This window comes from Peromyscus californicus, unplaced genomic scaffold (assembly GCF_007827085.1).
Source record: "Peromyscus californicus insignis strain IS unplaced genomic scaffold, ASM782708v3 Scaffold_24__1_contigs__length_46423439, whole genome shotgun sequence".
NCBI classification, from domain to species: Eukaryota; Metazoa; Chordata; class Mammalia; order Rodentia; family Cricetidae; genus Peromyscus; species Peromyscus californicus.
In genome coordinates, this window is record NW_026294535.1 from 35,252,702 (window position 1) to 35,324,790 (window position 72,089).

Here is a 72,089-nt window from a genome sequence, read left to right on the forward strand (position 1 = left end):
AGAAGGGTTGTCTGAAATAACTAATTGACAACTGGGTGGATGACTTTCATTCATAAAAAGGGACTGTGGACCAGCCTCCCACTGGAGCCCAGAGTGTCACTTCAACTTTTGTTTAAATGTCTGAGAGCAGGAAGTCCTTGAACAATATGGTAATAATATAAAAGTTTCAGCTCTTTGAAATTCAGTCAATAACGATTTCTTAAAAAGCTAAAATTTGTCAAGTACTTAAAAAGTAATATGCAAGATGTGAGGATACTTCAACTCTGGGATGAGGCTGAGGGCCATTTTCATCTGTGATGTGACTGGGGTCTCTTGTCAATATGAGTCACCCTGGGGGTCAGAAGGAAGTTCTCAAATGCCTCAATTGGTGCACGACTCTTCCTGCTAGTTTTGTGACATGGTGACATGTCACCCACCGGTTTAAAAGTCATGATGGCTTCCCATGCCCTTTGGGCCAAGTCCACATTCCTGGACGTAGTTCAGGAACCTCTTCCAGTTCGGCTGCCCCAGTCTCTCCAACTTGGCTTCATTTATTCAGGAGTCCACCTACTCATTCTTCTTGATCCATTCATCAACTACCGCATTCTCACTGTGTACCGGGCACTGTTTCAAGAGTCAGGATGACTGAACAGTCGATCAAATCGATTAACTTCTTGTGGCGCTTGCATTCCAGTGACGTGACACCAGCAGTAAACAGATTCATAAGACTGATTGTCACGGACGCCAGCGCCGTGAGTGCCACAGAGGGAGATGAAGTGGAGAAAACGTAGTGATTTTCATTGTGTGCAAATCCTCTGGTTGTCTTTTCTCGAAAGGTTTAAGCTTAATTCTTTTTCCTCCTGCGTGTGCCGGCTGTAGTTCCTCATTTCTGATGCACAGAGCTGCTCAGTAGGGTGGTGTGGGGCTTTGGGACAAAAGTCACAAAAAACATTATGCTCTCTTCTCTCTTAAGTTTCTCCTTCTGGGAGGGGTGAGCCATTATGTTATGAGCAGCCCTATAGAAAGTGCTATATGGGGAGGATTTGAGGTCCTGAACAGTCATCTGAGTGAATCTCCTGCCACATTCAAACCTTCAGATAACTGTGGCCATGACCAACATCTTAACTAAGACACAAGTGACCTTGAGACTAACCTTAGAAATGTAAGGAGACAGCAAGCATTTGCTGTTTTAAGTGACTAGTTTTGGGGTCAGTTTGTTATGCAGACACATAGTAGCACTGTGTATCTAGTACAAGAGGAAACTAGACGTGATGGCAGGATCCTTAGGGGACATCTCTCTGAGAAGGAGCTTTGGGATGTGTGCCTGAGGGAGGTGACCAAGTCTACACGTGGAGGAGATTCCAGGCTGCATTTCCTATTGCACTGGGATACCCATTGTCCCAGTTCTGAGGGCACATCCTTTTCCTTCTCAACTCAGGCTTTTCCACGTGTTAATTTCTCTTGCCCAAACTCAGACTCCTTACATGTTCATGCCACCATACCCTGCTCCCAACATTGCCCACATCATAGGCTCCTCATTTATCTCTCAGGTCCTTGCTTATTACACTTCTTACAGAAAGCCATTCTTATCTGCCTGTTGGGGTAAGAATTCCTTCCACATGTTTCCCTGAGGCTCTGTGTCATAACATCTGATGCAATGCCCACTGCTGGCCTTTGTTAAAAATCCTGCAGCATCGATCTTTCTCTCTGTGAGGGCAGGACCATACCTGTTATGACTGTAATCACCAGGCCTAGAAGAGCAGCTGACACTTGACAGGGACTCAGTGAATGCCTAACTGCGTCAAACAATTCTGCTGGCACTTGAACCAAATTCGTTCAAACGGGCGTTCACATGCCCATAGGCCTTCTGAGTCCCGGTTCCTCATCTTGGAAATACCGCCCCAGAGGATTACGGTGAAAATCACAAACAGGCTCCGCACATCACCTTGCTAAAGAAGCTCGGTAGATGCCATGGGGGCTGCTTCCTTGTCAGACAGCTGTTCTCTTCCATGCTTGGGCAGTTCTGTTCAAGAGAAAATGCTTGTCTTGAAACTGACAAAACCGGGGAGTTAAATGCCCCCTGAGGGTAGAGCACATTTTAGTTTTTCAATCACAGTTAGGTGGATATTGTAGGACACAAGAGAAAATGCTAGTCAAGTCCTTCATTTCATTAGATCTATTGTGATAAAATTAACATAAACTGCACCTTTTAACAAATACATGTAGTCTTGTTACTTTCATCAAAAGGTTTCAATTTTCTATGAATACTTGGTTGACAATAACTCAAAGTAGTTCTTAAATTTTTTTTTTTTTTCTGATGAAATGAGAGTCTTCAGTTTCAAATAATTTGAGACCCAAGGCTTGAACACTCTGGCACTGACCTTTTTTGGGGGAAGGCAAGGGCATGTGGTGGGTCTTTTTTTGCCAGCTTGGAAAATTATTATTTAAATGATTCCAAAGATTAACCAAATATTAAGTATTAAGATACTATTACATTGATTCTTATTTGAGGAATTTTAAAGAACAATTTGAACATAGGGCCAGGGAGATGTTTCAGTTGGTTAAGGGCCTGCCACATATGCACGAGAGCCCCAGTTTAGGTCACCAGCACATACATGAAAAGCCAGGTAGCATGTACCTATAATCCCAGCATGGGGGAGGTGGGGGCAGGCAGACCTCTGGCACTCTAGGTCAGGCATGCTAGGCTCCAGGTTCACTGAGAGACCTTGTCTCAAAAAACAACATGGAGAAGTGATTGTGGATGGCACCTGACATCAGCCTCTAGCCTGTGCACATATATGCACTACTGCCCGCTTACACATACGTACACAAACACACCACGCACATTCACAAACAGAGAGCAATTTGTTTTTTTCCTACCTATATGATGAAGACTAGATTAGCACTGGTTCCACAGTAGTCATTCAGGAAATGCCCTTTGAGACACTGGCTTGGGTGGCTCTTGGTAAACATATGTGCAGGTCTTTTGCAGGTAGCTCAGGATTTCTGGGCAGAAGTCCCACTTGGCATGGCAGAACTTCTAATTTCTTATCATGAACGATCTTTGGGCACTCTGGCTGTCTTCTCCCTACTTCATGAACTAAATCACCTTGCAACACTCTATAGCAAATGTAGGCCTCTAGGAAGGTGGATTATCTCCAAAGATCAAGGCAGCTTGGCTTCTATCTGTGGGTGCACAGATATGAAAGAAGGAAACATTTGTGGCTCTTGAGGTGAAGTGATGCTAGCTCCCAGGTCTTTCCCGCAGCCCCCTTCAGTTTAAAGTCATTGTCGAGAATACTAAACCACCAGGGTGAGACAGGGGAACCCCGTAGGTGAGCATGACATTAGCTCATATTCCTGGAGTGGTCCCTGGATGAGGTTTTACTGGACATTGTAGAGGAGTGAACGGCAGCCTAGTAGTAAGCATATAATGAGGTCTCAGAAATCAATCTGGTGCCCCCAAAATGCCACCATCCATTCTAGGATACAAAAAAAAATCTGCCTTCTCCATTGTCAATTAGTAAGATTAGCCACAACTATTTCCAAAGAGGTCACAGAAGTGCTATGAGAAGGGCAGAGGATTAGGGCTCAGCCTAAGAGGAAGCATAAGATGTAGAAAGCAGCCATGAGATGCTTATCTAAGTTTTTCCTAATCTTGTCATTTTCCCCCAAATTTCTGTCTGTTGCTCCTTTGAGCTGCGATACTAAGGGATCTTGAAAACCACCTGGACCTGACTTTTCTGGTTACTATGACTTGGCTTGGGTTAGTTGGCCATTATGGTCTCTGGCATCTGGTGTCATGTACAGTCATCGGCAGATGTAGGGCCTAGATCCTAGAGCATAGGGTCCCCCTCTGCGATTGTGCCTCTGTCAGTGGAAACTCTGAGAAGTCTTAGGGATCAGGCAAGGGCTCCAGGCTGGTAGAACAACAGAGGGAGAAGAGGTCTCCTAGCGAAGAGGCTGTGTGTGGTTGTCACTATGGTTTTCATCTACGGTACCCCGGAGAAGGCCCGTGACATTCTCAGACAGCCGCGGGGGAGCTTAGGTCTCCTTGGGGGCACACATGCCTGTTTGTTTAATGGAAAAATTAGAAGTTTCTTGGCACATAGAGACTTCATCTTTCCTGGTCCAGCAGTGCATCTCTAGGCCCAGCCTTAGCCCAAAGGACATGGCATGGGGAGGTGGTCTTGCTCATGTGAGTGCAGGGCTGGTCCCTCACTAAATGGTGCTCTAGATATCACATGGCATTCTTTTTATCTTTCTTGACATCCTCTTCATCTCTGTTTCTCATTCAAGGGGGAAATTTTCCTATTAAAAAAACATCATTTGAATAATCATATAATTTATTAAAACTTAACAGAGTGGTCATATTATCATTTTCTAGTCTATTTTCCATCAAGCCATCCCAGGCAAAACATAAAAAAGTGGGGGAGAGAAAATAAAATCAAGAGGGAGAAAGAAGGAGAAGAGGAAGAAATGATGATGATAATTTCCTGGAATTTTACAGAAAGAAGGGACTAAAGACTGACTTGTCCTGCTCTGATAGAGAGACGTAGAAGTAGTCAGAGTATTTTAATTCCAATCATTCTGTGCTATGATGGGAGTAGACACAAGACACTTTGCACATTGGGGGTGGTATATTTTCATGAATTCCAGCAAGTCTCCTTTGCAGACAAAATATACCCCTTGTCCAAACCTGGAGAGAGCGCTGAGCTAACTTCCTGAATGGAAAACGCCCTTCATTGATTCTAGAGCCATCACTGTGTAGCAATGTGACTTGAAAAAAGTCATGTCGCCTTTCTGAGCCTATTTCTTACAAGTAGAAGTGGAAGTCCATGATCTGGCAGGTTATTATAAAGACCAAATGAGATGAAATCTGGGGGGGTCACTGCTTGAAAATTATGAATCAGATGGATTCTGCGATTTGTGATGCTCAGACTATGAAACAGAGAATGTAGAAGCTCCTGTGGCAAAGTTAGGAGATTCAGTGAGTGAAACAGAGAGGAAGAGGCACAGAGTGCCCACAGCGGTCCTGTGTGACCCTGTGGCTTTGCTTCCAGAAGTCCTAATTGAAGACAATAGTTATGCAGAAATTCAGACCATTGCTTCTAATATGCATGGAGAAGTGGAAAAAAAGACCAGACGGTGTGTGTCCTGCTGTAGATACGCACTGTTTTCCCTTCAAGAGAGACTGCAATGTAATACATGAAGTCACTACGTGTACAGCATGTGGCTCAGACCCAGGATGTGTGTGGTTCCAGAAGGCCCCTCAGGAAAGCATGCTCGTGGATGGCAGAGAACAGCCTGAAAATTGTCAAGCAGTGAGAAGGGAACCAGACTCAGAGAGCAAAACCATGCCAACTGGAGAGAACTTTTGAGTAGTCCTCAGGGTACCAGATACAGACATTTCATTGCGCCCAGAGGGTTGGGCATGGGGAAGAGCCTGATCAGGGGCTGCAGCTCGTGTGTCTATGTGAGACAGAAAAAACATGTCAGACCAAAGGCTCTCCTCGAACAGGCACATCTCTCCTCTCTTCTTCGGTGGGTAAGTCCCACCTTGAGGTGAAATTGGCTACAAATCCCCTCCCCGTGTGGTTATCTCTGTGGGCAGCGTGGGCAGCTGGAGCAACGGACACCGGAGTGACAGAAATCAGTGTCTGTGACTCAGTTGTCTCTCGTCAGCCTCTGGTGAGAAATAGAGGAATTTTGATTTTACTCTGCATTTGACCTCGCTCGAGCTCTGTCAAGAGGTTGTCAAGACAGGTTGCTGAGATCAAAGAATCTCTGCCAACCAAAGATCTGGGCTTTGGCTAACAGTTCTCTGGCTTAGAGATGTGCGGCCCGTGTCCGTAGGGAGAATCACAAGAGGGATATCTTCTGTTTCCCTTTTCAAACTCAAACTTAGTACCACACAAAAATACAATAAAGTTAGAATTAGCATGCTTGATTAGAGGAGGCCTAGCATGAGGAGGGCCATCTAGACATCTTGTGTACCCTGGTTTAGCCATGACCTAAGAGGAGACTCTTGAACACACAGTGAAGGTCAACTCAGGCCACTTCCTGGAAGGTACAGAAAGGAGCCAAGGAAGCCCTGGGGCTATTGCCTAACTTAAGAGACTAGGGGGACAGGGGGACAGTTGAGAATATTCAACTGATCCTGAAGGATCACCCCAAAGACGTTAAAGCCTGAAACACAGAGAAGAATAGAGTCATTATGAACACATAGTCTGATACATTTCTTACCAGATAAACACACCCCTACAATCAGCTAGCAGGAAAAAATATCCCAGAAGCCCCTTCTTTTCTTTTCTTGGCTCTTCTTATCCTAGAGTTAGCCAACTGGTTTTTTTTTTTTTACCCCCAGTGTGATAGAGCGGCTTTGCCTGCATTTTTGAATGTTACGTGGACTTCATTACAAGGTTTGAGTTTTTCTGTTTGATGTTTTTGTTCAACGTTTGTTTAGGAAATCCATCTCTATAATTACATGTAGAAACAGAATGTATTTCGTCGCTGTACAGTTTTCTAATATACAACCACATGATTTATCCATTTTGATGGCTTCAGTTTAGGGCTATTATGGATAATGTCGGCATGCATATGTTGTGTCTGCTCTTGGTATGCAAACTCATTTTTGTTGAGTGTGCGGTTAGAGACTGAATAGTTGAGTCAGAGTGTGTATCTCAGATCTGTACTCTAGGAGGTACATGTCAGCTCTAGGAGGTGCTGCAAAAACAGTGTCTTAAAGAGGATGTATTATATGAAAGAAGAAAAACTTAAAAAAATGAAAAAAGCAATATTTCCACTTACCAGGAACTAATTATTATAAAATAAAAATTAAAAGAGGCAGTACAAATTGCTCTTCAAAGGGCTTATTAAGATTTCATTTTCTGTAGATGTTTGTCAATAATTCTCTTCATTTAGTGATACTGGTGAATGGCCTCTATTTATTTATTTATTTATTTAGAGACTTGGTATCCTGCAATAGTCCAGGCTGGCCTTGAACTTACTATGTAGCCAAGGGTTAAATTTCTGATCCTCTAAGATTATTGGCACAAACCACCACATCTGATTTGCATGGTGCTGGGGATTGAACTCAGGGCTTCGTGTTTTATAGGCCAGAACTCTACCAAATGAGTCACATCTGTAGCCAGACTGTAGCTTTTAACTTTACATTTCTTTGTGCTGATTAAATTAAACTCTTTACCTATATATATCAGACAATTTCTTTTTGCAAAGTACATATGCAAATATATGTTTTGTTTCATTTTCTCATGGATTTATAAGGTTTTTAAAAAATGTACTCTGGCCGGGCGGTGGTGGCGCACGCCTTTAATCCCAGCACTCGGGAGGCAGAGCCAGGTGGATCTCTGTGAGTTCAAGGCCAGCCTGGTCTACAGAGTGAGTTCCAGGACAGGCGCAAAGCTACACAGAGAAACCCTGTCTCAAAAAACAAAACAAAACAAAACAAAACAAAACAAAACAAAACAAAAAAAATGTACTCTGTATCTGAGAACTGGGTTAGATACATTGCAGATATCTTGGGGGGTCATTTAAAACAGTAACTTACTTGTGGTATCTCCCCAAGATGGAAAGTGTGGGTGTATACTCATTGTCCAAAAGAGAAAGACGAGACTGGCAATGTAACCATGGTCCCTGGCACCACAAAAGAACATCATGTTTCTTGTCTGAACAACGTGGAATGGTCCCTAAGTCAAGACGTAGTTCAGAAGAAGAAAGAAAGGAAGGTGGATAGTTCAACAAGAGAGAATGTGGACTGCTGCTAAGGTTTCGAGGGAGGAACAAGACTCAGTGACTCAACAGATCTGATCTGTGCGAGACAGAACACCCAGCTACGGAATCCCCAGCTCTTGGTCCCCAGTTCACTTGGTCTCACACCTCGTTCATAAAGAAGCTCCCAGTTCGCATCAGAAGTTGTTGGGAGAATTCCTGCAGGTTCCAGAGTATTAGCTCCCAGCTTGGATCTGCTTTTTGTGATCATTACCTTCTGTCTCCGGTACCTTCTGTTTGAAGTCTTATCTGAGAGTTTCCTAGGGGGTTCAAAGCCTATACAACCTTGGTTTAGGAAAAAGCCAGAACACTGTGGTATTCCTTTACTGAGAATTTGCATTTGCACTGTCCCTTTGGAGGGCTTAGATAAAAGGTTCTGGTATACAGATTGACTTGCTAAAGGTGAAAATTGTATAGCAATAAAAGGGCCCTTTGCTAAGCTATAGTAATTCAGTTCGGAGAGATGCCCCCCGCCCCCGCAGCTTGCTGTTCTGTTTTCTGATCCCCAGATAAGTTTATTAGGGTACACAATATATTGGGGTGCACAATATATCATCACAGTCCACATCTTACCTTATATATAAGACAAGAAACATTGAAATTACTAGAGGAACCCAAAGGGGAATATTTCTAGATCTGGGCAAGGCAAGGACTTTCTGAATAAGATTCCAGTAGCCCAGGAAATAATAGCAAGAATAGCAATGATAGTGTAAATAAAAAGGTTCTCATACAGCAAAAGAGACAATTACCACAGTGAAAAGAAAATCTGTAGAAAGTGAGAAAAATCTTTGCCAGATACTGATGTGACCGAGATGAATAACTTGAATGTACAAATAACTAAAAACATTACCTCTCCCCGCCAAACCCCAAACCAGTCATTTGGTCAATGAGTGGGCAAAAATATTCAAACAAATAGTTCTCAAAAGAAGAACAAATTGCCAAAAGGGTATGAAAAATGTTGAGAGAAATACCAATATAAAATACAAAAGCCACACTGAGAGTCTATCTTATCCCAGTTAGAATGATTATCATCACGAGATCCAACAACAGATGCTGGTGAGGATGTGTGGAGAGAGCGAACACTTAATGGGTGGGAATGTAAATCAATCCAACAGTGATGGAGATCAGTATAGAGGTGCCCCCCACACTAAGAACACATGAACCATACAGTAAAGCTACCCCATACCTGTGCATATTCCAAATGTAGTCCAAGTCAACTTACACAGAGACACACCTGCACATCCATGTTGATTGTGGCAGGATTCACAACTGCCAAGTTCTTGAATCGGCCTAGGTGTCTGCCAACAGATGGAGGGATAAAGAAAATGGGTTGAATACATACGACAGGGTATTGTTCGGCTCTAAAGGATGAAACTGTATTATTTGCAGGAAAACAGATGGAAATGGAGACCATCACGTTACGTGAAATATGCCATATGACTTGACTGCCATCTCAGTTAGTGACATCATCGCTCAGGTGTTGACAACCACGTGACTTCACTGCCATCTTAGTTAATACAATGACTTGGCATAAGCCAAAAGGGTGGTACCCATCAATTTTCCCGGTATCGTTGAGAGCTCAGGAGATGGCCACATCCGATGAATTTCCTGTGACAAGGGCATTCAGTCACACACCCCAATCCTCCTTTCTTTTTGGTTTTCACCTTCCTGCATGCCTATGACATCATGGGAACAGGAGACCCAGGCAGGCTGTGTTGTCATGGGATAAGGTCCATGCATTTCCTACATCACTAAGGAGACCAGATATATGTAATACCCAACCTCCACTGTGGATTAAAAAAAAACTTTTTTGGACACATTGTTTTGCACCATGTGTTTACTGGTTTCTAAAGATGACTAAGAGTTTCCCCAGTCTTGTGCCACCAACACAAGACAGCTACCAGGGGGAGCTAATACTTTGAGATGGGTAGACCTGGGACGCTCATGTAAATTTGCAGCTGCCCAGGCCAAGTCTTGGGAGGACACAAATCCCAATTGGGACCGGAAAGTATAGATTGCCAAGTGCTAGATGAACCTCTGTCTGCAGGCAGCTGCAACAGATAGCTGCAGAGAGGAGCAGTCTGCTTAGGCAGGAGGCTAGAGATGGAGATGCTCTTCTTAGGCAGGAAGCTGGAGATGGAGCTGCTCTGCTTAGACAGGAGGCTGGAGATGGAGATATTCTGCTTAGGCGGGAGGCTGGAGATGGAGACGCTCTGCTTAGGCAGGAGGCTGAGATGGAGATGCTCTGCTTAGGCAGGAGGCTGGAGATGGAGACGCTCTGCTTAGGCAGGAAGCTGGAGATGGAGACGCTCTGCTTAGGCAGGAAGCTGGAGATGGAGACGCTCTGCTTAGGCAGGAAGCTGGAGATGGAGACGCTCTGCTTAGGCAGGAAGCTGGAGATGGAGACGCTCTGCTTAGTCAGGAGGCTAGAGATGGAGATGCTCTGCTTAGGCAGGAAGCTGGAGATGGAGCCGCTCTGCTTAGGCAGGAGGCTGGAGATGGAGATAGTCTGCTTAGGCAGGAGGCTGGAGATGGAGCCGCTCTGCTTAGGCAGGAAGCTGGAGATGCAGATATTCTGCTTAGGCAGGAGGCTGGAGATGGAGACACTCTGCTTAGGCAGGAAGCTGGAGATGGAGATGCTGTGCTTAGGCAGGAAGCTGAGATGGAGAAGCTCTGCTCAGGCAGGAGGCTGGAGATGGAGACGCTCTGTCTGCTTAGGCAGGAGGCTGGAGATGTGGTTTTTTCAGGTCGTCATGCCTGGTATTTCTGCCTGATGTCTCCAAGCCTGTTTTTTTTCTCTAACTGAGACAGAATATTCTTTCTTTCCTTGTTACCCATTTTTGTTTCTGCCCCTTTGAGACCTAAATACCCTTGGTTTTTTGTCTTTACTTTCCAGTTACGGTGACCTAGATGGGCTCAGGAAAAAAAAAAAAAAAAAAAAAAAAAAAGAGCAGGTTGATGGCACCTCTTTTCAAGTTCTTTTAGGTGTTATTGTTTTCCATGTTCTGTATTCTTTAGACTATGGGTACTTAACCCAAAGTTACATGGAGTGAGTTATAATATGCCCTTCTAATGCAAGGCATCCTGACTGATGGCCTTTTTAAATGGAGAACTCACCCCGAGTTCTGACTGTGCTTCCTTCCTGTTTAGACTGGGAAACTCAGTATGGACTGACATATTATAAATGAGAGGGAAAGGGTCAAAGGGAATGTTTAAGAGAATATTGGAGGTTTAACCCACCACAGAGATGAACAAAGAAACAGAAGAAGTCCCATGGTCTCAAGCCATACGTCTTGCCACAAGTTGTAATCGTGGACACCTAACTTACATAATCATCAGAAGTTGAGTGACTTTCTTGATATGTGAGGCTTACTGACTCCACAGGACTCTTTTAATGATGGATCCTGAACAGGTGAGACCAGACAGACCAGGATAAATGAAGAAAGAATTCATTTAGGTCACAGGGTATTATAGAGTCATTTCAATAAGGGTGAATAATTCAAATAGGCTCCCCTTCTTTATGGCTGCTAATGAGGAAGGACAGGATACAGGTGCCCAGGACCAAACAGGTAAAAGAAGTGACTAATACGATAGATGCCTCCTTCTCTCATGAGCAAAGAAAAAAGATCTAGGAAAATCTTCATAGGATGCTCCCAAGGGGGAGATAAAGAAAACCTGGAAGATGTTCTCATATATTGTCTTTTGTTTTAAGAATGAGTAGTCATCAATGAAGGCCCCTAGACTGGGTTCTTACCCAATGGAATCTCTTAGATCCATAGAACTTAAGAAAGGAATGGCTGTTATTTTTCTGTATTCAAACCTAGACTAAAGTTAGACTAAAGGGGAAAAGTGGCCTCTATGGGAAAATATCAACTAAAGTATTACCTTATCCTACAAATTGATCTCTTTATAGGAGGGATGGTATTTATTTTTCCAGGTTGTCTTTCTCCATTTACAGACACGAACTAACCGATTGTTGGTACAATATTATGAGCAGTTGATCGTCTCCGGTCTAGCGAGGGTCCCAGGTAAAGGCAGGTAGTTCTTGGATGCTGATTGCTACTCATCCGTGAGCCTATAGAGGGTACCCTTTCAAAATCAATTGCTCTGTCTCTTATGGAACTCTAAAAGGAAGAAAATGTTGCCCATCTCTTATCAATTCTGATTCCCAATACACGATCCAACAGATGGATGATAAGACCCATTTGGACAAGTCTATCGTTTATAAGGAGAAAAAGTGCTCTGGATCCAGCCAGTTATCACTGGACTCAACATCATGTCTCCTGTCCAATAAAAGCCACTCTGTTCAGCTGTACTGGGAAGCAAATGTCTTTTGTGTGTACATTATACTGACAAACTGTTATGTGCTATTTGAGCTTGCTGGGAAGGTGGCTTTGGAAATGGGATTTGGCTCTCCTGCTTCAGATACAACATGCTGGTCTCCAGGTGTCCTTCAAAGCCTCCTTCCTGAGTCAGGCTGCCCCTGGGAAGGTGAGAAAGGAGAACAGTGAGATAGTATAAGACAACAGGCATTGTGTTCTTTAAGATGGCTAAAGGGTAAACTATTTCCAAGAGCAATTAATGCTGCTTAGCTCATGTTATAAGAATGACTACAGTAAAGCATCTAATGAGATGCTCATCCATAGAGGAGACAGAGAAGATCCTCTGTCGTCATCATCATCATCATAACAACAACAACAACAGCAACAACAACAACAACAACAAACTTCAAGCAGTAACTCCATTACTGTAGCCTTAACAGGGTTTCCTTGGTTGGTTTCTGCTGTTTCTTAGTTGATATTTTGCTGTTTATCTGCCGTTTCTATCTGCTGCCCACACTCATTCAAAACCAAAAGTTCTAGATTACTCTCTGTACTGTATTTACGCAGAGTTTTGACTGTCTTGGGTTTTCTTTAAGATTTACCTGGGAACTTAGGAAGCCCCATAGTTGAGCAGAATCTCCATGGATAATACTAATTATGTTACGCTGTGTTTGTAGTTTGGATTAAACTTTCTTTCATGAAGGTAGTGGTGATGTTACATGGCGCTGTCTTCTAAGCCAGTCTACCGCCATTTTCTGACTTCAGCTATGTCTGTCTGTAAAAAAAGTACCACAGTCGGGCTTTTAGATGGCTAATGTTCCTTCTTAGAAGGAGGGCGTGGGCAGGGTGAGTGGTCCTCATCTCAGCCACTCCTCCAAGCCGCAAGTACTCAACTCTGCCCTAATTGTACGTGGTCTTGAGATCTTTCAAAGGAGCTAGAGTATGTAGGTCAGGAAAAACTAGGGAGGGGGGCTTTACCTATTTGACTATGGAGAAGGCATCATCCATGCTGAGTGAAGGCTTTCTAGTATGGTTGCATTTAGATCTCCCATGCTCCCGTCAATAACCCCTTACCCATGTTCTGAAAGTAAGCCCCATAAATTAAATGGTCCTTCAGGGTGAACACTTGGAAGAATTGAGTATTTGTTTGTCGCTGGAACCTTATGAGGTTCTCAACAAAATCATTGTCACAACAAATGGTAACAATAATGATTTGTGTATGAAGATGAAGAGGGCTGGGTGCTCCTAGAATGGGAAAAGAAATCTGGAAACTTTATACAAGTTACAAATGTCTGAGTCAATGATTTAAGATGTGTAAAAGACAAGACTTAGAGATGATCTTAAAATTTCTAAGGTCAAAAGTCAATCAAACATCCACTTAAGTCAAAGGAGCTATGTTCTGCTCTTGGTGATGATTGTAACCGGCTTAAAGAACAAAGGTGTGTGTCTAGTCAAAGTTTACTTAAAAGTTTGAATTTTGCCTGACCTTTATCTCAATACTACATGATGGTTAGTAGTCTTGACTGGTATAACCGACCTTCTAGGTAGTCAACAACAATGCTTTGAGATCTATACGAATGGGTGCAGAGGTATTTCAAGGGACGCTATTTTGATCCTTGTTCTCCAAAGTCAATGAGGTCTCAGGAGACGGTGGAGAAACTCTTGAGATGTCCTGTAACCTGATCTCTTGTTCAGGGAGATCATGGAGACACACTGGATGGACTCTCAGCAATGTCCAGTCTACAGAGAGGAGGGTCAACACAGAGGGAAAACTTCCTCACACTTCCAAGCGAGGGTATGGTCAAGCAGGGCCTTTGACTTACCCCACAGAGAAGGAGGAACTGGTCAGAGAAAGGCTAGAAGAGCCAGAGGTTCTTCTCAAACCCAAGGGACTTCTGAGGAGCAAATCCTCAATTGACTTTGACAATAAAGAAGAAAAGGATTAATTTTGCCCATTTGATGGCCTTAAGCACCCAACAGAAAGTCTAAGCAAAGATTAAAATGATATAAAAAAAAAAAAACAATCCAAAGGGTTACACTCCTCAAACCTTAAGCTTAAATCCGTATGAGATGTTATTTAGGTAACTGTTTCTCACTAATGACTGTCTTCATGATAAAAGTAATGCTACTCAGATGTAAGACTTTAGACAAGTAGGTCTCAACCTTCCTAGTGCTGTGGCCCTTTAATACAGTTCCTCACAATGTGGTGACCCCCAACCATAACATTATTTTCATTGCTACTTCATAACTGTAATGTTGCTACTGTTATGAATCGTAATGTAAAATATCTGATATGCAGGATATCTGATATATGACCCCCCCGAAGGGTCACGACCCACAGATTGAGAACCACTGCTTTAGACCCTGAGTCAGTTCAACACTACAGTGCCTACCTGCAACCCAGAGAGACAGGCCCTTTGCTGTTTTCACCTAAAAATTGAATGATGGCTAATTTTTTTCCTTCTCTCTCTTCTTTAGAAGCCACCCATGAGGGACCTCACACTGCCATCCTAGCCACTCCAACAGTGATCAAAGTGCTGGGGTTCATCACTTAGAGACCATCAAGAGATTCTAAAGGACTTTGATTTAGACATCTTAAAAACCTCTGCTGTCTGGCTTCCCCTGTTCCCTGCCTAGAAATCAAAATGCTAATAACTCTCGCCTTTTACTTCTTCCCACCTCTCTCCAGGCACACATCAATAACTTCTTTCATCGGTATATCTGACATTTGTGCAAATCAAACCACAGAAACACTGTCGGGGCCCTGGAGGGGTGTGTGGACTGTCACAACAGATGCTCCCATTCCTCTAGAAGAAGGTAGATTGGTTATTACCCAATTCCATATTGGCAGTTAGGGTTACCTCTTCAGAAAGAGGAATGGTAGAAACAAGAGGTGGAAACTGGTTAGGCATGTTAGGGTAAAAAACAAAACAAAACAAAACAAAACAAAACAAAACAAAAACCAAAAAAACAAAGAACGAGCCGTTTCTTTCCTGGCTAAAAGCCAAACTTGGGCCTCTCAGCAACCTCATCTTTGCTAGAGGACAAAATGCCCAGGGCCTCTGAGTTTTGACCTGGTTCCTAAATGATTTGGGGGATTACCTCTACAGAGTGGGGGATATTAGAATAGCTGTAAAGGCCTGCCAAGGGAAATTGCATTCTGGCCAAGAGAATAGAATCTCTGGCTTGAGTGAAGACCTTGTATTCTTTTAAAAATATTTAACATTCTTTAGAAAATACATTGAAAATGGCATGGGTGAGGTTGCTTCGTGTTGCAGTGTCTACTTTGTGAGCAATTGGAGGATGTTTAGGTGCTTAATATAGGGAAATGATAAATAAAATGTGGATATACAGTCTATAATGCTAAGCTTGAAGTAGGGGCTACACATAGCAGCATGGATAGATTGCAAGACCATAATACTGGGTAGAAAAACCAAGAAAGAGAACTGTTGCAATAAAATAAAAATAATTGCACACACCAAATGATACCATTTGTCTTAGAAGAGTACATGCATACAAATGCATATTAAACATGTACATAACTTGTATGGAATAATGATCATGCACATTGGAATAAGAAGTCTGATGAATATAAATCCGAGATGACCAAAGTCTTCGTGCCCCCTCAGAGGTTTGTATTCTAAAGATTGCATTCCCAGATGTAGATTTTTAAGCACTAGCCAACGAATGGCAAGTAGATTCATTCATTCATTAAACAACTATTCATCATCTGCAATATGCTGAGCATCATTCTAGGTGCTAGGAATGTTATAGAGAGTGAAGCAGCAGAAGGGGACCTTCAGGTTGGGGATCCTGGCTAGCTCCTCCTGGCATAGATCCCAGATCATCCATGAGTACAGTCTGTCTGGGATCTGGGAACATGGCGCTGATGTTACTCTTTATCTGGGGTGACTCGAAAATTCATGAAGAGACCCCCTAGGGAAAAAGCCTATTGTGATCAGAAGTTATTCAGTACATATGTCTCTTGCTTTTGTTTTTACAGGAGCCTCTCTATGCTACATCTGCATTTTAACAGCAACCACTTTTTGATAGTCTCTCTACATCTGTTCAGAAACCCACACACAGCCCCAGACTACATTTTGTTTTAGTGAATCTTAGTCAAACCCATGAACTCCCAGTATGCTGACACTGACATTAATAGTCTGTCCATTGGAGAATATGACACACGGGATATATGGAGCTATTAAACACTGCTTTGCAATTGTCATTTTTTTCTTACAGTTATTTATTCCCTATCCAGAGACAAGAATGAAGCTGGCAAGGACAACCAGGTCAAACTCCAATTTAAGAAGAGCCATAAAGGCAAACTGCCTCTAGTTCCCCAACGATGGTAAATTATTTAAATCCACAAATCTACGTATTCATTTAGTATGTTTTTGTCAGTCCCCTCCAAAGGGTGTCACTTTGCTGTAGTTGGAGTTACAAAGACGAAAGAGACGGTCTCCTCCAAAACATATAATTCAATGGAGTCAACATCTGTTTTCCAGTGGAAATAGATTCATGTATGCTTCTTAGTTTCCCACGCCAACCAAGAAAAGCCAGTTTAATCCACAGAACAGCTTAAGTTGCATGCTATTTTTTACTTGGAGATCTGGCCAAAGATCACCAGGCTTCATACGCCAGGCAATCAGATATGGAAGGATTTCCTTAATATTTATTTATTTATGGGCTCATGAACAACCCCCTAAAATGTCTATCTAGCATTTGTTTAAGATTTTTCGAATTAAAAATATATTTAAAATGAAAAGCAAACACAGCATATTATTTCTAACATGCTATTTTGAGCAAGTAAATGCAATGCGGAATGGCTAAGTTGAGCTAACACCAGCATTAACCAACATGCTAATGCTTTTGTTGTTGTTGTTTTTCTGGCAAGTAAACTTGGAATCTGTGCCTTAGTCTTCAAGCACATAATATATTGCTGCAACTACTACAGTCAACTGCTGTACAACAGAGCTCTTGAGCACACAGTCTTCTTCTTATTTGGTACTTTATGCTTTTTGATTAACTTCTTCCCACCCTCTCACTCTCCGTCCCCGACCACTGCCTTTCCACTCTCTGCATCTGTGAGCTCCAGGTTTTACCTGTTTTACTAAACAATTTAAATTATCAGTCTATGTGTATGGGTGTTTCGCTTGCATGTATGTCTGTGCGCCACACACTGCCCAATGCCTGTGGAGGCCAGGAAAGGATGTCATATCTCTAGGAAGTGGAGTTACAGACAGCTGTGGGTGCTGAGAACCAAATCCCGTTTCTCAGAAAGAATAGCAAGTGCTCTTCATCACCGAGGCGTCTCTCCGGCCCCACGTTTAGTGTTTTTTAAATTCCACTTATGAGTGAGGTCATGTGGCTTTGTTCACTGTCACCCTCCCTTGGAGTCTGTCTCCTACAGCGACATCAAACTGCTAAAGTCCTCACCCTGTTTCAGCTCTTCAAGCTGGCGCCTCTCAAGAGATCAAGATTCCACCATCATTTGAGTCCTTTCTTCGGCTCTGTGACACTTTCCGATCTCAATGAGCTGGAAGGGGACAAGTCTCATTGATGTGATTTTCATTACTTCACATTTCTTCCCTGCTGTAGACACTTGCCCAATGATAGCCTTTCTTCCGCTCTGCTCACTTCCTTGGGAAAGAATTTTTGAGTCTAGTTGTAAAGTGTTATTTGGGATTAAATGTACTCACAGTGAATTTAAGTCAACCCGTGATCCCTGTATTTTCTTCTTCAGATATCTACCTGTATAATACAAATTATTGTCAGATCATTTAAAAATAATATTTTGAGCCGGGCGATGGTGGCGCACGCCTTTAATCCCAGCACTTGGGAGGCAGAGGCAGGCGGATCTTTGTGAGTTCGAGGCCAGCCTGGTCTCCAAAGCGAGTTCCAGGAAAGGCGCAAAGCTACACAGAGAAACCCTGTCTCGAAAAAAACCAAAAAAAAAAATATTTTGAGGCTTGTGTGCACACAAATAAAATTTCAGAATGAATTAGTGTACACATAGTATTAGTTTATTGAAAGTCTCTGTTAAAAATGTTGAGTGGATTGCTTACTACCAATATTTCCAAACTTAAATTGATCCTGGTTATGACTTTATGAGTAAATCTTTATATTTTCACTTGCCATAATCGTTGGATCACTCAAAAATAGTCTTTGTCTGAGAACATTCTGTGGGAATGCGACCTGTGAGGAAGCGGTTATATTAGCCAACATTATTATTTTTAAAAACTAGTTGTAGTTTAGCATTCTGTGTACTTAAAAAAATGAGATAAAATTATTTTAACAATTGAACTAATCTCCAAGTTTTTGTTATTGCTTATTTGAAAGCACAGAATATAGGGCACGGGTCTTTTATTTCTGGTCACTTCTAAAGAGATAATAATCTATGATGTTGGGAGGAAAGCATCTCCGTGACCAAAACGCTGACTCAGTTGCTACAGGAGATCAAAGGCTACTATGCTCAGTCAGAACCTACGACGACAAAGCAATTGTTTTCTTTGAAAAAACATGTAGAGTTTAGAAGACTTCTGGGATTTGTCTGCAAAAGCACCTTCTGGGCTCGCGTAGTGACGTTTTAGGAAAGCCTTCACGTCTCAAGGTGGGAAGGCTAGGAGGTGGCTTTCTGTGGCCTCCTAGGTGGTTAGGGAGTTCTCAGAAGACAGAACTGGAAATTAGATAATGTCTGATGTCATATGGTTCAGAATACCAAAAAAATCGGGTGTCCCGAGGGCTATAAAAGCAGCAACTTCAGCCTCACCCATCACAAGCAGAGCCACCAAAGCAGGTAAGTGTCCACACGGAGGCAATGAACTGATCTGTTTGGTGGGATGCTATCCTGGCTAACTTGTTTCCCTCACGTTTCTGCCTCTTGCTCTCTCGACAACAGGTTCTCCTTTCTTGGTTACCAACCGTTCACATTTGAGTTGTCTGTGATGGCCTTTCTGCAGAAGTCCCTGAGCTTTTCCCTTATGGGGACATTGGCCATCAGCTGCCTGCTTCTCATTGCCCTGTGGGCCCGGGAGACAGCGGCGCTGCCCATCACTTCCCACTGCAAGATTGACGCGTCCAACTTCCAGCGGCCATACTTCACCAACCGCACCTTCATGCTGGCTGAGGAGGTACATAGGCATCTCACTTTCTCTTCATGTCTACTTGGGACTCAAGGAGCCCTGGCCATTTTCTTTGAAGCCCTTGTGAGCTCTTTAGCTATACTTTATCTGCATAGGTAGAGACTTTCTATGTCTCCTTAGAGACTCTTTAAGGACCTGATCTTAATCAGAACTCTTTTCTATTTGGTCTTTAGGGTTCATACAGTATATTTTATCAAGAAAGGAGCCATTGGAAAGTCATCTACTATTGACTTTTCACTTCTCTGTGCACTGTTCTGAACTTACATGTTGAGTGGCTGGCCATTAGACCCTATGGGAGCATACATCTTTACTTACAGGCTTTTCTTCCACCTCCTCATCAACCAGGCACTTAGACTTCTCTCTCTTCCAGGCTAGCCTTGCAGATAACAACACAGATGTCCGGCTCATTGGGGATGAGCTGTACCGGGGAGTCAAAGTAAGTTCTCATAGTGATGAGCAGGGAGAGTATCCAACTCGTGGTTAGCTGCCGTAGTTGATGGGTCCTCTGGGATGTCCTGTAATATGACCCCTGATGCCTCCTTTCTACCTTCAGATGCAGGATCGATGCTATGTGATGAAGGAGGTACTCAACTTTACCCTTGAAGAAGTGCTGTCCCCCCAGTCAGACAGATTCCAGCCCCACATGCAGGAGGTGGTGTCCTTCCTGACCAAGCTAAGCAACCAGCTCAGCCTCTGTGTGAGTTTTTCTCTTGACTCCATCCGTCTCCTCTCATCTTCTGCCCTCCTCTCCTATTCCAGTTAGAGCCTGTGACCCTCCCCTCTCTCCTTCCCAACCCGGGCAGTGAGGCTGGCAGCGAGGAGGCCTCAGTAACATCAGAGGCCACTTGAAATCAGTCACAATTGCTTTAGCACAGAGCAAAAATCGAAGGGGAAGAGGGAGATGGGAGGGTCTCAGGGTGGGGAAGGTCTCAGGGTTGGGGGGGTACAAAGTGCACTCCTTTTTGTTGGGACTGGAAGTTGAGAAACATCAGTGTATAAGCTTGATACCTCCAGACACCCCAAACTGTGAACCATGTCCATGAGGAGTGGGCAGATTGAGGGAGACCTTGCATTTACTGGGAGGACCCACTTTTCACGTAAGGAGCTTCATGCTCATTTCTTGCGCTTGGCTCCCACCTTTGATGAGGTTCAGGTGAGGTTTCATTTCGACCATTCTGGCCCCTGGTGGAAACCTCAGTAGGATTCCCCAAAGATGAGGACAGCTCTTCTGTAAGAGGGGTACCTGGATTTCAGTGTCCCAGAGAACAAAAGAACTCAGAGAATCTAGGTCACCAGTGAAATCTAGGTCACTGTGGGCAAAAATTACTGAATGCCTCTATTCCAGATGAATGGTCATGTGCCTCAGATGCACTGAGGTATAGGCTGCAACACGACAAGATTCTGTTAGTGAATTCTGTTTTATTTTGCAGCGCATCAGTGGTGATGGCCGGCGCATCCAGAAGAATGTACAGACAGTGAAGGATACAGTAAAAAAGGTACTATTGATATGTGTTATACTAAGCCATTTAACAGGAGAAGCGTAGCTTTCTTTTTCTCTCCCTTCTCAATTTTTTTTTTTGGTAACATTTTACTTGATTCTTCTACTATCTGATCCATTATTTGCTTAGCTGCATGTGCATCTAGCTGGGCCTATACATGACTCAGCCTGTTTCTAAATTTGTAAGTCGTAAATTCTAGGGCTCGCAGAAAACTTAGCTCAGCTGGTATCATTAGCCTGTGCTCTGAGGGTGGCGGGCTGCAGATGCTGGAAGGCAGAACTCCTGAGTCCCAACTCAGCACTTACCCAGCAGCCATTTGTAATTGTTTTAGCATGATTAATCCTTTGGGAAAGTCTCGCTTCCTACTGATTCATAGAACCTGAAGAAACACACACTGAAAACCAGAAAGCTAGGTGCAAACTTATTTGATGTGATTTTTTGAGGTCATTAAACTGATGCTCTAAAATGTGGCAAAAAAAAAAAATCAACCCAGAACAGTCACAAAAGAACTGGACTTCCATATAGATGAATATTTGGAATCACTGATAGTAATAGCTATAATCGGAATTATAGTATAGTTCCTGATAGCGACTGATTTAAGATTAAACCCAAGAGTGGATAACCTTCCAATTTATCTTTACATGGTTCAATAGAGTAAAACTATTAGTGGTGAATTTATTATAGTGAAATGGAAGTGTGAGTTGGAAATTCTTAGTTTTTACTTTCATTTTTTTAGTTTTTTCCCTCACGCCCCCAACAAGCCACTAGTGAGCACTTATCTACTGTGAGCTAGTGTATAACTTTACAGTGATCAGCATCGCTGTGTGGACTCTTTGGGGGAAAGAACAGTAGCGAAAGACTCAGGTCAGCAAGTGTGACTCACCCTAAAGCCAGAGGTATGATTGCCAGCAGTGAAAGGGAGGCTCTTTGCAGATGGCTGCCATGAAATACTCAGAAGCCCAAAGGTTCCAGTTGAAGGAATTGCCAGCACTATGCCTAGCCTGATCTCCTTCCTCTATCTAACCTAAACATTTTCTTCTTGAGCGTAGTCTGTTACACAAAACTGGTTTCTTCCTTTGAGTATTAAAGGCGTTATAGCTTTTCAGTGCTGTGAGGGTTCTCTTGTTAGAGCGTTGATGACATCAACACACAGGTTGGGGTGTTAGCATGCCAAAGATGCATGCACATTTCAGACGCTTGTTTAAAAAGTTATTGTTGTTCATCTACTTGGGTGTCTTTGGAAAGGTGAAGTGTGCAAGAAAGATCTCACAGGAGACGTGATCTCTGCATGAAACATTTTTTCTTAAAACCTGTATTCCGCCGGGCGGTGGTGGCGCACGCCTTTAATCCCAGCACTCGGGAGGCAGAGCCAGGCGGATCTCTGTGAGTTCGAGGCCAGCCTGGACTACCAAGTGAGTTCCAGGAAAGGCGCAAAGCTACACAGAGAAACCCTGTCTCGAAAAACCAAAAAAAAAAAAAAAAAAAAAAAAAAAACCTATATTCCACTTTCAATCAATTTCAGCTTTTGCACCAAGCTGCCATGTAGGAGATTGATTAGGCTCGAACCTGTGACTCTAGAAAGCACCAGCAACGGGGGAAGGAATGTTACTCACGGAAAGCTGATAGCCAGAGGGAAATAACTGGTCAGAACTGCCTGGCACAAGAAGGGGGCCCTGGCAGGTGTTAAGTAGGGACAGCAGAGGGTGGGCTCATGGAGTAGAATGGATGGCAGGGTGGAGTAAGGTAAGTCATAAGATTTCGTAGATTTTGAGTCTTGACGATACAAAAATAATATGTTTAGCATCATAAGGAAGGAAGTCTGGGAAGGAAATGTGGGAAGAAGGCAGGAAGGGAGAAGAGAATAAAATGTAGAGGGCCACCAAGAGAGGATTTTTCTTGGAACAATCTAGAACAAAGATAATGGATTAGGTGGATTTCAGAGGGATGTGCTTTGCGCTTGAATTCAGGTTTTTGCCCCTCATTGCTCTTAAGAGATTCACCCTTATCACACTTGGGTGTAGGAGGAACAAAAGAATGTTCATATGATTTCTATCTGGGGTTTTACTAGTTAAAGCTATGGAACAGATATGCTTGATATCCTCTTTACCAAAATGAAAACCTGCTTTATCTACTGTGTTTCTCCTCTTACGAAGGTGAGCGCAGACAAAGCCCAGCTATGTGGGTACATATGTGGGTCTTTGAGTCAAGGCTGTTCGAGTTGAGCGGTCATCAGTAATGGGTCATGGACGGGTGTAGGGCTATGTGGCAGGTCAAGCCCTGGCAGGGTGACACTTAACATCTTCAGGTCTCAGTATGGCTTCCTGCTGTCCAGTATGGCTAGGAGCTGAGCAAATCTTTTCTCCAACCCCTCCACTAACATCTATTTTTAATTGGCAAACAATTGTGTAATTTGTGGGATACAGCAGGATGATTTTATCTATGTGTGCATTGTGGAAGGTTCAAGAAGGCTGATTAGCACACCCATCAACAACTTTGTTAGTGAGAAATGCAAGTAATATGGAATGCCTGTGCATGAAAGTTCAGAAAGGCACGATGTTTGAGGTCTTTGGCAAACCCCATTCTGCTCATGCTAAAAGTGCATTGTTGTTGGTTATTAATCTTTTAGAGAAGGCTGCCACTTGGTTTTGGTACAAACCATGCTTCTAGTTCCTCCTTAGAAAACCACACAGGTCCTCAAATCAGTCCGTGCTCTTGTTTTCACAGCTCGGAGAGGGCGGAAAGATCAAAGTAATCGGGGAGTTGAACCTGATGTTTTTTTTCCTGAAAAATGCCTGTGCCTGAGCGAGAGAAGCTGGAAAATGAACAACGGGCCCTCCCTGCCTGTTAAAAGCAACGATAAGATTCCTGAAAGGACTTTTTTCATAAAGGAAAGTGAGACGCTAAACCCCACCATCATTAGAAGATTCTACATGACACCCGACTCAGTTGACAAAGAAAACCAATGTCATGTTGTCCATAAGACCAGATGTAGACTTTCTAACCACACAAATTCATTGATAATATTTTATTGTAACTGATTATACAAGAGAAAAATAATGTGTTTTTTAAAAAAAAAATGTGTTTTAAAAATGAAAGGGATAACTTCTCATTCCTTTAGAAAAAAGCCTATGTAACTCCATTTCCATAATCAATATTTTATGTAAGTTTATTTATTGTAAGTATGCATTTTATTTATGCCAGTTTATTAATATAGATTTATTTATAGAAATGATCTTATATTGCTATTTGAGTATAAGAAAAATAATATTTATGATAATATTATGGAAACATGATATCTTGAGCTTCAATAAAAACATGAATATTATAAATCTTCTGTCTTTGTGTTTTTTCTCCTTTAATCAGTAATATCATCATCATCATCATCGCCATCGTTATCCAATCAGTCTCATAACTCTATGCTTGGTCTGTGAATATGAGGTAGCTATAGTATTACACTGCTACCGTTTGTCCCCAGAGGCCTGTGGCTTTGTGTGTTTGTGTATGCATATGTGTGTAGTAGGTGCATGGCCATGCATATGAAAGCCAGAGACGGACATTGGATGTTCTGCTTTATCAGTCTATGTCGAATTATTTGAGACAGGGTCCCTCACTGAACTGGCTGCCAGAAAATTCTAGTAATTGAGTCTAGTCATTGTCTCCCACGTCACCGAGGCTACAGCCTTGTGTGGTCATGCCTGGCTTTTTATATGGGTGCTAGGGAATCAAACCCAGGTCCTCATGCTTTTACATTAAACAGTCTTACCCTCGGGACCATCTCCCCAGCCCTACAAAGCATGGGTGAAAGGCTTAGTTTCCAGGACAGTGGTTATGGAGAGATGATGTAGCCTTTAGGTCTGGTGGTGATTTTCATGTCAAATGGGTGTACGCTTGAAGGGGATAATTGGATAGCAGCTCCTTCTACTTTTTCTTTCTTTTGCATCACGGGCATGAGGTAAGTGACTTCATTCTGCTGTGTACTCACACTGTGACAAGAAGCCTGGCTACAAGCCCAAATACAGTTGACCCAGCTGGCCAGGAACTGAAATCACTGATACTATGATAGAGATAAATTTTATCTCCTTGCAAGACAGTTGCTTCTCATATTTGTTGCAGTGATATAAAGCTAACACACACACCCATGCTCGAACACATACACACACCCATACTTGCACACATACACACACATGCATGTGTGCAAACACACACACACACACACCCACATTCTCACTTTAAGGTTGAGAAAATGGTATCAGAGACATGTGAAGAAATGTTTTTTTGAACATAGTTGACCCTTGTTGAAGCAGGTTTATCTGATCTGAAGACCCTCCTCTATATTTTTGATGCAGCATGGAATTCTGAAAGTGAAAAAGATGTTGGCTGTGTTCCACGTATACTATTAGCTACTTATGGATGAAACAGAGAGGCAATGTGAATGGGGAGAAATACATGTACCCCTGGCGTGTGCTAAACGAGCTGCCCCATTTCCAGGCGAGACCTACTAGGAAGGGCATTCCTCAGTCTTCCTAAAAAGAAGTCAATGCACTGTGTTTGGGTGGGTAAGTTTCTCTGAGAAGTGGCATGACCACTTATACAAGGCTTTTGTATCAGAAAATGGGGGGACACAGCATGAAACATACAAAGAGAAGGCTGTGCATCTTCAAAATCCAGACTGTGGTACAGAGGAGGGAGAAAGCAGGGAAAGACAAAAAAACAAAGGTTAGATTAGGAGACATGATCCCAGCACAGCAGAGCCACTAGGGAGAAGGGAAGGTATCGATCGTGTATGTCTTTTCACCGAAGGTCAAAGTTACTAGGTAGAAAAAGTTACTGACTGGCTGTCTAAAGTGTTTTCTTTTCCAATCTGGTGCCACAAGTCTACTCCTCAGGCCGTTTGTCAGTGATTTGCCAACCTCCCACAGCATGAGGGGGTGATCAGTGGGCCTGTCTGTGTGGGAACTGCACCTCTTTCATGGCCAAACCAAAGTTAGTGCTTCTGTGCTTGGTCTCCAGATGTGGAGAGATGTGGCAGGGAGCAGCTTTGTCGTCTATTGTCATTTTTTTTGATAAGCTGATGTTGTGGTTTGAATGCAAATAACTCCCATAGACTTGTGTATTTGGATGCTTGGTTCCCTAGTTGTTGGAACTGTCTTGGGGATAATGACCTTGGAGGAGTTGTGTCACTTGTCGGGGGTGTGCTTGGAGGCTTTAAAAAGCCCACGCCATGCCCAGCTTGCTTTCTCTGTCTCCAAGTTTCTTATAAGATGCAAGCTCTCAGCTATTGCTCCATCGCCATGACTGCCTCCCGCCACGCTTCTCTCCATGATGATCGTGGGCCAACCCCTGAAACTGTAAGCAAGCCTCCAATGAAACACTTTCTTTTATAAGTTGCCTTGGTCACGGAGTCTCGGCACAGCAGTAGAAGAGTGATGGATGTTGTTTAGGGTGTTTGCATTTCTCTTCCAAGTGAGTTCCAGCACAATGATTTGAGCAAACTTTCAACTGCATTTGTTCTAGGCTAACCTTTTAAAAATTGAGCCACGACTGGAAGGATATTTATCACCAAAATTGGGAGGTTTTACTAAGAGACTTTAAAAAGCCTTCCTGTGATGTCAGACAACATTCAGAAGCAGCTAGCATCAACTACGGCTTCCTCTGATCCACCTTGAATGTGCCAGAAATTTCTCTGTGTTAACTCTGAAATAACGGCTGGATCTTCTCATTCCTCAAATGGCTAACTTTCCTCTAAGCTGTGACTATTTCTCCACTAAATTATTCTAAAAATTTGTGAGTATCCTCCCTCCATCTCTTGGTTTTCTATCTTATAGTCATGTAAATGAGAAAACGTAAAACATTAGCTTGGGCATTCTCCTGATGCTGATGGCTTACCATCACACTAATCATGAAATCCATAGCTCTTGTCATGCCCCGCCCCCCCCCCCCCCGCCCCCACCATCCTGATTCCTTCTCACTCCATCCTGATTCCTTCTCACTTCTTCCTGATTCCTTCTCACTCCATCCTGATTCCTTCTCACTCACATCCATCCTCTCTGCTTCAGCCATGTCTCTCTCTTCCTTGCAGCCTCCGCCACATGTTAGTCACATCAAAATGGCACCTAGCAGTAGTACTCTAAGGTATCAGTGGCCACGAAATGGCTGCATCCATTAAAGCTGGAGTTACTGTCATGCAGGAGTTACTGTCATACCAAATTCCCCCACTGGATTAAAGGCTCGTGAGAACCATGTGCTTGTCTTACAGTGAGGACTGATAGTCTGTTCTCACCAGGGACTACTGGTCTACCTTGTGGTCTTGGCACTGGCTTCTCCTCCCTCCGGAGGGTCAGGAGTGGGGTTGGGGGCTGCTGCTTACTTTTCTCAGCAGAGTCTGTCTGTTTCTCCATCTTTTTAGCTGTCTCATTGCTTTTCCCTCTGTATCTTGGGTATAGAGTGTACACTTTGCTACTCAAATGCTTTTTATTCACAGAGTCTTGTAGAGGAATTTTTTTTTTTAACTGCCATCTTTGCCCAGAAGTCTTACAATCCATGGTTTTTACCTTAGGTCTTGAGAAGAGCTATAAGAAAAGGAATAGTAGTGGACATGCTTTCTATTAATTAGATGTCATTTTTTTTCCGTCTCTTTCCCCTATATCAGTGGTTCTCAACCTGTGGGTCACAACCCCTTTTGGGTTGAAAGACCTTTTCACAGGGGTCGTCTGCATGTCAGATATTTACATTATGAACCATAACAGTAGCAAAATGACAGTTATGAAGTAGCAACGAAAATAATTTAATGATTGGGGGGGGTTACCACAACATGAAGAACTGTATTAAAGGATCACAGAATTAGGAAGGTTGAAAATCACTGCCCTATATGAAGACTACTTATAGTGGATAGTATTTTATTTTTAGATAGAAATCTGACCACACTGACATCATGTAATACTATAGTAGTTGATTAAATTCCATGAGTTTTCTGTATTGGAATAAAGTCTTTTCTTCATCCTTTCAGAGACAAGAGTGGGTCCTACATACAAGGAAGGTGAATTATGCTGTTCGGTTCTTTTGGCTCCTTCCCTCTCCTTTCCCATACCGTTTTGCACCCAGAGGGACTGAAACAGACCGCTTTTACCTTCGTGCTCACTTTCTGGATTTCGCTTGCATTTGGTTTATAGACTAGGTTAGCAGGAGGCTGGAGCATGAGAATGAGGTCAAAACCCCGACTCCCTGGAGCTCTCCTGCTGGGTTGCTGTTCACATCAGCAGAACATTTCTCTGAAAAGCCAAAGCTCCCTCAACCATTCTTTAGATTGCTCTTTCTGCGGCGGCTCTTCTGGTAATTGCTCTTAACTCATCCCCAGTGGGCTTTCAGCTCCTGTGAGCGCTACAGAACTGCAGAATTTCGTGTTGCTCTCCGTTAGCTCTTCCTACAACTTAAAAACAAGCAAATGAAGCAATCCCTTCAAACTCTTCTCCATCACCCAGTTTGTGTCATACCTTCCACTGGGCCCCTGTCTGGTGTACCTGTCTCCTCTCTGTCCCCCATGTACCCCTGCCTGGTATACCCATCTCCTCTCTATCCCCCACATTACCCTGTGTATTGCTTGGTTTTGTGTATCTACTTGACACAAGCTAGAGTCATCAGAGGAAGGAGCCTCAGTTGAGGAAATGCCTTGATGAGATCCAGCTGTAAGGCATTTTCTCATTTAGTGATCAATGGGGGAGGGCCCAGCCCATAGTGGGTGGTGCAATCCCTGGGCTGCTGGTCCTGGCTTCTATAAGAAGGTGGGCTGAGCAAGTCATAGCAAGCAAGCCAGTAAGCAGCACCCCTCCATGGCCTCTGCATCAGCTCTTGCCTCTGGGATCCTGCCGTGTTTGAGTTCCTGTCCTGACGTCCTTCAGTTATGAACAGCAATGCTGAACTGTAAGCCAAATAAACCTTTTCCTCCCCAACTTGATGTTTAGTCATGGTGTTTGGTCACAGCATTAGAAACCCTAATACACCCTGCTGAGGTCTGGGAATCTGGATAAGATTATTACAGACAACAGGTGGAACCAGTTGTTAGCATATTGGAGTTATGTGAAAACTTCCAACTTGTAATAAAACAAAACACGAAATGGTAGTACTTTAATTTCTAAAATTAAGCACTTAGTGTCTTTGTTTGTTTTTTGAGACTAGGTTTCTCCTGGTAGTCCTGGCTGTTCTGGAACTAATGCCATAGACCAGGCTGGCCTTGAACTCAGAGATCCACCTGCCTCTGCCTCCTCAGTGCTGGCATTAATGGCGTGTGCCACCGTCCAGCTAAGCACTTGTTTTAAAAGTTCCTCCCCTGTTGCTTCAACAGGCTCTCCACAGGGAAGCAGAGGTGCGTAGTTCAGCACACACCATCTCCTAAGGGAACTTAACAAATGTCTCCTCCCCTCTGGCCCAGGAGTGCCCTTGCTTCTCCCTTTGATGGCTCTTTCTCTTGATGCCCCTCTTGGGGACACTTGGGCATCTCCATTTATTCCAATTCATCCCATCTTGGTGTTGGGCTGCTTTTTTCCTGCTCGGCTCTCCTTTCTTTCTCTCTTGTTGCAAATACCAAAGATCTTCAGGGTGACCACACATGACCATGTCAGCCACGGTCCCTTCCTTTCCGTGATTATTAACCACTTGGGATCATTCTCTGCACCTCACATCTCCCCGTTACGATCGCATGCAGTTTCACCTCAGAGCCACCAGGACACTAGCCAGATGTGGCCTTCCTGGTGGGCTCTGTTTCTGTGTGAGGCCCTGGGAGATCCTGGGGATCTCATCTGTGAGACGCTTGTGTGAACTGCTTCTCACCTACGACAGTCCCCTCTCGCCATCACAGCAGGTACTATTTTTCCGGGCGATGACTGCTGAAGAATTTTGTGGCTCTTAGGTTGCTGTTTGCCTGTGTGAAGACTTTGGCAATTTCGCTTAGGTTTAATTCTGTCACAGGTTATGCAAGATCCTGCGTGATAGAAGCCACAATATTTGGACGCTGTCTTCAAGGAGCCTGTGACGTTGTGAGGATGTCAAACGCGTAAGTCACAGACAGACTAAATTTCCCTGCTGAACAGGTTCTGACAAGATGACAGTTGCCATTGGAAAGGGACTGAAAGGTTGGGAACCAGCTGATCTGTAAGAGACTGGAACTATTTCAGCAGATTGAAGTACCCCTTTGTGAAATGCTCCATTCTCCATCCTGTCTGCATCTTGGGGTACGAACTGCTCCATTTTCAGTTTAGTTTTTGTACCACCCTTCACCTTTGTCACGGCACAGTTCAATCGTTTGCTACTTGTCCATCTTAAGAGCTTTTCGAGGACAGAAACTGTTGTTCACATTTGTATTCCTGGCCCATGGTGTGGACCACTCTGGTTAGCTCTGTCCTCACTGCTGTGTGGACTCTATGCCTAAATGACCCCTTCCTCCCTTGTATTGTTATATTAGTCAGGATTCTCTAGGGTAACATAACTTATAGAATGAATCTCTCTGTGTATATGGGAAGGGGGTTTATAAGAACAGCTTACAGGCCGTGGTCCAGCAAACCCAACAATGGCTGATGAACTAAAGGTCCAAGAATCCAGTAGTTGTTCAGTCTGTGAGGCTGGATGTCTCAGCTGGTCTTCAGTGTGGGTCAGAATCCCGAAGAAGTAGGCTCTAATGCCAGTGAAGGAACGGACTTGGCTAGTGAAGTCAGAACAAGCAGGTAAAGAACAAAAGCTTCCTTCTTCCATGTCCTTATATGGGCTTCCAGCAGAAGGTGTGGCCCAGATGAGAGGTGGGTCTTCCCACCTCAGAGATCTGGATTAGAAGTGGATCTTCCCATTTCAAATCAAGCAAAAACCAAAAAAAAAAAAAAAATTGAAATCTTCCCATTTCAAATCAAGCAAAAATAAAAAAAAAAGACATCTGCTGTGGGATGTCTTTCTGTACACTGTGGTTATGTGTTGCTCTGATTGGTTGATAAATAAAGCTGCATTGACCTATGGCAGAGCAGGATGGAGCCAGGTGGGAAAATCCAATAGAGATAGTAAAAGAAGAAAGGAGAGTAGGGGGAGACACCAAACCACCATCCAAGGAGCAACATGTAATAGGACACAGGTAAAGCCATGGAACATGTGGCGATACATAGATTAATAGTTATGATTTGGGTTAAGTTATAAGAGCTAGCTAGTAAGAAGCCTGAGTCATAGGCCATATAATTTGCAATTAATATTAAGCCTCTGAATGATTTTATAAGTGGCTGCGGGAGCCGGGCAGGACCGGAGAAACACAGGAACTTGGGGCCAGGTGGGACTGGAGAAATTTACAGCAACACCTGCCCACTTTTTGGATTTTTAATTAATTCAGATGTAGTCATGTTGACAACCAAGAATATCCATCCCAGTTCCTCTGTCTTATCACAGTATCAACAAAGCTGACTCGTACAGGCACCATCATCTTCACAGGGTTCGTGGCCAGTGTACTTGTTTTGTTTTCCAGAAATGAACGGCCTGCTTGTATGAAATCAAATCATCAGATCTGAAAATGCTAAAATAACCAACAGCCAAAGAAACGATGTTGAATACAGGTACTACAAAAATAACTCTAAAAATGTACAACACTTTCTACTTAAAAGGTAGGTTTATTCTCAGTCAAGACCATTCACAAGGGGCGCTTCCCTATAAACCAGAGACAAGACGGATCAGTGACAACACTCCATCCTGTGTTTGGAGTTGAAAGACACGGGTCCAGGCTGCAGGTGCTAGTTTGGAAGGTTCTGGAAACTTCAGGAGGAAGAATATAGTTAAGGAAGTCAGTAAGAACAGCTTTTTGAGGTTTATCTTGTCCATAACTTCTTCCTGCCTCTCGCTTTGATTTCTGTCCACCTGGGGATGTGAGTGGCCACTGCTGCATGTCTCTGCCACCATAACGCCTAATCATGGATCCAGATACCGGCCATGATGGACTAAACTCTCTGAAACCACAGCTCAGCTAAATGCTTCTTCTCTTAAGTTGTCCTTGCAGATAATTTGACATGGCAATGTGACACCAAATACCAATACTGAGGATGGTACCAGAGGCGTCAGGCATCAGCGGGTATGATGAAACCTGACCACACAATCTCAAAGAGTTTGGAACCAATTTCAGGAAGAATTTGGAAGATCTGGGAGGATATGGGCTGGAGAAAGCCCAGAATGCTGCAAGCAGAACTTAATAGGTGATTTTGCTAGGAGCTCAAAAGAATGTGAAAAACCTTTTTTTTTTTCCTATCAAAAGCAGTTAGCCTGATAAGGGCCAATATTCCACAAACCTCCCTCATCTTGTGATTTGCCTGTGTTTGCCCAACCCCTGGTCTTTCCTGAGACCTGATTCCCCCCGTCACACTTGTGGAATGTTGTTTTTAGATGTGTTACATTTGTTTGTGCTGTGGAGTATTTGTTTGATGATGCAGGATGTATTTCATTCTTTTGTGTTGTGTTTGTTTGACTCTGTGAAGTTGTGTTGCTGTGCCTGTCTGGGACACCTGGTGGTCTAGTGGAGAGTTGGACGGCTGATAGTGAGGCAGGAGAAAGGATAGGCAGGACTGGCAGGCAGAGAGAATAAATAGAAGGGGAAATCTGGGAGGAAAAGAAGAAAGAGAACAAGAAGAGGAGGATGCTAGGGGCCAGCCACCCAGCCACCCAGCCACCCAGCCACCCAGCCACCCAGCCACCCAGCCACAGTCAGACAAGGAGTAAGAGTGAAAGTAAGATATACAGAAGTAAGAAAAGAAAAAAGCCCAGAGGCAAAAGGTAGATGGGATAATTTAAGGTTTAAAAGAGCTGTCAAGAAACAAGCCAAGCTAAGGCCGGGCATTTATAATTAAGAATAAGCCTCTGTGTGTGGTTTATTTGGGAGCAGGGTGATGGGTCCCCCAAAGAACCAAAAGTGTAAGAGTAAAACACAACCAACAGCACACAGTCTGTCCTTCATGCCGATGAGCCAGTCATGGCAATCCTGACATACCAAGAAGAGCTCCCTCCAGTGGGTGAGAGACATTCACCACCTGCCTTAGAGTGAAAGCTTCCTGCCCTGCTGTGCCTACACTGGCCTTACAGGTTACCTTTGCTTTGTTAGAGTGTTTCACTGGGCAACACAGAGGATGTTTCTTCCAACAAGAATGTCAGTAGGGATGTGGATAGGGAAGGTCAGGTTCAAATTCCAAATAAGAATGAAAACTCAGCCGGGCAGTGGTGGCGCACGCCTTTAATCCCAGCACTCGGGAGGCAGAGCCAGGCGGATCTCTGTGAGTTCGAGGCCAGCCTGGGCTACCAAGTGAGTCCCAGGAAAGACGCAAAGCTACACAGAGAAACCCTGTCTCGAAAAACCAAAAAAAAAAAAAAAAAAAAAGAATGAAAACTCTATTCTCTCTCTCTCTCTCTCTCTCTCTCTCTCTCTCTCTCTCTCTCTCTCTCTCTCCCTCCCTCTCCCTATCTATCTAGAATTAAACTAAAGGCCATTCATGTTATATTCTGTCAAATGATTAGTCTATTTTGTCCATGTCCTGAAACTTTGTGTGAGTCTGAGTTTAAAGATAACGGACTAATGCAGTGGTTCTCAACTTGTGGGTGGTGACCCCTTTGGAAGGTCAAACAACCCTCTCACAGGGGTCTCCTAAGACCATCAGAGAACACAGATATTTATGTTATGGTTCCTAACAGTAGCAAGATTACAGTTATGAAGTAGCATCAAAAATAATTTTATGGCTAGGCTCACTACAACATGAGGAACTATATTAAAGGATCGCAGCTTTAGGAAGGGTGAGAACCACTGCTCTAATGAATTTTTGCCAAGGAAATCTCATGACAGAGTAGCATTCAGGATGTGGTGTGAGGCTGGTTTCTTTTGGATGGATTTCCAGTGAGAATCTGGAGTAAGAAGCAGAGTGGAGGGTTTGTAAAATGTGCATGGTGACCAGAAAAAGGAGTGAGTTTTGTAGACAAGGACAGTGGGACTGGTAAGACATCACCACTGCTAAAAAGAAGCCAAGAATTTCTATGTGGGACAGAAGGAGAGATGCCTTAGGGGATTTCCAGAATTGACCAAAGTCTGTCCAAACTCTGTGTAAAATCATAAACTGGTTTCCAGAACATTCATAGCCGTACTCTGCTTGCACAGAACCACTAAGGGAAGTGTTTTTCCCAGGATCAGCTGCCAAGGCCCCCAGAGGCCATGTTAGCCATCATCTAAGAGCTCATCAGCTCCTGCTCAAGCTGAGGTTAGAACTTGTCCTTACCATATGATAATGGTTTTGCAGGTGTGCAGAATGCAAGAGTTATAAGTTCATGGAGCTTTGCAGCAACTTCAAGGAAAGCCCAGGACTTAAGTGAATGTGCAGCAGGGTCAGGATCCCTGCAGGCAGCTCACTGGAGGGCAATGCATAAAGCTGCAAGGGTGAAACACAGTCTGGAATAGAAACCTCAGGGTGCTGGAGATGTCGGTAGTGTGGAATGTTTTGTTAGGAAAGCTGGAGGCCATGGGAAGTCATATAGACTACAGATGGCAGAGTCATAGGGACCAGGCTGCCTGCTGGACCTCACATTATTATACCACATCCTGATGCCCAAGCAAGGGGCTGGGACTGTAGGATTCAATGTTTCCTCTGCTGGATTTCAGTCTTGCTTCTTTTTGATCCTTCCTTGTGGTGGGAGCCTACAGAGGTTTCCTAGTGAGATCTGAGCTTTCTTTACCAGCAGGGCTGCATAAGAGGATGATTGGGCCATGGGCCTAGGTACCAGGTGTTTGGAAGGGTCTACACTTGGCTGTATCTAGCCTTACCCCTTGGCATTGTTATAAAAAGTCCTTTGGAATAAAGTTCTGGGCTGGTGGATACGGATCCAGGCCCTCCCGAGGCTATCCTGTGTTTCTATCTGTTTCTCTCCCCTCTGTATTCCTATCTAAATCTCTGATCCCTCACTCCTCAAGAGTACCCAGGTAAAGGCGGGGGCTGGTCCCTGACAGCTTGTCATTCACCATCCCTCCCTTCTGGAGTCTGCTCCACCGTATATTGGAAGTATGCAATCTTCCTCATCCACCCTCTCCTTTCCTTTTCTAGCAAGCAGGGCTTTAGCACATTGCCTTGGGGGGAGATTTCAGGTACCAATCCTGGTATGCACAGATTGTTTTAAAATAACCCATGAAGTCCTCTTCACTGTGCCTTCATTTCCTCCCCCATCTTCCTGACTACGCACACAGTTTACTATGGAATGTGTGCTGCCATGACAATCTATTTCCCCATGTTTATAGAAAAAAAATAATATAAGGAGTTTGTCATCCTAAACAACAAAGTCAACCTGAATAGCAATGTATTAGCTACTTTTATGTTGCTATGATAAAACACAAACACGATGACCAAGTTAGTTCACAGAAGGGGAGGGTTGACTTGTTGTGGTTCCAGGTCTGTAAGACTCCATGATGGTGGAGCCGAGGCATGGCCTAGCTACAGCCACAGGAAGCTGAGCGCTTCCATACTGAACCCCAAGCAGAGAGGGCACTGGCGATGGTACAGGTTCTTAGACTCTCAAAGCCCCGATCCCGTGATGTGCATCCTCCAGCGAGGCTGTGTCTCCTACACTTCCCCGAACAGTATAAGCACCGGGGGAGCAAATATTCTAATACCTGAGCCTATGGGTGCCATTCTTATTTAAACCACCACAGACAGACAGACAGACAGCAATTCTCTAACACTTAATGCTTGCTGGGAATACATTGCAATGGTAACACACCTTCTACCTAACTCATTGCGCGCAGAATGGTTAGATGCCTGCCATATTTTCATGTCTGCGTCCTCCATGTCTATCTCTAAAAAATACGCTGTAATTCTGTTTTCTTAGGATGGTTGGTTTAGTATGGTTCCATCCGCTACTGCTCAGCAACAGTGGTTTCAGATGTAGAGCTTGGAGGAGGAATTGTACCAATTACTGATGTCATTAAAAGCTGTATTTAAACTAAACAGTGTATGTCAGCAAATGTAATTTCCCACAAAAGAGAGAAAACACATTCGCCTGTTCATTGCTTTTTAAGTAAACAAAAAAATATGCAATTTTAGTCAATCTTCCAGAGGCAAATGCTTTCTTCTTTTCTGGCAGATGCATCCCTGTTGTTCTGCGTTGTGCTTTGAACATTTGAACTCTGGTTTCCAGGCTGAATCACAGTGCCATCTTCCCGAAGGCAGCAGTTGGACAGCACTTAAATGCTGGCCGTGACAAACACACACACACACGGTTCAGTTGAAGCCGAGATGATGAGACCCATGTGCGGTGGGTGATGTATGTTGTGTCCCCTAATAAAATTTGCCTGCAGATCAAAGATCAGAGAACAGAACAAGCCACTAGATTAAACATAGAGGCCAGGCAGTGGTGGCGCACACAATTAATACTAGCACTTGGGAGGCAGAGATCCGTCTAGATCTCTGAGTTCAAAGCCACCCTGGACTACATGAGATTGACTCAGTCTAGGAGAGAAACAGAGCCAGGCAGTGGTGGCACACACCTTTAATGCCAGTACTTGGGAAACACACATGCCTTTAATCCCAGGAAGTGATGGCTGGGAGGAGAAAGGTATATAAGGTGTGAGGAGACAGGAACTTTCAGTTAGAGGTTTTTCTGGCTGGAGCCTTTCAGGTGAGGACGCAGAGGATTTCAGTCAGAGGATTTGTGGAGTTGGTGAGGTGAGACGCCGCAGTGGCTTGTTCCTTTGTCTCTCTGATCTTCAGGCCCATTTCATTAGGGTTCACAATATATCACCACACCCATGACTCCAGATACTCTAATGTGCATAAATGTGTTTTACAGTTAACTCGACGGATTAATCACTTAGGATGCCTGCCTCCTAAATGAGCCCAGAGGACTGGAAATGCACTGTGCTCCTTCAGAGAGCTGGTGAGCCCTCTGCCTTACTGGGCCATCAGTGAGGACAGCTGGGGCTCTCATAAGCAGGGAGGGCTTAAACTGTAAGGGGATGAGTATTGGAGCAGCCAGTGTGTTTAGGGAGGGATCGGTGGTCTGCCTGTTCTGTTCCTTATGGCGGAGGGACACCCTGGAAAAACTTTCTGATGGTCACAGTCGGACCTCTCTGCAAGCCATGTGGCTTCCTTACGCCCACACTCCGCAATGTCCTGATTGATGCTCATCTGTTACGCCCCCCCCCCCCAATGTCTTTAACTATTTGTCAGTGTTCTGAAGTCTGGGATGACCTTTGACATTACAGGTATTTCCACTGACTGTCTGGCAAGGAATGCAGCAGCCTCTGCTTCCTGATTTCAGTGCCTGCCGTGGGCAAGACGCTCCGTTTTTATTACTGGTTTTGATTGTTGCTCAGAGCTACCCTCTGAAGCAGGTATATTTACTGTCCCACTTTTGAAAAATTAAAAAAAAATTCATTTTTGTTTTTTAAATGTATGTGCCTGTGTGCTTGCGTGTGTATGATATGTGTGCTCGTGCCCCATAGAGGTCAGAAGGAGGCATCGGATCCCACGGAGCTGGAGTTACAGGCAGTGGAGAGACACCCAGCTTGGGTGCTGGGAACTGAGTTCAGGCCCCTTTTCAAGTGCAGCAAGCGCTCTTGGCCTCAGCCATCTCTCCAGCCCCACTGACTGCTAAACTTTAGCAAAGACAAAAATCTTAAAGCTAAAGAGAGACCATCTCCCTCCAGATTTGTGATTTTAGCTCATTTATGTGGAGGGGGCGGGTACGAATGTCAACCCATCAACTACTTCCTGGTTGTCACCTTCTGTTCAATGGGTTCATTTCCAAGCGTTTATGCTTTTTGTTAGCGAGAAGCCGTGTTTCGTGGTACAGCATATCTGAGACATAATGGCAGCGTGGTTGGCCAGGTACGTCACTGCAACCGCTTTATTTCTGCAGTGACTGCCTGAAAATGGTTCTTTTCTTTTTTCTTTTTCTTTTGGTTTTTTGAGACAGGGTTTCTCTGTGTAGCTTTGCCCCTTTCCTGGAACTCACTCTGTAGCCCAGGCTGGCCTCAAACTCACAGAGATCCGCCTGCCTCTGCCTCCCTAGCGCTGGGATTAAAGGTGTGCACCATCACCGCCCGGACAAAATGGTTATTTCCTGATGGTGGTTGATGAGATATGAGTACACCTGAGCACACCATCTTTGGAGAATCTTTTCAAGTATATGTGATGCGATAGATGATTTACATTTGAAAACCTAGAAGAAAATGTACACACAGTGCTATGATTGACATGTATTTTAAACATTTTATTGGTGGTATTCAGTCAGTAGTAAACATTTTTTTTTTTTTAATCTCAGGACTGGAGAGATGACTCTGTGGTTAGGAGCACTTACTCATCTTGCAGAGGACCCACGTTTGGTTCCCAGCACCCAGTCTGAGGGCTCAAAATCAACCTGTAACTCTTTATTATTGTTATTTAAAGATTATTTGTTTATTATGCATACAGTGTTTTGTCTGCATGCCAGAGGAGGGCACCAGATCTCATTATAGATGGGTGTGAGCCACCATGTGGTTGGTGGGAATTGAACCTGGGTCTTCTAGAAGAGCAGCCAGTACTCTTAACCTCTGAGCCATCTCTCCAGCCCCCAGCCTGTAACTTCAAGGGGATGCATTGGGTCTGTCCTCTGTAAACACCTGTATTCAGGTGCACATACCCACATGCACATACACATGCACATGCATGTAACTCAAAACACTAAAAATAAATCTTAAAATTTCTGTCTCATTATTAAAATCACTAAAAAAAATTTAAAAAACTAAACTTGGAGAGGAGGGGTATGTTTCCCAAGGCTATGAACCTGGCGAGTATAGATCTAAGTTTTTGAAACCAAATTCCTTTTAAAACTTGACAGTGTTTTCCATACATTTCTTCACAAGAAACATGTGAAAGTTATAGAACAAATATGTATTCCAATGATCAGAGATTTGTTTTTAAGTCACCTCTCCCCCTCCAAATATCATGTACTTCTTGTAATGATTCTTGTTATTTTGGACACTCTCAGAGATTCCCTTTGGCGGCTTTGGGACTTGTGTGCAAGCCCCTGTCAAAGTGGGCACTGTTCACACACACAGCTTCTGACTGATTGACACCTGTGAGGCAGGTCTACTGGCAGAGATGGTTGTGATCTGCGGGTGGCGACTTCCAAACTTAACAACACATGGCAGTTCTCGAGAGCGGGCTGTGCAAAGCAAAGGCATTGTGGGATGCATGTGGTCTTCCTTGGATGATAATTTTAAGGGTATAAAACAATTATGGAAACAGAACTGCCAGACACTGGAAAAGAGGCAGTACCCACCCGCTTTATTTAGTCACATTAGCAACCTGGATTGCACTGGGGTTTTGTTGGGGATCCTGAATTGGCTGCTGTAGGTGGAGCATTACTCCTGGAAGCTTGTGTGTTGCCTTTTTATTGCAGACGCATGGGGACCCGTGCACAGGCTCTACAGTGAAGCGGAGCGTGAGCTTGGTGACAGCACGAGTCACTTTAACCACAAGTGTCCTCTATCCAGCCGCAGGGAGTTTACGTGAATCCCACGCCCTCAGAAGACGTGAGAACCTTTGATCCCTGGGGTTCACACTCTTTCTGAAGGAACTTAGAACCCTAGGCCCTCTTCTGAGAAATGCATCTCAGGAGCACTGTTCCAGTCCAAATACCTTCCCAGTCACTTCCTACCCCAAATGACGTTCCCATTCCCTGAATTTCTATAGCATTTCAGTGAGTGACACTGGGTGTACCATCAGCTGCCTCTGCTGCCACCTCTGTGACTGGTTCCCCTGTCCTGTCACAGAGTATCTCTTCTCTCAGCTTGAGCTCTTCAAAGGAATCCACTTTTGTTTAAAACATCAGAATCTCTCTCTCTCTCTCTCTCTCTCTCTCTCTCTCTCTCTCTCTCTGTGTGTGTGTGTGTGTGTGTGTGTGTATGTGTATGTGTGTGTGTGTGTGCATGTGTATGTGTGTGTGTGTATGTGTATGTGTCTGTCTGTCTAGACCTCTCTCGCTTTCTCTTTCCTGCTCACTTTGGTTTTGAATTGATTCTCGGGATCTGCTGCTTTTTACGGACCATCTAGTTGTGATGCATTTGTCCCAATCATGATGCAGGTTGGCTTAGCCGCTCTTCCTGAATTAATTCTATTCCACGAAAGGCCTTGACCTACATCTGTTTCTCTGTATATAATACAGGGTGGAAGTCCCTGCAGCTTCTGCCTGCTCGCCCCTGGTTCTTAGACATGCTCTTTGAGTAGAGGTTCCTTAATGAAAATTTGTGAATGGAGTAAATGAATGGCAAAATAGGCACCCAGCAGCCTGGGATGAGGAGAGGAAGTGTTTATTCATTGAGTGCTGGATGCACCTTACTTTAGGGAGGCACGGTGGTTAGGTGTTGAGATCTCAAGGAACAGATATGGTCCTTTCCTCAAGAAACGCTTAGGATAAGATTAAAGGCATAAAACATTTATGGAAACAGGAGTGTCAGAGATCAAAGATAGCCAGCACCCGGGAGGCCTGGATGTCAGTCCCAGAGAAAGCCCCAGTGAGAGCTGTGGTCGGGAAGACAGACAGCCTTTTAAATTGTACATTTATTTGAGATCCGGTGAAATCATGAAATGTCAGGGTGGGGGTGTTACAATTTCTGATCTAGACAAAGGCTTAGTACTGGTATAGACTGATAACTCTGGGGTAGGGGATCAGAGAAGTTGGCGGGTATGGGAAAAGATAGTCACCCCCACCTCCCAGTTGACAGGGCTGCCCCTTCAACCCCAAGGTTAAAGGGGGAGTTTCTTTTTAACTTTTATTTTTTATGTGCATTGGTGTTTGCCATGGGTGTCGGGTCCTCTGGAACTGGAGTTACAGACAGTTGTGAGCTGCCATGTGGGTGCTGGGAATTGAACCTGGGTCCTCTGGAAGAGCAGCCAGTGCTCTTAACCACTGAGCCATCTCTCCAGCCCCCCCAAAGAGGAATTTCTTATGAGGACTGAAAAAGAAGCACAGGGAGCTCTCATGCTTACCGTCGTCATCACCATCATCACATCATCATCACCATCATCATCACATCATCATCACCATCATCATCATCATCACCATCATCATCACCATCATCATCATCATCATCACATCATCATCATCATCACATCATCATCACCATCATCATCATCATCATCATCATCATCATCACCATCATCATCACCATCATCATCATCATCATCACCATCATCATCATCATCACATCATCACATCACCATCACCATCACATCATCATCATCATCATCATCATCATCATCACCATCATCATCACATCATCATCACCACCATCATCATCATCATCACCACCATCATCATCATCATCACCATCATCATCACATCATCATCACCATCATCACATCATCATCATCATCACCATCACCATCATCACATCATCATCACCATCACCATCATCATCATCACCATCACCATCACCATCACCATCACCATCATCATCACCATCACCATCATCACATCATCATCACCATCACCATCATCACATCATCATCATCACCATCATCATCATCATCACCATCATCATCATCATCATCATCACCATCACCATCATCACCATCATCATCATCATCATCACCATCACCATCATCATCATCACCATCATCACATCATCATCACCATCATCATCATCATCACCATCATCATCATCACCATCATCATCATCATCATCATCACCATCATCATCATCATCATCACCATCATCACATCATCATCATCATCACCATCATCATCATCACCATCATCATCACCATCATCACATCATCATCACCATCACCATCATCACCATCATCATCATTACCATTCTCTCTCTCTCTCTCTCTCTCTCTCTCTCTCTCTCTCTCTCTCCAGGGTTTCTCTACATAGCCCTGGCTGTCCTGGAACTCACTCTGTAGACCAGGCTGGCCTGGAACTCACAGAGATCCACCTGCTTCTGCCTCCCAGGTGTTGGGATTAAAGGAGTGTGCCAACACCCCTGGCTTTGCTCACCATACCTCATTGCCACAGCACAATTTTTAAAATAGTACAATCTGCTGCGACAATGTACCCTAAGTTCTGATTTTTTTTCCTGTTTAAGTAGGAAGGAACCTGCTCTTGCCTGTGAACTTGACCTTTTACATAATGTCACGGACGGTGTTTTGATGTTTTGATTACAAAACAAACTCTAAAGATTGATTGTCTTTGATATAAACTGTCAGCCATTTTGATGATGCTCCATTAGAGAGGCAGCTTTGAGGGCTGGAGTAAGTAAGGTTTCCTCTCATCTAACCCAGGTGACCAGCTTTGGGGGCTGAATGAGTGACAGAAACTGAGAACTGGGAAGAGGGAGCGGTGGGTGAACTGCACACTGCGGTGTGACCCGTCTGTGCTACGGTGTCCCCTGCCAGTGCCCAGGACCATCACAACTGGTTGTCACCAAAAATCATTACTCAAGGGACTCGCTGTTCCAATCCGGGGCAGGCTCAGTGTCAAGGCAGCCAGGCAACAATTGCAGGAAGTATTATGCTCTGCTGTGTGGTGTGAGAAAGGAGATTATAACCCTGGATACAATCTATTTTTTTTTGATTATAGGAAGACTGCATTAAAAATATATGCTTGTTAAAAAAGAAAACAAAAAGGTATTTCTGGTAAAATAGAAAACCATTTCCAGTTTTACTTTTCTACTTGTTCGATGTCTCTCTCTATGGTTTAATTTTTCCGGACAGTCATTAAGTAACAACCTGGGGTGGGGGGTGGGGTAGTCCAGTGACAGAAACAAACACGTAATTCATGGCTCACCCTAGGTCATTTCTCACACTGTGCTTCCAGAGGCACTGCAGGCCGCAGGAGCAGCTCTGTCCTTCACAGACGATGTCTTTGCTCAATTCCAATTACACACTCGTGGGCAACGGCACTTTGTGGAAGACTTTCAAAGCCTCAGGCAGGTCCTGAGCGAGTTTCAGGTTCAAAACCTATCTAAAAACAGCACGTGGGGAGCTTCGTCCACACGACGTGGGGCTTGCTGTCAAAGGAGAGGCTGCCACCAGGGAAGTCCCCCTAAGGCCACTTCTGTTACATCTTAAAGAATGCAACATGACAGAAAAGGGCTAGAGCAGCGTGGGATACTTCAGGTAGAGGCGGGTTTTAGTCATTCTTTGTCTGGGAACGAAGAAGGCGTGAGTAAGGAGTTTCGATGAAGAAGCGAACTTTTGAAAAGACAGAGCCACTGAAGTTGTCATTCCTTTAATGAACCGAAGGCCGTCCCTTGCTGCACGTCACTAGAGCGAAAGGACCAAGCAGCAGATATTTGAGCACCGACTTGGTGCCAGAACGTTATTCTAGAATGTTCTCTCTCTTTGATTTCCCTCCCCCCTTCTCTTTTCTGCCTTTTCCCCATTAAACTCCAAGCTTTCTGTCTACTTTCCACCCCAAGACAAGTCTGTCTTGTGTGGCTCAGGCTGGTCTCCAAGTTAAGACCTTCCTGCCTCAGCCTCCTCAGTGTTGGGATTGCTTACTCAGCTTAAGATAGCCTTTCTTCTTACTTATGTGTCTAATATCTTAACTATCGCTACCATAAAAAAATTAAAGAAACCTTGTCTCAAACTCCCTTCCCCCCCCCAAAAAAAAAATGAAAATGAAAGGGCATGTCTTATTTCATACCTAAATAATCTGATTGTTGTCCCATTGGACAATGGGGAGTTAATTGAGAAGGTAAAGTCCTAGCTGTCCTGGATCTCACTCTGTAGACCAGGCTGGCCTCGAACTCACAGAGATCCGCCTGGCTCTGCCTCCCGAGTGCTGGGATTAAAGGCATGCACCACCACCGCCTGATTTAGGATGTCTATTCTTATGGTCTAAAATGCTCATGAGAAAAATTTAGTGCCCAGGCATTTTAGAGTGGGAAGTGGTTGGATAGTTAAAGATTTCCAGCAAATTCACGTTCTCATTACTCTGTTTAGTTGTGTTCACGTTACATCTTTTGTAGAGACCTGGGGTTCATACCCCCTCCCCAAAATTCATGTATTCATCAAGGTGGAATTAGCAATAATAAAAACTACAGACTCTCGAACACAGAGGAGAGGGCTCTGGGTTGGTTCCCTTGCTTGACATGCTGGAGAGGTCATCGCTTATGTTTGGTTTATTCCATATTTAACCTCTCCAGTCATCTTATGGAGACGGCGAATAATTAAAACAAAAAGACCTCTTACATGTAAGTTAAATCATTTTACGAGCATACATTTCGCTGATCACCAGTTTTAGGCTGTGATTGCCGTTCCCAACAGGAGAGTTTTATATGCCACCCAGAGATTCAAAGAGAAAAAAGGGTTTAATGTCGGGATGGAAGAGGTGAGTTGAGCCCTGTGGGGGACCCTGGGCGAGTCACCAGAAAGGAGAGCTGTGAACGCAGGGACCCCTGGGCCGTTTAAAAATGGGGATTTGGAAAAAGCGCTCAGCGTCGCTCTTCTTGCTAGAAGCTTGAGTTTCCGTTTGGATGCTGTTAGCCATCGATCTAACTTAATTAGATAAGTTACTCTGAAGCAGTGTTTCAGCCCTTGCACAGACCTGACTCCACCCACGAGGTGGGGCCGCGGTGTGCTGGTAGGTGCCGCTTAGTAAAGTGCCTTGCGCCCTCTGGTGGCCAAACGCTAGCACAGCAGCCCATCTATCTCATGCTTTCCTTCGACCTCAAGCCCAGCCTAGCTTCAGCCATGACCCCTGCTCTGGGGTCAAGCATTCTCCTTGTTTAGATGACCTCTTCAGGCCTTGCTGTGGGAGAGTAGACACCGGCTGTGTGCTTAATCTTCCTCCGAGCGGAACTTTATATTATTTGTCAGAAAAGTTTGTATCAGTTTAACATAGATTTATTGAGGGTTTTCTCTATAAGAAATTCTTATTTTTACTCAGGACAGCGAATAGCAGGGAGAAACTATGAAACCTAAGAAAGCGACATTAATGTAATATTTTCTTAATAACAAAAACAGATACGTAAGTATATATAAAGTGTATAAACGTATACACTGTGTACTGTATATCATATATGTATATATATATGTATATGTATATATATACGGTATACAAACAGCAAATACATAGAAAGAGATTATACTTTCTGCATTTCTTCCTGTTGCTTCTACCACTGGGTTTGTTGTGGAAAACATGGGAAAACGTAGAATTTGTCCTTCTAGATATGATGTGTGTGTGTGTGTGTGTGTGTGTGTGTGTGTGTGTGTGTGTGTGTTCAGAGGGAAGTAGAAGGCAACTTAATGTCACGGACATTTGTCACATAAGGAAGAGAGCAAAGGTACTTTAGCAGGGGTCTGAGTACATGTGGAAAATTCAGGACAGAATAGGGAAGATCTCAAGAACAGGACCCCTCCCCCACCAGGGTTTTCTCCAGCCCAGGCTGGCCTCAATCATGCTATGCAGCTAAGACTGAACTTGACCTTCTGATCCTGCGGCCTCCACACCCCAAGAGCTGGAATTACAGGCATGCACCATCCCATTGGGTCTGAGTCCCCTGGGTTCTGTTTCCACAGATCCTCGGTGTGTTTTGAATGTGGCAGAATCTCCTTCCATGACCAGGAATCGGGAGGAAATGGCTCACACTTGTGTCTAGGACTCAGGAATGATGCTCAGGTGTGCCACCATCGCCAACCAGGATCTAGTGCTGTGTCCGCACTGCTGTCCAGAGCTGTCCTGTTCTGAACACTTAACACAGGTAGCAGAATTTTCCATGACATGTACACTTCATTTTTGAAACCACGCCAAGAGCAAACACTAAAAATCTGGCTCTTGCCCCCGCAAAAAACAAACAAAAACTCATTAAAAAAAAAACACACCAAAAACCTCATAAAGAATCAAACACGCCAAACAGATGCTGCAAGTCATTAGCAATTTATTTTGTCTTAATGCCTTGAAGCTGACGGGAAGGCGTTTTCATGTCTCACTGTGCATGGCACTGAATTAACAAGGGCATCTTCATGAAGCGTGCAGTGTACGCTGAGGCTATCCCTCACGGTCCCCATCTTGCCTCTGTGTACCCTTCCTCTCTCCTTTTAGTTTCCTGTGTTCACCAGACTGCTTCGATTCTGCAGTTTTTATGATTTTTGACTTATGTATGGGGTTTTAAATGCTTTTTTTGACTGTGTCAAGTTTTTATTTCTATTGGCAATTTGTAACGGATTTCAGAATGGTTCAAAGTGGATTACTTAGGAGAGATGAAGATATATTTTAATTTGTTATTTTATTTTAATGTCAGAGAATGATATCACCATGCAGTGTTCTTGGCATTTTATTCTAGAATGAAATAAAAGCCCACACAGACTTGGAAGCAGTGAGGAAATTTCACTTAAAGCGAAGCCATAGAAAAGATCAGAATATGCCATGGGGGAACGGCAGGCCACAGGACAGAAGATCATCCGGGGGCCCTGATTATTGTTTGGGGTTCCCTTTTATGGCATCCAAGAGAAGGAGTTTTGTTCCTAAGGAGCAGAGTGAGGGTGGTTCTCTGTTTTGACTGAGATGACCACATGATCAGTTTTCTACTACATATGTCCCTTCCCATAATGCATTTGGTTTTATGTGTAAGCCCCATTATACGCAGACACAAGAGGGTAAACAGGGATTCTTCCTTGAGGTTGAGTTGAGGACAGTTGTGCCTTATTTTTTCAAGTTTAGACTTGATCAGCCTTCTTTTCTTCCTACCTGAATATAGTGGGAAGACACACGAATAAAAACTATTCAGAGAGGAGTGGACGCATATAGCCTGATGCATGTGGGCATCTGAGCAGTTTTGAGGTTGCTAAGTGCCTTGTCCAGAGAGGAGCATATGTGACCAGCAAGGGGAGGTAAAGGAGTTAGGCTGGCAAATATACATTATTAGAAAGTGTGTGTGTGTGTGTGTGTGTGTGTGTGTGTGTGTGTGTGTGTGCACTGTACACAACCCAAACTAAGTAGAGTCCTAGGTGACTATTTCCTATAGCTTGCCTGTCTCAATAGGATTTGGCTCTGGGTAGCTTTGTTACTTGCAGGTAGAACTAGGTGTAGTCTTTCACTTACCAAGAGCTAAGCACTCGATTTCTGCTGTAAAATTTGCAGTGGACTTCCCTAGGAGAATCGGGAGAGGTTGGGTTGGGGAAATACTGAATCTAAATCTTATTTTCCTGGGAGAAGCTGAGTTGGTCACACATACTGGCTTATCCTTGATTTTGTGCCACTTGGCAGAAAACGTAAAGACCTACTCTAGTACAAACAGGAACTGTATTGTGGTTTACCCACAGCCACATTGCTGGCCACTTACAGGAAACTTTATGATCACTCCCTATAGTTGGCTGGCTCAATGATAGTGACATGAAGTTCTCCAATTGACCATTGACCAGTTTTAGATTTTAGACTCTTTGGTTGGACATTCAGATAAAAGAAAGTCATTTCCACAATAAATAAGGATGGTCATGTGATGCATAACCATGCTCCGGTCAACAATGGGCTATGTCCATGATGGTAGGCTTATGGGAGTGTGACAGAGATGAATGAGTCTTATGGCCTACTGATGTCACAGTCATATGACATCATAGGACAACACATCACTCACCTGCTTGTGGTGACGCTAAATAAATGTCCAATGCTGACAGTTGTGTGAAGAAAAGGCACATGGGCCTGGAGAGATGGCTCAGTGGTGAAGAGCTCTTGTAGAGGACCTGAGTTCGATTCTCAACACCAATATCGGGCAGCTCACCACCATCTGTAACTCCAGCTCTTGGGGGTTGAGAGCCCTCTTCTGGCCCTCACAGGTCACTGCTCTCACATGCACATTTACACACACACACACACACACACACACACACACACACACACACACACACATTAATACACCCATACAATTAAAAAAATAGAAATCTTAATAAAAAAGATGGGGCATACTGCTTGATAATGATACAACATGACCATGTCGTTGGCTCGGGTACTATGCTCAGGTATGATTTCACAGTGTGTTTCTCCTTATTCGAAACAAGTTCACTGTAAAATAGCATGCTGTGTAACATTCCTGCTTCTCAAGCAGGCACAGCTGTGGTCCTACACCTCCCCCCTGCCCACATTGTTCTTTCCCAAGTAACATGTTTACAGTCACAGCTATTCATTTAATTTTAATTAAAATTTATTAAAAATTGTGAGTTGACAAACTGTAGTTTCACATCCTTATGAGGCACACAGTGGTGGTGTGATTTATAAATGTGACGTGGAATAATTAAATGGAGACATTTAAATCCATCATGTTAAATACCCTTTTTGTGGTGAGATCATTTGAGTGTAAGTTCAGCAATTTTGAAATGTCTAAAAACTATTAGTTACTGTACCCACAATTCTGCATATTATGTTATTATGCCCAGATCATGGGGACTCCCAAAAGACCACCACGGAGACCGAATCCCGCATGTAAAAGCAAAGAGCCTTTATTCTCTTCAAGCTCTGAGCTTGGTCCCTCTGTCTGACTCAGCAGAGAGAGCAGAGAGCCCTGAGCTCAGGTGGGGCAGAGTTTTTATCATGGCAGAGGTTGGGGTGAGGGGATTTCCAGGGTCCAGGACCCTGATTGGCTGACAATTGTATGGGGGGTGTCTGTAAAACAAAAACAGGTGTGTGCTAGACTCAGGGACATCTGGCCACCTTATCTAATGGTTGGAATGTTTGGGATGTTGGGTACTTCCCCATCCCTGGGTGGATCCCTGGGTGGTGTCAGCTTAAGGCTTTTCCTGGATCTGGGTGCTGCATGCCAGTAAGCCTGTCACAGACTCTGTGTCTGGGCCCCTAAGCCTGTCATGGCTGCTGTGTGGTCAAGCTGTTTTGGGGCCCCTCCACAATGTCTCTAAGTGAAAAACAAAGCTGTGTATTGCTTTTTCTCAGGCTGTGTGCTCGCCGGCCATCATCTCCCCTTCCTCCCAGCCCCAGCCTTTGAAGCCGACATTTCTCTCTGTGTGTCTTTGAATTCAGTTACTGTGGATGGCACAGCCCCCATTGATCCTCTGCGTTTGCCTCGTTTCACCTAGTGAAACGGTCTCTAATCCTTCCATACTGTCACAAAGGACAGTTTGTTTTTGAAGCTTGAGTAGCATTCTGCTGTGTCCAGGTGCACCACAATTTATTATTCACCCTTGCTGGGTGTCTTGGTTGAGTCTCGAACTTAACCCCTGTGAATAGTGTTAAATAAACACACACAGGATGTCAAATTTCTTGGAGAAATATCCAGAAATTCAGTTTTAGATTTGTTGGGGACCACCCCCCATATTGTTTTCCCTTAAGGGAAACACTGATTTACATACCACCAGCAGCCTACAAGTGCTCCCTTTTCTAACACTGTAGTCCTTCAGGTAAAAGGCACCCCCAGACAGGTGAGAAATGATATCACACATTGGTTCTAGTTAATTTTCTCTTAATTACTAGTGATGGTGAGCTTGTCCTGTGTATCTCTTTGCATATCTTGTCTGGAGAAAAATCCATTCAAGCCTCCCATGCGTACTTTGAGTAATATAATTATTCTATGAGGTGGTTTATGTGCCTTGCTTTTTTGTTACTAACTTCCCATCAGATATCTGGCTTCTAAACATCTTCAAAGGCACACGTTGTCTCTCCGTGGCTACTTCCTCTGTTGTGTAACTTTAAAAAAAAATCACACATATATCCCATTTTCTTTATCCGCTCTGTTGATGGACACCCAAGCTGGTCCCATAACCTTGCTATTGCGGGGTTGCAATAAACAGTGACAGGTGAGGGTCAGGGTTGCGCTGACTTGGAGTCTTTTGGGTAAACACCTAGACACTGCATACTTGGCTCATAGGGTAGTTGTCATCTTACTTTTCTGAAGAGCCTCCGTACTGATCTCCACAGTGGCTCTGCTAACTTCATTCCCACCAGCAGTGTGTAATTTTTCACTTTTGTTGGCATCCTTCCCAATATTTGTTGTTCTTTGTTCCCATAATGATGGCCATTCCAGCTGGTGTTGGAATCTCAGGGCGGTTTTCATTTGCATTTCTATGTGGGCTTGAACATTTTTCTTTTTTAAATTTATTTCTTATTAAGAGATTTTCTATTCATTTTACAAAGCAACCACAGATTCCCCTGTCCTCCCTCCTCCCATCCCCCAGCATCCCCCCTAAACCACCTCCCATTCCCACCTTCTCCAAGGGAAGGTCTCTCATGGGGAGTCAGCAGAGCCTGGTACATTCAGTTGAGGCAGGTCCAAGCCCCTCCTCCCTGTGCCAAGGCTGCACTAAGTGTCTCACCATAGGCCCTAGGTTCCAAAGAGCCGGCTCATGTACTAGGGACGGGTCCCGGTCCCACTGCCTGGGGGCCCCCTAAACAGTTCAGAGCTTGAATAATTTTTTCATGTGTTTACCAGCCTTTCTGCTGTTCTTCGCATTTTAAGAACTATCTGCTCATTCCATTAGTTCATTTACCCACTGGGCAACTATTGATTTCTTGTATTTAGTGTTTTTGAATTCTCCGTATATTTTGGATATTAAACTTCTGTCGGATGTTATAGCTGGTAAAGATTTTCTCTCATTCTTCAGGCTGTCTTTTCATCCAGTTAGCTGTTTCCTTTGGGCTGAAGTTTTGCGATTTCACAAGATCCCATTTGTCAATTGTGGTGGTTTGAATAAGAATGGCCTCCATAGGTTTGTATATTTGAATGCTTAGTCATGAGGGAATGGCACTAATTGAAAGGATTAGAAGGATTAGGAGGTGTGGCCTTGTTGGAGTAGTCTTGTTGGAGGACGTATATCACTGGGGGTGGGTTTTGAGGTTTCAAAAGTCCATGCCAGACCCAGTCTTCTCTCTGCCTACGGATCAGGATGTAATTCTCAGGCAAATGTCTCCAGCAATTGCCTGCATGTTGCCATGTTCCCCGCCATGATGATAATGGATTAAAGCCTCTGAAACTGTAAGCCAGCCTCCAATTAAATGTTTTCTTTTATAAGAGATTCCTTGGTCATGTGTCTCTTCGCAGCAATAGAACAGGGACTAAGACCTCAAATAAGGTTGGCCTCATTTCCTGAGTGACTGGAGTCTATTTTGAAAGTCCTTGTCTGTGCTGATATTTTGTGGTGTTTTTCCTCTGTCAGTTTTACAGTTTCAGGTCTTCCATGAAGGCCTTTTGATCTACTTGGGTGAGCTTTCATACGGGTGAGAGATACGGATCTAGTTTCAATCTTCTATGTGCAGACATGTTTTCTTAGGACCACTTGTTGGAGATGCTCTTTTTTCTCCAGTGGTTTTTTTTTTTTTTTTGGTATCTTTGTCAAAAATCAGGTGTGTGTGTGTGTGTGTGTGTGTGTGTGTGTGTGTGTGTTTTAAATCTGGGTCCTGCACTCTGTTTCCTTCAGCTGTGTACTGGTTTCTGTGCCAGCACCATGATGTTTTTATTGCTGTGGCTCCACAGTATAGCTTGAGGTCAGGTACAGTGACACCTCCAGAACTGCCCTTTTTGCCAAGGATTGCTTTGACTATCTGGGTCACCTTTGCTCTTCTATGAATTGTTAATTTTTTTTGCCATCTCAATAAAAGATGACGTTGGACTCTGTTTGATATGGCCTTGAGTTTGTAGATTTCTTTTGGTAGTATAACCATTATCGCTACTAATTTTCCTAATCCGTGAGCATGGGAAATTGTTCCATTTTTTTTTAGTGTTTTCTTCAATTTCTTTCTTCAGGATTTTTAAGTTTTCTTTGTAGAGGTCTTTCACTTCTTTGGTTAGGTTTACTCCAAAATATTGTGTTTTATTGAGGCAACTGTGAATGGGAGCTTTTTCCTGATTTATTTTTCAGCATTTGGTTTATAGAAAGGCTACTTACTGCTTTCTATTATGTTGATGTTGTACGCTGTCACTTTGCTGAACTTGTTTTGTTGTGCCCAGATTGTGACCCCCAGAAAGACCACCGAAGACGAACATGCTGGAATGCAAAAGCAAGGTTTAATTCTGGATATCCAAAAGCAATGCAAGCCTAGGAAGGGACTTCATCCAATACATCCAACACAGTGGAGGCTGGAGGAAGTGCCCACCTCTTGCAAGCTCAGTTTTTAAAGGCAAAAACCACAAGGTTACATCGTTTAGGGGTGCTAGTATGGGTACAATTCTGATTGGCTCGCTTCTAGGGGCTTTCTAGAAATCATGGCTTAATCTTACTTTTAAGGAGGTGGTTGCCCGCCACCATTGTTCATTGGCTGCCCTCAGGTGGGGACATTTCTGTGGTCAGTTACCCTGGAAACCAGGGAGAGGACATTCCATAGTCTGGCAGTCATTACCTCGTGACTACCTTGTGACTGTACTTTTACACTTCCTGGTTTCTGGAATCTGGACTGACTGGTTTCAGTAACTAATGGACTATTCCTAGAAGGAGAAATCTTAGGCCTTAGTTTTAGGGTGAAAGCATTTTGGTCTTATTTCTAAGATGGCTCATTTTGGTCTCACAGTTGATGAGGCCCAAGAGTTTCCCGGTGGAGTCTTTGGTGTCTTTTGTGTGTAGAATCGTATCATCTGCAAATAAGAAAACTTGGATTTCTTCCTTTTCTACTCACATCCCTTTGTTTCCCCCTCGTATTATTTCTCTAGCTAACATTTCCAGCATATTGAATAGGAGGGGAGGAAGTAGACATTTTTGTCTGGCTCCTGGTCTTACTGGAAATGCTTTTATTTTCTCCAGTTTAGCAGAAGATTGGCTGTAGGTTTGTTACATGCAGTCTTCATCATGTTGAGTTCAAAGTACTCAATATCTTTGCTATCACTGGTGGCTTTAATGTGGCGGCACAATTCTATTCGTTAAGCGGCGCTGTTACCGTGCGAGAAAAGCCAAGAGTGGGTACAACAAAAACCCACTATCAGAGTTTTATTAGGAGAAGGGAGGGACAGAAGAGAATGTGACCAGGCCTGTGGAAGACATGAGTACAGAGGGGAGAAGAAGAAGGGGGAGGAGTCTGTGCCCCACTTCTTATGAATTCCCCTGCACATGCGCATATGGGCTTATGGAGCTACGCCATGCATGCGCATAGACTGCGTGATCACGCTGTGCACAAATTACTCAAATTACTTGATCACACACGTAGGATGTAAGGCCCTTTGCTTGGCTACTGAACTGCGCATGTGCGGTCATACAGCTGGGGGGGGGGGGTGGCCAGGAATTACAGCAATCACCAGCCATGGTTAGTGTTTAAAACTTTAGCTAGGGGAGTTGAAGAGTAGTGTCTTCAGTTTGCATTTGCCCAATGATTAGTGATTTTGGTATCTTTTGGTTTGCTTGTATACCATGCACATACCTTCTTTGGTGAGAGGCCTGTCCCTCTGTGTTCATTCTTTTTGCTTACTGAAGTTTGACTACGTGTTTAAAAATATACACTGGCTGCTTTATTTATCAGATATGTAGGTACTGATTCTAGCTCTGATACATCTTTTTAACATCTTAATGTGTGTCTTTCGACAGTTCGAACTGTGTGATGTCCAATTTGTCAATGATTTTTCTAGTGGAGCATGCGTCTTCCATTATATTGAAGACGTCTTCATTTAACAGAGGTCAGGAAGAATTTTGCTTTGCTTTCATATAGAAATTTTCTAGTTTCAGACTTCCTTTCAGGTCAAAAACTGTCTGCATTTGAGGTAACAATTTTTGTTTATGTATTTCTTTTTACAATTGAAACAATGACTTCCACTGACTGGTTTTTCAAAGTTAAGCCAGCTTTGTCTTTTCAGGCTATGCCCAAGAAGTAACATATTATATCTTTTACATAATATTAGATTGATTTGTTAAACTTTATTTTAAATTTGCATCTCTCTATATGAGAGGTGTCAGTTGCCAGGTCTTCTAAAAATAACTATCTCATTTACGTTACATTTTTCTCTAAATGTTTGGCATCACTTACATTTACTTTTCTTTTCTGCCTAGTGTTTTTGTTGATTTGAAATCACATATGTTACTTTTACAGGATGGGAGGCTGTGTGGTTTCTTTCTTGGTGTGTGAAGTTTAGTAGCTTGTGTCTCTCAATACTTCTGTTCATTTAATCAAGAGTTTCATAAGATCACAAAATTCTTTAAGGTATGTCTTTAATACACTTTTAATAGCTGTCTATTGAAGGGCACACTTTTCACATTCCTGATATTGTGATTTTTGTTTTTCCTGTTTTTTTCCCTCCTAAACTGGCTGCTAGAAAGTCTCCACTTGAAATTTCCGAAGAGCCAGTGTTTCATTTTATTGATTGCCTTTTATTTTTTATTTCAGTTTTGGATTTTATCATTTCCCTTTTCTATTAGATTTGGGTTTAATTTGATTTTTTTTAAAGGTAGTTTCTGAGAGCCAACATTTGTACCACGAATTTGAAATCTTTTATCTTTTTGCGCAAGTGAAATCTGAGGCCATTGCTTTGAGATTTTCCAGCTTGTCACTGCTGACATTTTGTGTGTAAATGTCCTTCTCTGTCTGTCTGAGCTGCATCCCAGAGTCCCTGACATATTGCATTTTCATTTTCATTAACTTTGAAAAGCTCTTCAATCTCGCTTTTGATGTCTTCTTCGAACCCTGGGCTATTTAGAAGGGTGTTAGTTTCTGTACGTTTGGATTTCCTCTCATTTTGATTTCTCGCGTTATTTCATTTTGACCAGAGAACACTTTCCATGCTTGTGTTTCTGCTATCCCATGAGTTGTGATCTGACGTTGGGCTGTGCAGTCAGTGTTCGGAAGAGTGGGTGACCTTTGCTGTTGGGCTAAGTGAATTCTATAAATTTCCATTAGCTCCAGTTGTAGCTGTTTGAGAAAAGTTCCCACATCTTTACTTCTTTTACCTCCCTGTGTTGGGTCGAGTATTGGTGCCTCTGATGTGGTGTTTTCCTCTGTTTCTTGTTTAGTGCATTTTGAAATAATGTTATTAGGTACATAAACTAATGAGCGTCATGTCCATTTGAAGCACTGGCTCTTGGTCTTGAATGTCATTTTTCTTTCTCTCACTAGAACCTACTCCTGATTCTAATCGACTCACTCCAGCTTTTAAAAAATTCACTATTAATATGAAGTATCTGTTTTTATCGGTTGGATCCTTTCTAATTTATATCGGGCTTCTTACAGGGAGCATTGGTTAAGCTGTGCTTCCTAAAATGCTGCCCTGATGATCTTCTCACTGGGACACTTCTTACCATTCACATTTAAAATGACAGAGGAAGGGAAAGATGTATGTACGTTGAGGTCAAGTCAGTTCTTTCCACGTGGGTGGGTTCTGGGGCTTGACCTCAGGTCTTCAGACTAATATAACATCACATTTAAAGTGATGGGTAATGTAGCTTAATTTGAATTGATCAATTTGCTGTTTATTTTTACATATACTTCCCGTTCTTTGCTTTATTTTCCTCTCTCTTTATCTTCTTGATCGATAAAAAGATTCCATTTTATCATCTTTATTGACTTATAGCTCATTTTGCTGATTTGAGACCAGGCTTCCTCTTCATGTCAACATTTAATTTTCCACAGTTAAATGTGCAGATTTACACAGAAGCAGGCTTGATTTCTTTGGCTGGAACATTTCATAGGCGGTATTATATATTTTCATATTTTCACTGAGAGACATAATGTCTTTATTTTTATGATGTCAGCAGCCACTGATGATCATTGAAGTCCATTAATTCATAAGGCATTGTAAAACAATGATTTGAAATTTCTATTAGCTCTTTTAATAAAAAATAGCTTCAGATAATTCTGTAAAGAAAACGTATCTTTCACTGACGTCAAGTGGTTTTTTTTTTTTTTTTTCAGTGTTCTAAGACTGGGGGATTCTTAAGCCACAATTAAAGCACTATAATTCTCACAATAATCCTAAGATCCGGAGCTCTAGACTCCCTGCATTTGGACAGTGTCTCATGGTTGTTGGAAATATTCCATGCAATCTGCAGCACACAGTGGAACTTTAGGGGGTGTCCAGTGGCTGCCAAAAGAGACTTAGGGGAGAAAGGGTTCCTTGTCGCTCACATGATAGGATACACACACGTCATCATTGGAGGGGAGTCAAGGATGCAGGGATTTGAAGTAGCTAGACAGAACAGACTCCATGATGGAAGTACCACTCAGGCCATAGATAGCACCACCTGCCAAGATGAAAACAAAGACCTAATCCACAGTTCTGGGAAAGTCTCTAAGTGTACCAACCTTGCTTTTTGGCTTCTGTAGTTACACTCTGGCTAACTGTTCTTGTTAATTGAATATGTCAACCCAGGACATAGTTTTTTTTTTTTTTTTTGTGCTTAAATGCTCACTTTGAGGAAGGCTCAAGGGTACAATGGGATCCAAAACACCCAGTGTAGTTGCTGGCTAATAATAATAATAAGACTTCCTATTGGCTCCATCCTGTGTCTGAGTAGCCTTCTCTGGTGGCTACTCCCCAACGTTTCTACAATAAGTGAGATGTGGACTACTCAGTTTAATTAGCTGGATAGTATCTTTATTCAAATAAAATAAATTGTGTATACTATAAACTTATTTACTTATTTTTTGGGTTTTTGAGACAGGGTCTCACTATGTAGCTCTGGCTGTCCTGGAACTCACTCTGTAGACCAGGCTGGCCTTGAACTCACAGAGATACATCTGTCTCTGCCTTCTGAATACTGGGACCAAAGGCATGCACCATCATTCCTGGCCCAACGTCTTCATTTGAATAATCTCAAACCATAGCATTTGAAAGCTGGCATATATATGTGTATATACACACAGAAGACATTTTGTTTATTTATTTAATTATGTTGTGTATCCATATGTAGGGGGCACACAGTGAATTGACATGTGGGGCCAGTGGATGACTCACAGGAGTCAGTTCTCTCCACCATGGCTTGAACTCATGTGACAGCCTTGGAGGCCAGTGCCTTTCCCTGTTGAACCATCGAACATGCCCTACAGGGGGCGTTTGAAAGATTCTTATAGAACTTAAATATTCTCAGCCTTGGTTGCTTCATTGGATTCCTAAAATGTTTTTGCTTAATTGTCAGTGATCAAAGGTGAAACAGAAAACAAAAACAGAAACAAAAACACGACATTAATTTTTGTTTTACATTTCATCATCGGCTTTAATTAAAATTTGCGATCCTGAAGTAACTGGTAATTAGAGTGATGCATTTCCCCATATTCATTGTTTGCGACTGCATTTAAAAGTCTGACATCTTAGCAAATGGCATCGCCACGTCTCTGGGTCTCAAAGACAACTGGTGAGTAATTTGTATCGTCAGTTGCAATTAGCTTATCAAAGTATGAAACACGGCCCACAATTCATCCATGTCATTTTAATCTTTTATTGCAGTGGCTTCGACTGTTAAGACAGGAAGTAGGTATGAGAGCAACTGTGTCTTATTCTTAATTAACAGCAAAGTCTCCTTCCTATGCCTTCAGCAACAATAACCTTGTGTTAGAGTTAGTGGGAAAATAAGTAACTGGAAGGGTTTGGCACACAGTAGGTCTGCAAAATTCTTGTCTTTTTGCTCTTATTTTCTTGTTTTGACACATAGTCTTACTATACACATCCTGGCCATCCTGAAAGTCGCCATGGTCCCGAGGCCAGCTTAAACTTGCAATCTTCCTGTCTCAGCTTCTTGAGTGCTGGGATGGTAGGTGTATGTCCCCTCATTGTTGACTATCTTTCTTTGTTGCTTTTGTATACACAGAACATCTATTTAAAAAGATCTTTATCTTCTCAGCAGTCTCCAAGAGAGTGGTTTTCTTAGATTATCAAATATTCTTTCAGTGGCACAGGCCACAGGGAATAGTGCGTTCCTGTACAGCAGTACTTTGGTTTAAGTAGGAAGAGATAATTTATGAGCAATTGCCTTTAATCTTGATGAATACATTTCCTCATTCTGTGTTAGAATCTTTTCGCCAACAAATTTATTGCTTGGTTAATGATACAATGTCTCTGTTAAATTTATGGTGCAGAGCCCTATTGCTGGGCTCAGAATTTTCCTCACATGCTAAATTCTAAGGACTCATTTTGATAAGTAGAAGTCATATTGAGAATTAAAAAAAAAAGTTATCCTACCCTACACTCCGCTTGTAGTTCAGCTTTTTGAAAACTAACTTTTTTCCCTCTGTGGTTGGAACATGGAAAGACCCTTTGTGAGGGTGTACAGTTATTCTACACAAGAATGAGCCTACTCTGTATAGTTCAGTGCAAGTGTATCCCTTACATAAGCAGGGTTCTCAGCGGGTCTAAGCCTCCGAAGAGTTCTTAACCTGTCGGCCCCATGGTTGCAACCTTTGATCGTAGAGACCCCCCCCACAGTAAAAGTCTCTTTCTTCTTTTACAGAATGGACCACAAGATACAGTCCCCATTTGAGCAGAGCTCAGACAACACCAACCAAGAGCCACTCAAGAGATTGGTGGGCTCAACTTGCCATGTGCCATTCACTTTAATAGGCATTGCCGTTCAGCCCCTTGTATTTTGTGAGTCTTGGCTGAATTGTCTCCATTGACACTCCGTCCCGACCTCCACACACATTATTTTGTTGTTAGAACTTTAAGTGAGTGTCTAAACCAGCAGTTCTCAACCTGGGGGTCATGGCAGCTTTGGAGGGGTGTTGAGTGAATGACCTTTTCACAGGGGTCGCATGTCAGATATCCTGCATATCAGATATATGATTCATAACAGTAGCAAAATTGCAGTTATGAAGTAGCAACAGTAATAATGTTATGGCTGGGGGTCAGCACAGCAACATGAGGAACTGTATTAAAGGGTCGCAGCATTAGGAAGGTTGAGAACCGCTGAGCTAAACTATCTGGGCCTTGGTTTCCCTTCCAGGAACTGAGAATAATTCAGCTAAAAAAAAAAATCTTTTGTCTATGTCAGCACCAAAATTTTATGGATAAAAGCCAAGCAAATAACATTTTTACCCTTCCCTTTCTTTAGTTAATCATGTGAAAGTCTGGTGGAGGACAGAGGAAGATGTGATTTTTGTTTCCGATTTAGTTCCTGAGCTCAGACTGGGTTTGCAAATTTACCTGCACCAAGAGACTGGGAGACAAGGCTCCCTGTGGTATCAGCTGGCTCTCCCAGATGCCAGCAGTCATTCCCCCTGTTCATTCTCCTGGCCCTCCACACCAAGGCCAACACTTCCTGCCATTATCATACCGCCCATGTGTCCACACCTCCCCAGCTTGATTACCCTAGCCACGCTTTCTTCTTCGAGCTTCTAGACAGTGCTAAGCTCTTCTGTACCTCAGGACTTTGTAACCTCCCCGCTCCCTTCCTGCTCTGGTGACCCTCGCCAAGCTTCCTCTCTGACTGCTCCTCTCCCCACTGCCTCAGATAGCTGGCTCCCTTCTCGCCTTTGGATCGCGGTTTAAACACGAATTTTCAAAGCAGCACTCCTTCACCACCCAGAGAGAGTAGGTTAGTACTGTACGTCTCTCTCACAGAGACCCAGGCACTGCAAATGTCTGTACTTGTAGTCTGTAATTTTAATTTCTTTTAATTCATCAACTGCTCTCCCCCAGGAAACCGTAAGCTCTCTGAGAACAAAGACGATGTATTATTTATTTGCCAGCACACACACAGTGCCCGGCACCTCATACTTTTGTTGGATGGATAAAGGGACATGATCAATGCCTCCTTAGCAATGTGGCCTGAACTTACTACTGATTTCTCAGAGTTCCTGTGCTTCATCAGCTAGTGAGCTGAGGTCTGTAACCATGACGAACAGAGTGCATAGGGGTAAGTATTTGAAATCCTGTCATTGAGTATTTTGTTTTAAATATGAAAAAAATGTTTTTTTTATCTCTTTTTATTATTACATTTAATTTAAAGTTTTTAGATATGTGTACTGTATTAAAATAATTTCCTCCTCTCCTCTCTCTAACCCCTTCCACACACCATTCCCTTTCAAATTCATGACCTCTTTTTCCTTAATTATTATTACATAAATATGAATAAATATATAATGCAGCCTGCTGAATCCATTTAGCATTTGCTTGTACGTATGTTCTCAGGGCTGGTCAACTTGGTATTGGATAGGCAATTGGGGTCTCATCCCTGGGGAAGACTAGACTAATTTCCCCTCTCTCAGCTCTTTAGCTGCCTGTAGCTCTTTGCCTAGGGGTGAGGCCTTGTGGGATTTTTCCCTATCCACTTCAGTGTGTCAACTGAAGTCATTGTCCAGGTCTTAATTAAGCAGCCATATTGCTGAGATTTCATGGGTACAACTTCTCTGTCATCTACAGAAGACAGTCTCTCAGCCAACTCCCTGGTCCTCCAATTCTTCCAGTCTTCATACCTGCCTCGTAAACAATATTCCCTGAACCTTAAGTACAGGAGTTATGCTGAAGATGAGGCAAACAGGGCGATGCACCCCATGGTCGGTTGTCGTCTGCATCTTGACCTTTTGTGGCTTTCTGTGAAGATCTCCACAGGCTGATGAAGCATTAGAGCCACACTTGGGGTGGTTTTGGAGGACAGGGTGGAGGTTGGATATGGCCTTTCTTCTTTCTTTTGTTGACAGATTAGAAACAAAGGAATCTGGGAAAGCAGCAGAGAACTGAGTATTCTGAGCTGGGCTCAAGGCCTCTTAGAAAACCTTCAGTCAATCCAGAAAGTGAGCACAGAGACCTGACAGTGACTCTGAAACACAATGAGAACTACGAGAGATACATTTATAACAGCGCATGTCTTTAAAAGTGTTCGCACATGCTCCTGGCAGCTGAGTGGGGTGAATCAAAATTGGTCACGGTAAGGTTTAGAGCTAAAGAAGTTGTCCCTAACATGTATATTTTTTGTGTGTTCAAAGAATGATGCCACCCTGGTCATTTTGTTGTAGACAAGTATACTACACTGTATAAATTTAATTGAAACATATATAATAAATTAACTCATAAAACCTATAATAGAAAAATGTCAGATTTCTGGGCTATAATGTAGTGTGTTTAGAAGTATATGGATTCTGTTTACATGATTATTGTCTACTTAAGGGTTAGATGACCTCTAATTATACCTGCTGTGAATGTAACACATTTTATTAATATGTTTATAATTTTTAAATTAATCAGTTAATTAATATTAAATAAAAAGGTTGTTTTTTTTTTTTTTTCTCCTGTTACCCATTCCACAAAAGCATCCTATAATCTCTTTGGTGCATTGAGTTTGGGTACCCTTTCCACAACAACATCCTGTAATCTCATTGGTGCATTGAGTTTGGGTACCCTTTCCACAATAGCATCCTGTAATCTCATTGGTGCAATGGGTAACCACCAGATCAGACAGGACACGTGACTCAATTTACTACTTGCACTGTTTACTAGGAATGCCTTGGCCAGCAGACCAAAACCAAAATACGATTCAGGCAAACCAGGATGCTGTGATGCCAGAACTCGATAATGTTTTTCTGGGTGCTGAGTGATAAGGAGAGGGTGGAGGTAAAACCCACTTCAAGTGCAGCAGTTTCTGAAGCATCTACAGACCTCATTTGTCTCTCTCAGTTAACCAAGGACTCTGGTCTGGCTGTTGATTGGCATTCCGGAGTCTCTGCTTCCCTGTTCTAGGCACATGTCACAGAAGACATGGGCAGATTTGCCAGTATGTCCCAGGCAGCCAGCCAGCCAGTTGATTTCTCATGGCATTCACTATACCCTTGCTGTACACAGGCAACCCTGTTTGCTGTCCTGGGCAACATTCCTCTCTGTTCATTTAGGAACAACCCTCTCTTCCTTAGTCTCACATTCCAAAATTCCTTCCTTCTGTTCCTCATCAAAACGCGGTGGCCCCACATCTTACATCTGTGGGGGACTTCATATGGGGTACCTACCCCTTCACTAGACAAGCACAGTGGGGGAAGAGATGGTGAGGAGCTGGTTACTAAAGAACGGGGTGCCTGGAGGATGATCTTTCTCCCACTTTTAGTGATAGCTTTCTGGACTGGCTCTTTATCCCAGTGGGGTAGCCTGGAGAATACAGTAGAGTTGGTGTGTGGGGGGATCGGGACCTGTCCTCTGGCTTTGCTATGGAGCACTTTTAGGGTACTCAGTGCTTTCCAAGAGATGCCTTGGGCATGGCTGAGACAGACCTCTCAGTGGCCTGTCTTAGTAATATATATTCTTCAGATGCCTTTTTTTCTAAGGGTCTGTGGTTATCAAAGATGCCAGGAAATATTCATTTACCACCAGCAAAGAAGTGCTTATTATATGGACTTTAGTTGTTTAAAGATAAAGTTCTTCCTGTCTCCCTTCAACTTTTGGGGTGGTTCAAAAAAAATAGATTACTTAAATTAATGTATTCTCAACTAAAGCAGCCCTCGCCCAGACCTACGATGGGGGCCGATCTCACGAGCTTCCGGGTAGACTGTGACTTGCACGTTGGCCAACACTGCATTTTAATGAATTTCCATGCCTCATCTTGGTCCAGCTTAGAAATACGTTGAAGTCAGAACCAGCCCATTTGAACCTGCCCACAGATACCAGTTTAGAAAAAGTCAAGCCACGACATTCAGGTTTGAAACTGGCGTCAACCTTTCTGTCATGTTTCCAGAGATGGCGAGCAGACTTTTCTCACCCCATCAGTTATTCCATGGTTCTCATGACTGTGGCTTGTGCTAGAGGATGTTAGCCTGGTCCTGTGGTCCTGGACCAGTAGCCATGGGGATGCAGATTTGGTGTGAATACGTACAGCAGGGAAAGCTAAAGGAAGCACTCCCTGCCATTTCAGGAAGCTTCTAGGTTGTGCAAACGTGCCCACACTGTGAGGAGCAAAAAGTGCAAACCCCATCGGGTGGAGTAAGAAGGGCATCAGGAAAACTCAGAGGCGATGTGCAGAGGTGGTGGGAAGGGCGGTACATTGCAAGAATCCACACGATGGTGTGCCCTTCGCGGTGGTTGTGAGGTGACTGTGAGGTGCCGGCTAACACGAAAGCCAGCCAAGTCTGTAAATACCCACTGAATGCTTGTGATCTACCATGAATGCAATCATGGCCGAGAGAATCATGGAAATTAAACCCAAAGGTGCTTTGTAGCAGGTTCATAGTGAGGGGTGGAGGGGATGTCAAGGCAACCAGGATAGTGGGATTCAAGACATCAAGGAGATCCAGGTGGCACCTATTTTGTGAAGAGGTGAAGTCTGGGGTAATATACCTTTGAGACTTAGTACGAGGTCAGTAAGCCTCCCTCCACCCCTACTACTACACACTGCTAGGGTCCTAGGGCACATACATAACATGTCTGCAGAGCAGTGTTTGTCTTGTTATATATGCCTGTAGCAGGAATCTTAAAAGTTCTTATTAATAAAAACAAACCCAGTGCCAGGTATTGGGGTGAATGCTGGAAGATCAGAGAAGCAGAACAGGCCACAGCCACCTCACCTTGCCAGTTTCTCAGCTGATGCTGTTTCCTCAGACTGGAAGCCTTTCAGTCCTCATCCAGAATGAATCTCAGCTGAACTGTGCTGCTCAAAGCCTAAAAGCTTAACCAGGCCGAAAGCTTCTAGTTTCTGGTCCTCATGCCTTGTATACCTTTCTGCTTTCTGCAATCACTTCCTGGGATTAAAGCCTCACTTTCTGGGATTAAAGGTGTGTGTCATCATGCCTGGCTGTTTCCATTGTGGCCTTGAACTCACAGAGATCCAGACATATTTCTGCCTCTGGAAGGCTAGGATTAAAGGTGTGTGCACCACCATTTTCTGGCCTCTGTATCTTGTGGCTGTTCTGTTCTCTGACCCCAGATAAGTTATTAGGGTGCACAATATTTTGGGGAACATAATGCCACCACACATGTCTAACTCCTTCATGAAGGAGATGAGTCTAACTCACCACTATGTTCTCAGTGTCTAGCATAGAGCCTGTCACACAGAAGCCACCCAGAAAGCCATTTAAAATAAAATAAAATAATGAAATAACCGAATGGCCATAAGGCTGGCAAAGAAGACATAAATTTGGGAGATATTTAGGAACTAAAGTGGAAAGCGCCTGGTGACCACCTGGGTGGCAAGGGGTTGGTTGGTGCAGAGGAACTGACTTCTGTAAGTGAGAATTCACGACAAAGGAATTGTAGTGAGATTTAGCATCTCATTTTGGCTGAACAAACGCTTTGGAGTTTGTGTTTATGTCCATAGGATTCTGCTGCTCTCAGCCTTGGTCAGAGATGCTTCTGACTGCAGAGTCTGCACTTTTTACAGGGTGGGTCAAGGCCTCCTCTTCCTCACCAGACCTCCTAAAACAATCCATTTGTTCTGCGAAAGCTGGGCTGTGATAACTCCATACGCCAAGGTGTAGAGCTGGAACATATGTGTTTCGAGAGAATAGACTTCGGACAGATGTAACTTTCTAATAGGCAGGTTCTATTGAAAGACAGAGAAGATCCTCCCAGACAGTAACAGTCTCTAAGAATTGTAACGGTGGCTAGGGGTTGTCTCATGAAGAAGAGTCTGGTGTGAGATGCAAATCTGAACAGCACGACCTTTCAAAGTATGAGACCTTATGCTTCCATGAAATCCAATGTGATTTTCATTGCAAAATTAGTTAAAATTTTTCTTGAGACTCTGTCCAGGGAAGCAGGGAGGCTAACTGTAGATCCTCACCTCTCTCTCAGCTGGATATAAGAGTCACCCCAATATCTGACTCCAGGTTTTTTTTCATTAATAAGATCTTTTAAGATTCGTGCTACAGGGCTAAGATAAAGCAATGAGTGGAGGGTAGAAATTAGGAGGGGAAGATCCCTATAATCCACTGGGTGGGGGTGGGGCTCAGCAGGTAGTGTGCTGGGGAGCTGGGGAAGAGACTTGTTTGGGAAAGCTGAGAGAGAGGTGAGGACTATAAGGATACAAGAGGCATACAGAACAGCAAAAAGACTGGACCAGAAAAGAGAGTCCTCTTGGCACATAGTAATCGACACACTAAATGTATAGAAAGAAAGAACATAATGACTCTCCGCCCCATTCCCAGATCTTGGTGGGACACCCTGCTTTCCTCCTTCCTGTGGACCCCTTTAGTGTCCCCTTTACCAGCCCATCCCCATCCCCATTCCTGTTAGCTCCTAATACATATAAACACATTTTACACCTATCAGGATCCAAGAAGAATTTCTTACCAGGCAACACGCGGCCAAGACACTCTCCCAAGGACCAGAGAGGGCAACAGAAACCAAGGAACAAAACACACACCCAACAAAGACAAGAGCAGATAGCAGTACCTAGAACTACAACAACCACAAACCCAGATGCCTCGATGCCAGCACAAAAGCACAATAACCGCCGGGACAGTGTGTCACCACCAGAGCCCAGCAACCCTGCCACAGCAGGCCCTGAGAATTGCAATCCAGCTGAAGCACAAGAAAAGGACCTTAAAACAGCCTTTGTGAGTACGACAGCAGTTCGTAAAGAGGAAACAAGTAAATCCCTTAAAGACATCTGTGAAAACACAGTGGAAAGATATGAACCAAACAGTTCAAGACCCCAAAGTGGAGATAGAGTTAATAAAGAGAACCCAAACTGAGAAAAATACGGAAATGAAAACTTTAAGAACTTGAACAGGAACCTCAGAAGCAAGCCTGCCCAACAGAATACAAGAAATGGAAGAGAAGATCTCAGGCATTGAAGTCCTGTTAGAAGAAATGGGTAACTTGGTCAAAGAAAAAATTAAATCTAAAAAAATCCCAGCACAAAACACCCAGAAAATCTGGACATTATGAAAAGACAAAAACTAAAGATAATAGGAATGGAGGATGCAGAAGGAACCCAGGTCAAAGTCACAGGAACTATTTTCGTCAAAACCATAAAAGAAAATGTCCCTACTCTAAAGAAGGAGAGGACTATAATGGTGCAAGAGGCATACAGAACAGCAAAAAGACTGGACCAGAAAAGAGAGTCCTCTTGGCACATAATAATTGACACACTAAATGTATAGAAAGAAAGAACAGTAAAAGCTGCAAGGCAAAGGACCAAGTAACACAGAAAGGAAGACCTATTAGAATAACACCTGACTTCTCAATGGAGACCCTAAAAGTCAGAAGGGTCTGTACAGATGTTCTACAGACTCTAAGAGACCACAGATGCCAGCTCAGACTACTTAGAAAGACTTTCAATCACAAAAGATGGAGAACATAAGATATTCCATCATAAAACCAAATCTAAGCAACCTCTATCTACAAATTAAACCCTACAGAAGGCTCTAGAACAGTGGTTCTCAACCTTCCTAATGCTACCACTCTTAATACAGTTCCTTATGTTGTGGTGACCCCCAACCATTGAATTATTTTGTTACTACTTCATACCTGTAATTTTGCCACTGTTATAAATTGTTATTTTGCTTTTGTTATGAATCATGATGTAACTATCTGATATGTGGGCCCAAAGGGGTCACAACCCTCAGGTTGAGAACCGCTACTTGAGAAAGAAAACTCCAACCTCAAGAAGTTAACCATATCCTCTATATAAACATGATTGACTCACATACGAACTCACAGAGACTGAGGCACCATGCCCAGGGCCTGCATGGGTCTGCACTAGGTTCTCTGTGCGTATATCAAAGCTTCCTGTTTAATGTTTTTAATGGGATTCCTGAGTGCCTGAATTCTGATTCTTGTGCCTTCTCTTGGGCTCTTTTCCTTCTGTTTGGTCCATTTCTGACATGTTAGTTTTTGTTATATCATATCAATCATAACATATCATATCATATCATATCATATATCATATCATTGTACCTTAGGGGTCTGATTGTTTTCTAATGAGAGACAGAAAGGGTGTAGATTCAGATGGGAGGGGAGATGGGAGGAACTGGGAAGAATGGAGGGAGGGGAAATCATAATAAACACATTACGTGAGAAGGAAATCTATTTTCATTAAAAGAAAAAAATATAAAAAAAGAGTTGTAGAAAGAATGCAGCATTCACCTAGCATTGCATATATTTAATTTATCACAAGGGTCTTTAAATGATCTTCCTGCCTTTTCTAATGAAATGAGTACTTCCTAAACAAGTCACACTGCTTGTATGCATATAACTTAGTATGCTAGTAATCTAGGATAGGGTTTCCAAAAGGCAGAAGGAGGAATTCTGCTTGATCCAGAATTTCTATATCTAGGAATTAATACGAAAGACTAACGCATGTGGAGTAAATGATCAGGACTCACAGTGTTAGCTATAAATAGATTCATAACTGTCGATTCTCATAGGAAAATGCCAAGAACAGCTGGAGTATGAAAAATGGTTAAGTAATAAATAAAACATTATTTGGTCACCAAAACATTATTGTACTTCCACACTTACAGGAAAAGATGTTAAAGTAGCATCAATAAATAAATCCTTAGAAAGTAATATGTAGACTGTAATCTGGCTGGCTTTTTATAATTACATGTGCATTTAAATTGCTTTGGAAGATATAAAATCTTTTTGAAAGTTTATAAAAAGTGATGTTCTGTTATTTAATATCATCAATAACATCTCTTAGAAAATTTAGTTGTAAAATATTGTATACATGTTCCTTTTTTTTTTTAAACCAGTATTATTGTTTCTTTATTGGTTGAAGGGAATGCTTGGTAGTTAAATATAAAACACTTATCTTCTACCGGGTGTTAACGTAGGATAAATGAAACATTTATATGGCTTCTTTGCCTACAGTCTTGAACACCAATGGCCACATCAATAATGGAAAAGATTATATGACACCAGAGGAAGACCGTGGCTTTCAGTAATGGTTCTTGGCATGTAGAGTGTATAAAGTTATATGGAACACTGCAAACATTCTCAGAATAAACATTTATGTATATAGGTTCTCTTAAAAATTTACTTGAACCTAAACACAAATGGTACATTTTAATTATTTTCAATATTTCAGGTAATTCGTTGGCATAAACCCTGCCCAGAATAGGCAAGCCCTGCATACTTCTGCTCCCCCGCCCCCCCCCCTGTAAGGCCAACACCTCTCTGTAAGAGATTGCTAAGTGGCTGTCTTCTCCCTGCACCCCCAGCCTAGCCTGTGGCTGCTTCACTACGGCTCCCAGTTCTTCTGGCTGTTGAAGGGAGAGGGAGGAACCAGCCCTGAACGTATTCACATCATCTCTGGGAGGCAGAGGAAGATGCTGAGGATCCTCCAGGCCCCAAAGCTCCTCCTTACTTGCCCCAGCTCATCCTCAAGGCTTTCCCCCCAGTTTCCCCTGCTCCCCACTCCCAAATAAGAAGCCAGCCAATGCCAGCAGACTGGGATGGATGATGTCTTGCAGGAGCAGACTGATCCATTAACTCTCATCCCTTTTAAGGACCAGGACTTCTGGAGCCCCACCCTTCCTCTGCATTAAATATTCATGTACCACAAGGTTTACATCTTTAACTAATTAGTAGAAACCCAAATACTTCCTAAATAAAGGGAGATGACAAAATTAGAAAAAAGAAACAATGTGTCAAAAAGAGGGGTAATCATCTTTATAATTTCAAACCACATCATTACACACCTAAAATATTGTACAAATAAACACTGCTTTTATTTAGTAGTATCAGTTTTAACTAGGCAAAGATGTGTTACATTTGTTTCTGCTGTAGGATGTTACTTTAACTGTATAAAGGTGTGATACTTTTGTTTCTGCTGCATTTGTTTAATTATGTAAGGATGTGCTGCATTTGTTTCACCTTGCCTGCGGAAGGCACCTGATTGGTCTAATAAAGAGCCGAATGGCCAATAGCTAGGCAGAGAAAGGATAGGCGGGGTTGGCGGGCAGAGAGAATAAATGGAAGGAGACATCTAGGCTTGAGGAAAGAAGAGAGAGGAACCAGAGAAGAAGAGAGGGGAGGACGAGGGATATGCCCAGGACAAGAAGCCAGGCAGCGCCAGCCAGCAGACATGAAAAGCGGTGAAAGTAAGATACACAAAAGAAAGTAAAAAAGCCCTGAGGCAAAAGGTAGATAAAGAGAAGCAGGTTAATTTAAAAGACCTAGCCAGAAAAGAGCTAAGTTAGGCTGAGCATTCAAAACCAATAATAAGTCTCCCTGTCGTGATTTGAGAGCTGCTTAGTGGCCCCAAAGAAAAGCCTGGTACAGGCAGGAGTATTGTTGATTGGGTATTGCCACCATTTAAAGGACAACTGAGAACACAGACGGAGCTCAAGCAGAGCAAACCGATGATTAACCAGGCAATGCTCGTCACATGCGAAGGTTCTGAAGAGGTTTCCAGAATGAAAAGAGCCATGATCACTTTCACTGGGAGATAAAGAGTTTTCCTACCAAGAGACTTGCTGTGAAACCGGCAAGTGGTGGAGGAGAGTTCTTAAGAACTCGGGACTGATTTGTTTTCCACACGTTCCCCAGTAGATGCTGGCTCATATAGACACTGCCCGCTTCTGCTGCTGTGTGTCAGTTTCCACTCGGCGACTTCTGAGGAAGCAGGTGAGGCTTTGTCTGGGTCCAAACTTGGACAACCTGGGGTCAGAACTTATTTCCAGCAGTTTCTATTTCTTGGCGGCACTTTGTCTATTAATGGTTTCTGACTTTTCCGTTTTCCTTACCACTGTGCATTCTAAATGCTGACACAAGATTTGATCTTCAGCAATGTGTTGGCTGTGGCTCTCTGATTAGATATAGGGTCTGTCTGATGTGCTGCTCTCATCAGACCGGTCACCAGCTGGATAACAATCCAGATGTTTCCTAATCATAGGACAAGTTGGCTCACAGAGTGTTTTGGGTGCACTGTTTTGTTAACCCTCAAAATAACCTCAGGACACAGTATGACATCACAGTCCTTCATCAAGCTTCTGCTATCATTAGCCCCAGCTAAAGGCTTGGCATAAGATGCTGAGTGACCCTCTCGGTGACTTTGGGCTTCTCTTGAGACCGCCTAAGTTTAACACGTATTTTCCCCGTAAGACAAGCTCATATCCCTCCACAGGCTGTCCTGTCCACCACTTCTGTAATTCTTGCTATTTTCTGTGTCTTCGTTACACTTCCCTCGGGTCTACAACATCTTCTTCAGCTGTGGTGGTAACGCACGCTGAATAGTTCCTTCCAATTAATTTCCCAGTGTCAGCAAGCATTGTCTCAGGCTTTCACGATACATCTAATATTGATATTCCTCCTCATATTTTCCAATTGGTTCTAATACAGCCTTCCAAGTTTCTCTGCCCACACAAATGTGTACCTATTTTTAAAAATCATTTAACCGGCAGGGACGTATTTGTTTTGCTTTCTGTATGAAGGGTTGGGCCCTGATCTAAAGTTACTCAGGTGAAAATGCCGTTCCAGCTGGGCGATTGCAGACAGACAGGAAACAATGTAAAAAGTAAATACAAAGTTTAGTTATCAGATGACCAGAAGCCTTGAGAAGGACAAGCATGCCAGGAGGGGCTCCATGGTAGAGAACTTGATTACCCTGAGCAAATTTCGGTTTGATCCTCAGCGCCACACCACAAAATGATAAGAAAAAGGTCAAACAACCTGGGAGGTGGTGGTGATGCGGCGGCGGTGGCGGTAAGGGGAACAGAACAGGAAGTGATGTGATATTTGCTCTTTGAGGAATGTTGGCAGGAAAACTTTGTTTCACACAGACACGGAAGGTCCTTACAATGATAGAGCTGGACAGCAAATGGATTACTGTTGACATGTTCCTGTAATTTATGTGGCTGTAGAAACTGAGGCTAGAGGAGGTTAGGTGTTTTCAGTATCATGGTGTGATTATTATGAAGCACACACATCTATAATCTAGAAGACTTTATACTCTTTGGGTCACCTATAATGCCTTGTTTTTTCCTCAAGTAAGCATGTCAGTTATTTGAGGACTTCATGGAAGAAATTCCTCCTCCCTCCCTCCTTCCTTCCCTCCCTTCCTCCTTCCTCCCTTTCTTCCTTCCGTTATTTTTTCTAATAAGAGGATTTATTTTAATTTTAATTTTTTTTTTTTTTGTGTGTGTGTGTGTGTTAAGGGAAGATGGTGTTCTCAATTTTGGGTTGATACCAGTTTCCTAAAGATGAATCAGTAAGAGTGTAGCTGGGGTTTACTTTCCTCAAAGTCTCATTGAGTAGTATTTGTAAGAATGAGAAGTACAGGAATTCCTGCCATGTTAATGGGTTGATCTTTTCTCCTGCTTGTTCCTATGTGAATACACCTATCTGGCTAAAGGAGCCCATGAATCCTACTCTTTCAGAGACCTGTGATACCATTAACCTCTAGAAGAGGAAGGCCTGAGCAGGTAGAGGAGTGCTGGGCACTGGCCCATCCCTAGACTTCTAAATTGCTGATACAATGGGGACTGTCATTAGGTATTATATTTAGGAGACCATCACTGCTCAGATCCCACCTGATGATTCCAGTACTCTGGAGATTCATGTCACTAGCAAAACAGTCATCTCTGGGCCAACTGGAAGAAACATCTTAGAAATTACTTGCCTCATTTCCTCCAGGGAATGTATTTACTCTGCTTTTGACCATTTAGGTCTCCCCCCCCCCCCAATTTTGTTTTTTATTTTATGTGTATGAGTGTTTAACTTTCATGTATCTGCATCACATGTATGCAAAGAGGTCAGAAGAGGGCATTAGATCCCCTGGAACTGGAATTATAGGTCATGAGCTACCATGTGGCAGCTAGGAATTGAACCTACATCCTCTGCAAAGCATCAAGTACTCTGAACTGTGGATCAGTTTCTCTAGTCCGACCCTGTCTAGGTCGGACTAGAGAATTTTTATTTTGAAACAGTACTCAATTGATTCACTACCTCAAGGTCTTTGATATCGATTATCTTTCTTAGTTGTTTACTTTCAGCAAAACTTTTTTTTTTTTGGTTTTTCAAGACAGGGTTTCTCTGTGTAGTTTTGGTGCCTGTGCTGGTTCTCGTTCTGTAGACCAGGCTGGCCTGGAAGTCACAGAGATCCATCTGACTCTGCCTCCCAAGTGCTGGGATTAAAGGTGTGTGCCACCACTGCCTGGCCTCAGCAAAACCGTTATTCGACGTGTATTCACTACTGAGTGGTCATTGTATATTAGATACTTTTCTCAAGTTGGAGAATAGGTATTAAAATAAGGCGTTACCCTCAAAAATGCCTGGAGTCTCCCCGTAAAGCAGTAAACAACAGTAACAGCAGGGCCCAAACAGGTTGCTTCTGAGTGCAGGCGCTCATGGTGAAGCTCTGAGGGTAATGTCACGAGGCATTGAGTGATGGCAGCAGGCTGTGCAAGCAGTTGGTTTGGAATTGAGGATGAGGACAGGTTTTCAGTGGGATTTGAGCTGAGGCAGCAGAACTATGGGGTAAAGAGCCCTATGGAACAGGGACACAGTGAATTCTTAGGGCTTTGAAGTGGGAAAGACCTCAGAATGTTCTAGAAAAGGATAGGACTGTAGTTGCAGTGAAATACTCATTGAAAATGGGGTGTGGTGGCTGAGGGAAGCA

The 72,089-nt window shown here is 43.2% G+C and overlaps 1 protein-coding gene across 1 annotated transcript; it reads left to right on the plus strand.

Moving 5' to 3' along the window:
* Positions 1-19,039: 19,039 nt before the first annotated feature.
* On the plus strand, positions 19,040-23,538 carry Il22 (interleukin 22). Its single transcript, XM_052752887.1, has 5 exons — positions 19,040-19,225; positions 19,608-19,673; positions 19,791-19,934; positions 20,668-20,733; positions 23,461-23,538. The coding sequence occupies exons 1-5, from the start codon at positions 19,040-19,042 to the stop codon at positions 23,536-23,538; spliced, it is 540 nt and encodes a 179-aa protein (XP_052608847.1).
* Positions 23,539-72,089: the final 48,551 nt, after the last annotated feature.

Excerpts from the sequence above, each read along its gene's own strand:
- Il22 (XM_052752887.1), top strand. The coding sequence starts at position 19,040 with ATGGCCTTTCTGCAGAAGTCCCTGAGCTTTTCCCTTATGGGGACATTG. Across the intron at positions 19,226-19,607 it reads CCTTCATGCTGGCTGAGGAG|GCTAGCCTTGCAGATAACAA; the intron begins GTACATAGGCAT and ends TCTCTCTTCCAG. Across the intron at positions 19,674-19,790 it reads AGCTGTACCGGGGAGTCAAA|ATGCAGGATCGATGCTATGT; the intron begins GTAAGTTCTCAT and ends TTCTACCTTCAG.